Source organism: Mirounga leonina, unplaced genomic scaffold (genome assembly GCF_011800145.1).
Source record: "Mirounga leonina isolate KUSES-001 unplaced genomic scaffold, KU_Mleo_1.0 Mir_152, whole genome shotgun sequence".
In the NCBI taxonomy this organism is placed as follows: domain Eukaryota; kingdom Metazoa; phylum Chordata; class Mammalia; order Carnivora; family Phocidae; genus Mirounga; species Mirounga leonina.
In genome coordinates this window covers 9,170,730-9,242,818 of record NW_023270380.1, presented here as the reverse complement: position 1 = coordinate 9,242,818, position 72,089 = coordinate 9,170,730, and the positions used below count along the sequence as shown (strand labels likewise).

At 36.7% G+C, this 72,089-nt stretch overlaps 1 pseudogene; it reads right to left on the bottom strand.

Annotated features, from left to right (window-relative positions):
- Positions 1-35,023: 35,023 nt before the first annotated feature.
- LOC118012857 lies at positions 35,024-42,849 on the bottom strand (annotated as a pseudogene).
- Between the last annotated feature and the right edge of the window lie 29,240 nt (positions 42,850-72,089).

Here is a 72,089-nt window from a genome sequence, read left to right as displayed (position 1 = left end):
TCGGTTCCTGTGCATTTCCTAAGCTGTGTCCCTTTGTCAATCCTGTGACATAATTTATCCCTTTAATAATTTATCCCTCCCATAATTTATCCCTTTTGTTTAAATACCTAGATTTGGATTTTGTTACTTGGTAATGAAAAAATTTGGATACAAAGAAACATATTGTTTCCTAAAAGAACCCCAGCCCTACCACTGCCTTTAATAAAAGTTAAGTAAGTATTTTAAAGGTTACTGGTGACAGGCTACTATAAATCCTTAGCCAGTCCTGGGGGCTCACTGGAAGGACCCATCCCTGGTCAGCTTATTAACCGGCTTCAGGTTTGCTGGCACTCAAGCTCTCCCCTTGTAAACCAAGGTCCCAGAATAATGCTTCTTTTGCCACTTCTGTTTCATAAAATTTAAAATTCAACTAAAATTAAATTTAGATATAAAATATGCTGAGGGTGAGATTTGGGGGTTCATTGAAGTGGCCTCATTGAACTTAATGCTTGACTATATAAGTTGATGTTGCCAACTGTAGCTTGTGTAATTATACTAATAAGGAACTTTTTTTTCCCATGTTTTATGTACTGGATCTCTGGGTAGATATTGTTTGAATAAGGGGTTATTCCACTTCGAAAGACTGAAAAGCGATGCCCTGCAGAATATGCTTCAAAGTATTTAGCATAGGGTTAGAAAGCCCTCTAGGATTTGGGTCCAACTCACTAAACTCTTCAGCCTCATTTCTGTCTACATAATGACTCATTCTGTAAACGTTCTGACAACTGCTCAGCTTGTAGTCCTGCTTCTTTCCTCCTACACAATGTGTTGTTTTTGTCTCATGTTTTGCCTTCTGCCTGCAATGCTTTCTTCTCTCCTGTGAGTTGGTTAAGTCCTGCTACCCCTTACGACTTGAGCATCAGCAGTAGGGGCCTCCCTGTACATGTCTGTGTGGCCAGAGTAGGATCCCTTCAAAGCTGGCTTCCTTGTACTACAGCAAAGAGATTGCCCTCACTGTATGTCCTCATTGGTTTTGCATTTGGGTTTCCTGTCTGCCCTAATGGAGGGAGGGCTCCTTGTGGGCAGAGAAATCACAATGTTTGGCCCCTAACAGAGACATTGTGAGATTGTGATTTATAATAAGGAATATATCTTTCTTATATACCTCCGTCCCTGTTTCAGCCACAGCCCAACTAAAACTCCTGTAAATTCCTAAATGATAAGAGCACTAGCAACATTTTTGTTCTAGTATTTGGTCTTTGATCTGGGTTCCTGACATAGGACTCTTGAAACCCTTTAAATTTTCTGGGTGACAACAGTGTCTTTTGTTCTAATGAGGTGACCCTGGGTGGGCTCTTGGATGAAGGCTGGTCACCAGAAAGACCATGCCATGATCAGAAGCTTGGAATTTTCAGCCAGTGTTTGCCTGCCCCACCATCCCATTCCATTCTTTTGAGAAAGGGAGAGGGCTAAAAATGGAGTTAATGATTGATCAGACCTATGTGATGAAGCCTCCATAAAAATCCCAAAGGTATGGGGTTTGGAGAGCTTCCAGGTTGGTGAACATGTGGAGGTGTGGGGAGAGGGGCACCCTTGGAGAGGGTATAAAGGCTCCCTGCCCCTTCCCGCATACTGTGCCCTAAGCATCCTTTCCTTTATCATATTCTTTTATAATAGACCCGTATACACTAAGTACACAGTGTTCCTGAGTTCTGTGAGCTGCTCTAGCAAATTAATCGGACCAGAGGAGGAGATGGTGGGAACCTCAGATTTATAGTTAGTCAGAAGCACAGGTGACGACCTGGACGTGCATCTGAACAAGGCAGGACAGGGGCAGTCTTGTGGGACTGAGTCCTTAACCTGTGGGATCTGATCTCCGGGTAGAGTGTCAGAATTGAGTTCAATTGTAGGACACCCAGTTGGTATCAGAGCATTGCTGGTTGGTGGTGGGGAAATCCACTCCCCCCATTGGATTTGGTTCCAGAACACCCTTTTAGACTCCTTTTAGACAAGAATATTAAATCATATCATGATATCATCGTATTTAAACAGCTAACACGTCAAATTTTCCACATTTTTGTTTGGAATGCATGCATATATAGTAAAAAAAAAAGGAAACATGTTTAATATTCTCTAACTTAACCTGCTTCTCCTGCTTTTATCTTCCCAATTGAACTCTAGTTTGAGAGGTTTGCAATGATTACCACATTGACTGTGGTATTGCAGATAAGAACCACAAAGCCATTGTGGTTCTCTTTCCTTTGTAAAGCTGAGTTTTTTTGTGTGTTCATTTGCTGTTTTCATTTATTTTGGTGCTGTGTTTTTTGCGTTTATATATGTGTGTCTCTGGAAACTTGGAGGAAGTAAAAATTTCTAATAGGATTCGAGTGTGTGTGTGTGTGTGTTTTCCTAAAATGTTTTCATCAGCTATGGAAATTTGTCGTAATTAATTTTCTTGATTATTAATTTCCGTATCTTTTTTTTTCTGTATGCTCTTCAGTGGGTGTTGGCATGCCTACATTTTCCAAGCACGTACCTTTTTTTCTCTGTGTTGAATCTTTTCACTTTCCCGTAGTTTCAATACAGTTGATCTTCACAAATTTCATTTCTAGAACTTGCAATTTGTTTTTGACTTATGAATGAGGTAGGAATTTTTTCGATCATGCTTTCAATTTCCAAGACCTTTTCCAGCAGTCTGATTGCCTCTCTTTGCAACTTGCTCTTGTTTTTATCACGGCAATTCCCTTGAATCTGCCTGGGAATACTAATTAGCTATTTGTAAAGTCCTCTCTCAGTTCTTTCATTAATTCAGTTTTATTTGGTAGATTTTTTTTTCTCATTTTAGAGTGTGGAGTTATCATTTCTGGCTGCTCTTTTCCTCTGCATCCAGTGTTGTATTCTGATTGCTCATATTTTTTAAAAAATGAAAGGGTAGCTCCTCTTTTGGGGAGCTGATGCTGGTTCCTCCAGGGATTCTGTGGCCCAGAGATAATTTCTCCAGCAGGTGCTGCGGCCACAGGTCTTCACTTCCTTAGTGCATTTTCTGTATTTGCGTGAAACCTGGCACAGTGGTTGCAACAACACGGGTAGAGGCTTCAGCATCCAACTATTCTGTGTTCAGATGTTTGATGGCGATCCTGGAGAACTAATTTTTTTTCCCCTAAAAATATAGTTAATTGACTCTCCACTATTTTTTTTTAAGATTTTATTTATTTATTTGAGAAAGAGAGAGAAAGAACATGAGAGGGGGTAGGGTCAGAGGGAGGAGCAGACTCCCCGCCAAGCAGGGAGCCTGATGCGGGACTCGATCCCGGGACTCCAGGATCACGACCTGAGCCGAAGGCAGTCGCTTAACCAACTGAGCCACCCAGGCACTCTGACTCCCCACTATTTTTGATTGACTTCATTCCTAGCTCTTTGCAATGAAAAGGTAATTATGTACTGAATTCATATAAATAAGATTATAAATAGAAATTATCATAAGAATGCTAAGTTATATCTCTCCAGAAACACGATCCATTGACGTTTTAGTACTATCTTTGCATAAGTAATCTATTCTTTTAATTACTGAAATTTCAAGGTCCTTCTTTTTATGTCTTCTTATTAAATATCTTAGCTATTTGGCCATTTACGATTTCACAGAATTTGCAGTGCCCCCGGGAGTTCAAATTAAACCTTGCTGAGGTTTAGTTGAAATTATATAAAATTATTTAATTGAAGAACCAGCATTTGAAAAATTTCCTTTTACCTGTTCAGGCACATATTTCTCCATTTCTTTAATTAAGGCTGTCATAAGTGCTGCATATTTCCTGTTAAAATATTCCTAGGAATTTTATATTTCATAGTTCTTTTGAATGTAATATTTTTTCCATTACACATCCTCACTGGTTAAAATGGTTCCTAAGAAACATTTGATGTTTTATATAGTCATTTGCAAGTGTTCATCTTAAACATTTTTTCCTTATTTCTCTTAGGCTCTCAGGTAACTTTATTGTATCTTTTCATTTAAAGAAGACATATTTCAAACACATAAAATGATACAACAAGTGTTTGTACCCATCTCTTAAAAATAGTATTTAGCTATTTTTATTTTTGGTATTTAGAAGTTATATAAGTATAACTAAATAAAGATGGCTGAAAATCTTTTTACAACATCTCTTCTCAATCCTGTTCCCTCCTGTCATTATCAAAAGAAACCATGATCATGAGGTAATCGATTATCTTTCCTATGTGATTTAATAATTTTACTATCTATGAATTTATCCATAAACAATGCACAGTATTATTTTAATGGTTTAAGGTATGCATAAATCATAATGTACTGAATATATGCTTCTTTATTTTTCTAAAAATTTCTCACATGACCAATCCCAGATGCAAAGGTTAGAGAAATAGAGCACAATTCTTGAAGAAGTTGCCTCATAATCACAGACCTGTACCTCTGAAACAAATAATACATTATATGTTAAAAAAAAAAAAAGGTAGTAGGAAGGGAAAAATGAAGGGGGGGAATCAGAGGGGGGAGACAAACCATGAGAGACTATGGACTCTGAGAAACAAACTGAGGGTTCTAGAGGGGAGAGGGGTGGGAGGATGGGTTAGCCTGGTGATGGGTATTAAATAGGGCACGTATTGAATGGAGTGCTGGGTGTTATAGGCAAACAATGAATCATGGAACACTACATCAAAAACTAATGATGTAATGTATGGTGATTAACATAACATAATAAAATTAAATTAAAAAAAAAAAGAAATCAGCAAAAGTCCCTGTCTTGAGGTGCTGCTTACTTGAAAACATTTGGTGGTGTGTGTTACATAAATAAAAGTCCAATATTCTGTAAAAAAAAAAAAAAAGTTGCCTCATAAGATAGTGGCCATTAAAAAGCTAACAACCAAACAAACCAAGAAACCTACTATAATACAGAGAATTATACATAACATAAAAACTATCCAAATATTAACATATAATTTGATTTTTAAAACATGATAATTATAAATGTCTATTTCTCCACTTGGCTATTCTACATTCTATTTACCATTCTTCTATCATTGTATATCTTAATTATATATTTTTATTTTTTTTGCAATAGGTCTCTGTGTAAATAAATCTGTGTTTATTTCTAATTATTTTTTTATGATAGCCCTGTGAATTGGAAACACTTCCAAAATGCATGGTTAATTTAAAAATATTTTTTCCTAATAAATAGCTCAGTTGCCCTTTGTAAAAATTGTGCTGTTGTTTTCTACCACCAGCAGAGAATTAAGATGGTTTACTTTAGTCAGGGTTCCTCAGAGAAACAGAACCAATAGGATGCATTGAATATATATATATTCTATACACACACACACATCCATATATCTATATATACATATCTATGTATCTATCCTCTATCTTTCCTTCTTGTTTTATTATAAGGAATTGACAAGCTGGGGGCCAGAGAGGGCCAATGTGTATTTCCAGCTTGAGTCCAAAGGCCGGAGAACATATCTGAGTTTTGATGGTGTAAATTCCTGTCTGAAAACCAGCAGACTGGAGACTCAAGAAATACAATGAACAGTCCAAGTCCAAAGGGGAAAAGAGATGGATGTTCTTGCTCAAGCAATCAGGCGGGACGAGTTCCTCCTTACTCAGCATTTTTGTTCTATTCAGGTCTTCACTTGATTGAAGACACTCACTCACATCATGGAGGGCAATCTGCTTTATTCAGTCTACTGATGAATGTAAATCTCATCCAGAAACACCCTCATAGAAACAGAATAATGTTTGCCCAAATGTCTGCACATCCTATGGACCCATCAAGCTGACACTTAAAATTAACCATCATATGGAATATATTTGTTACTGCTTTATGAAGTCCTGTCTCCTGTTCATCATCATATCTCATATGGACAACCACTTAACATCCTCAAGCAGCATGTCATGATTACTATTTGCTAATTGGAAAAATAATAATTACAAAACATCCCTTTAGAGGACTATATTAAAGACCAGGTATAAAATTTGATTTTTGGATTCTTTTTATATGCTCAATGCACTCAATTTTAGTGATAGAAAAACTTATCAGGGACATTCTTGTCTGTAATTTAGAGCCTAAAATTCAAAAGATTTATTTCCTTTGAATGAACCTTAGCTCACAAAGAAGCTCACATTTGAATAAGAACACAGAAAGTGGATGCAGACAGGATTGGATTTGACTCCTGACTCGTCCACTTTAGCCAGTTGCCCTTGGGCCTCAGCGAGGCTCAATAAATGTTTCTTGAATGAATAAATGAGTCAGTAGAACTTAGCTTTCTATTTTAGACTACATTTAAAGTGTTGTAAAGATTAAGTAAACTTAAATGTGAATATACACAGAAATCCTGGCAGACAGTCATAGCTTGATAAATGATAATAATAATTGTTGTTATGGTGGTGGTGGCTTTTATTACCCTGAAGCTGACATCAACCCTCTGACCACAGGTAATAGAGTAGAATATCTGTGTTGATATGAATGCCTGGGGATACTGAAAGACTAATTTAAGTGAACCTAAAAGCTACACCTAGAATATATTCCCTATCAATATGTATCATATAATTTAGCACCTAAGGATTTTTTTGTAATAATGGTAAAATGACGAGATGACACCTATTCTGAAACATTTTCACAACTTATATGTATGATGTAAAATGAAATATGGCTATTTTAGCCCTACATATATGTTTTTTCATGGGCTTAAAATTGTATGCTTGAAAAGCAATTTAGTTAATACAGGAGGAAGCACAAAGGAAGAAGCCTATTATTGTAAAACAATGTATCTAAAATGAGAGATGATCAGATTGATTTGCATTTTCTTAGAAGTAAGACTTGTCTATTTCTTCTTTCACTGCCCCAAACGATTATGAATTCAAATTCTTTTTTTTTTTTAAGGTTTATGTATTTATTTGAGAGAGAGAGAGGGAGAGAGAGAGCAGGCACAAGTGGGGGAAGGGGCAGAAGGAGAGAATCTCAAGCAGATTTCCCGCTGAGCATGGAGCCCAAGGTGGGGCTCGATCCCATGACCCTGAGATCATGACCTGAGCTGAAACCAACAGTAGGTCACTTAACCGACTGAGCCACCTAGGTGCCCCTGAATTCAAATTCTATTGGGACGATATTTGTCAGACATTTATCAGGATGGAAACTGAGAGACTGAATACAAATGGACAATAGCCAGACTACATATAAAAATAGAGCCCTCATCCACAATCTGCAGCAACCATTTCCTAATTTTTGCCTCTACTTCTTATGACCAAGCAAACAAAGCCAAACATGCTCCCCTCACCAATTACTTAGAATGTCTGTCTCCAGTTTTCACATGCCAGTGGCCTTCAATCAGGGCAAACCGGAAACCTTCCAGTTTTTTCCCACTACAAATCTTTCCCGCTCCTTGTTCTGCCTGTTGAGTCTCTGCCAGGCACAAGTGGTCGAGACTGACTCTTGTTATGGCAAGCTCTGAATAAAGCCTTTGCTTGTTCTCATTTGGGTGGGTTTTGTTTATTTCCACAGAACAGAAAAAGAAAATTCCATATAAAGGATTATATGAAATCATTTCATATAAAGAATTCATATCATCATTCAATATAAAGGATTTCAAGCAGTGAATAATTCTGAAGATTTGCATGTGTCCTGTTAATTAGGTACTACCATGTGATTTTGTTTACCTTACTTTTTTTTTTAAGATTTTCTTTATCGAACATAATAAAATAAATAAATTAATAAAAATAAACTTCAAAAAAAAAGATTTTCTTTATCGAACATAATAAAATAAATAAATTAATAAAAAACTTCAAAAAAAAGATTTTCTTTATTTTAGACAGAGAGAGAGAGCACATGCGTGTGCACATGGTGTGGGGGAGGGGCAGAGGGAGAAGGAAAGAGAGAAACTCCAAGGAGACTCCCCACTGAGTGCAGAGCCCAACACAGGGCTGGATCTCACCACCCTGAGACCATGACCTGAGCCGAAACCAAGAGTCAGAAGCACAACTGACTGCACCACCCAGGAGCCCCTGTTTACCTTACTTTTATGATGCCCTGGTTGTTTTACTGCTCTCCTTTCAACTACATTAACTTCCCTTTGTAATACCTGGAGTGGCAAGTTTACTAGCTGTTAAGCTCTCTTCCATTGTTAGTAGTATAGTTAAGTATTACAGTAATGATCTCAAAGATAGCTTCTTATATGTAAAGCGTGGATTGTGATAATTTTACCTGGAACAGTTAATGTTTAATGGATACTTTCAACAGCTGGATGTGTTTAGTTTGTGCACTGTTTTTAGAAAGCTTTTGAAGAAAGAGTGTACTTAAAGGTCTGATTGCCTAGATATCAAAGTCCTTCTTAGGCTATATGCAGGAAGCAAGTTCAGAATTACTCCTTAACTAATAAAATGACTGCGAATTCACTGTATATATAAACATTTATAATAACATTGAAGTATGTTGCACAATTGCTGTGCTTGAGTATGAAACTGGATTAATTTTAAATTGAATAGGAGTTCTAAATAAAGACAATGAAAATACAAAATCTGTGATGGGTCCTGCTATGGATTGAACTGTGTCGCCCCCCGCCCCCGTTCATATGTTGAAGCTCTGACACCCGGTTTAATTATATCTGGAGATGGGACCTTTGGGAGGTAATTAAGTTTAGATGAGGTCATGAGGATGGCTCAGTCATGATGGGATTAGTGCCCGTGTAAGAAGGTAAAGAAACCAAAGCTCTCTGTCTCTTCCTGCCATGTAAGGAAAGATACAGGGAGAAGGCAGCTGGCTTCAAGTCAGGAAGAGAGCCCTCACTGTGGAACATAACTGGCTGGCGTACTGACCTTGACTTTCCCAGCTTCCAGAACTGTGAGAAATAGATTCCTGTTGTTGTAGCCACCCAAAGTGGTATTTTGTTATGGCAGCCCAAGCTGATTAATACAGGTTTTAAAAATTCACCAAAATATCCAGTTATTTCAAATGCTCTTAATGTTTTAATGAATGTTTCCATCTTCATCCAATAACCTACTATGTGGAATATTTTTTATTAGTCTTTATTTTGCCTTTAGAGGAAGTCTTTTCTGTTGAAACTATTCAGTTGATGGGGCTGACTAAATGTAGATATTAAAATGACTGAAAACCATGAATCTTAAAAGATAGTTTGAATTAGATTCAAAATAAAGTATTAAAATTACATTTTGATAATGAGAAATTTCAGTGCAGTAACTGTTTTCTTTAATAATTAAAGCACTTAGGGCAATAACATTTCTCCACTTAGTTTTGCTAGATTGTATGGGTTTTGGCATGGTGCGTTCTTTCTATACCTTTGTAAATTTATAAATGGTGTGCATTTTCTATTTCGATCCAATAGTTATTGTGGACTGTTATGCTTCATTTCTAAGTAGGTAAGATTATGTTGGTATGGTTTTTGTAATTTATTTCCAATTTCTTTTGTTTTAGGATAGAAATGTGATCTATATTTCTTTCTCTCTAATATGTATCTTGTGCATGTGTTCAACATTGTTGATTACTTACTCAATTGTTTTTCTCCTTTTTATTTGTACTCTAATAGATCTATTTCATTACAGTTTCTTTTTTCTTTTCTCTTTATCTTTAAAAAACATTTTTAAAAATAATTGAACAAGTTGTATTTATTTTTCCTGTAGCTTTTATTTCCTTTGTAGTCATCATCTCTGGCTTGGCTGCTTTGGCACACTCACGTTTCCCTGCTGGGCTTGGGGACAAGCCACCAGCTATTATCTTGTGAGGACTTCATCCCCTGCTCTCCAGCATCCTTCTCCACAAGCTGAGGTTTTTGGAACATATTCATTTCCCTGGTCTTCTTTTTTACTATAATCTGAAAGAGCCTTTCCTTTTTTTTTTTTTTTTCCTTTTCTCTCTCCTTCCTGACACCCTAACTCCAAGTTTTAATTGACATAATTTAATATTTTCTTTTTTTTTTAAAAGATTTTATTTATTTACTTGACAAAGAGAGAGACGGCAAGAGAGGGAACACAAGCATGGGGAGTGAGAGAGGGAGAAGCAGGCTTCCCGCCGAGTAGGGAGCCCAATGCTGGGCTCTATCCCAGGACTCTGGGATTATGACCTGAGCCAAAGACAGATGCTTAACTGATGGAGCCCCCCAGGTACCCCGACATAATTTAATATTTTCAATCCCAGATTCTTCTTATATTTTTCCTCTTCATGTCAGCTATCTTCCATTTTGATGATTTGCAGTCCTTTGATTTCAAGGATTTCTCTTCAATCTTGAGCATCCTTATGATCATTTGATTACACTCATTTCAATTATAGGTATATGAAAAATGATATCCATCGCTCTTCTCCTCCATTGCTATTCCCTTTGCCTTCCTGTCTCTTGAGGTTTTCCCCTGATATAATTGTGTTGGTTAGATGAGGAAGAAGAATAGTGTATTTCTTGAAGGGTAGCATATCGACATGTATCTTACTTTTTTCCTCTGTCAGGGATTAATATCTTGACTAGGAATGGCAGGATCAGTCTATGATTCTTGCTTCTCAATATTCTGTACATGGTTTTCTGCTGCTTTGTTTTTGCCTCTGTGGCAGATAACTAGCCTGTGGCCGCTCTGATCCATTTTCCTTTTTAGGTAATTTATTTTTTCTCTCTGGAAGCTTGTAAGTGTTTTTTCCTTTTCTTTGAAGTTCTGGAATTTCTCCAAGCATTTTTTAATCATTAACTTTGCCTGGGTTGTTTAATGAATAATTTTTATCTGCAGGCTTGGCTCTTTATTCAGCTCAAGTGAAAAAAAAAATACGTTTATTTTATTTCATTTCCTGTCCTCTCTCTGTTTCTGTCTTTTCCCCCAGAACTACAGAACAGTCCACATGCATTTCTATGAGATCTCTCTTCCAAATTCTCACGTTCCCAGTATAGTTTTCTGTCTCTTTATGCTTTTGGCTCAGTGCTTTAAGATATTTCTCACATTGTATCATCTAGGTCATCAATTCTGATCTCACCAGTAACTGTCCTATTTTTCAACATCTATTGAATATTTTTAGTTTTATATTTCTATAAAGTCTTTTGTACCATGATTGAAACTCCCTAAATGTTCACTATTGTTCATGGTCTGGCCTATCTCTTCTAGTGGTTTAATTTTTATATTTTTGGGGTGCTTAATCTAAGCTTATTTTTTTCCCTTTCCCTCTCCTTGCTTGCTTGACTGTGTTAGATGTATTAGTATTGTTTTTTTCCTTGTTTGTTGATGTTCTTATCCACCTTCTGGGACATATCCAGAGGAAATAGCCACGTTAGTGGCAAAACTACCAGGATTCTTTACTTACAGGCTAGTCATTGAGCAGCAACATGTTCTCAATCCCCCATCATAGCACACAAAGTTGACACTGTTCTTCCATCTCTTCTCCCTCTTTTATCTGGAGAAGGGATTGAGGCAGCCATTTAGCTTCTCAGCCATTTAAGAGTGAGAAGACCAAGGTCATACTGGCAGATGGACACATTTGCCCCTCAAGTGCACAGAGCTGTTCTCGCTAGGATATACTATTTTAAGGGTCTCTCCCTGGGGATTCCCCAATACTGGTCTCCAGTTCTTATATGGCCCAAATATAAGATAGTCATGTACCAGTTGTTTTTTTCAAGTGTCTCCCGTATAGTCCCAGTACCAGGAGATACTTGACTCCAAAGAGGTAGATTGATTCCTTGGATCTAACTGGAATCAAACTTGATTTAACTTGAATTGAGTAACATGTGTTGGTGCTATATACACTTTTATTTATATGTTATCCACTATATGAATAGCTTTGGTCAATTGGTCCCCAGAGGAATCCTATACATCCTCAGAGAAACAGTTCATTTTTCTTCTTCCATTGATCCTTTCCCGATCCAATGTGCTCTTCTCTGAATGTCTCTTGTGTTCACCCTCTTCCTTTAGTTTAACAGTTTGAAGACTTTATTTATTTTTTTACTGTCTTTAACATTGCATGACACATACGAGTAACTCAATACATTCATTTAATGAATAAATAAGTGAATGAATTCATGCTAACATGAGTAATTTTAATACAAGATCAAATATGGAGAATGTATATATGTCACAACATCTTGTACCACATGATATACTTAATGGTGAAAAAATAGTATTTGTGTAATATTCTGTAAGAAGCAGAAAGTGGCTAGTCACTGGGAATCTTTTCTTTCAGTGCTCCTTTTCATATCAGCATACTTGTATAATTTTACTAAAATATGACTGGCAAAATGTATAGACTAAATGTGTTGAAATCATCTCAGATCAAATGCTGTGTCTTACTCACTGTCTTCTTCAGGGTTGGCCTCTGAGTGACAGATGTTAGTATGCATAAGAATAAACAGAGGCGGGATGCCTGGGTGGCTTAGTTGGTTAAGCATCTGCCTTTAGCTCAGGTAATGATCTCAGGGTCCTGGGATCAAACCCCACATTGGGCTCCCTGCTCAGCAGGGAGTCCATTTCTCTCTCTCTCTCTGCCCTTTTCCACTGCTCATTCTCTCTCTCTCTAAATAAATAAATAAGATCTTAAAAAAAAAGAATAATCAGGAGCCCTGTAAGGTGAAGTCTCCTTTGTCCCCTTCTTGATAGTCTAATTCAGTAGATGTGAGGTGGATCCCACATTTCTGCTTCTTTAGAAAGTACCCCAGATGATTCTGTTTAGGTCATGCAAACTCTGCACTTGGAGACACACTGGTTAAATGCCTCAATATATATTTATTGAAATGAATTAATTCGTCTAAGAAGCTTCATCATTTCATATTATTATTCTTCAAGAAATGAGTAAAGAATTCTTCTCTTAAAAATAAAAAAAAAAAAACCCCATAGATACAGAGAACAGATTGGTGGTTGCCAGAGGCAGGCGGGTAAAAAGGTAAAACTTCCAGTTATTAAATAAATAAGTCCTGGGGATGTAATGTAGAGCATGGTGACTACAGTTCAGAACACTGTATTGCATATTTGAAAGCTCCTAAGAGAGTTCATCTTAAAAACCCTCATCACAAGAGGAAAAAATGTTGTGTAATGATGTGTGGTGACAGATGTTAATTAGATTTATTGTGGCGATTATTTAGCAATGTATACAAATATCAAATCATTATGTTGTACACCTGAAACTAATGTCATGTTAGATGTCGTTATGCCTCAAATAATAAAAAAAGAAAAAGAAGAGATTTTTAACATATAAATTCTCTATGGAGATATAACTCTGATTTAAATGCCCAAGTGAAACATGCCAGGTGAGTGGTGTTGGGAAAATCTATGTAAGGGTGTAAAAGAAAAGAGCAATATGAAAATGTTATGTCTGGAAGAGACAAATCCATAGGAAGAAGGTGGATTAGTCGGGTCCAGAGGCTGGAAGGAGAGTGACTGTTAATGAGAATGGAGTTTTGGGGGATGAAAATGTTCTAAAAGTAGATAGTGATGGGGGAACAACTCTGAGAATATACTAAAAACTGTTGAATTGTGCGCTTTAAAAGGGTGAATTTTATAGTATGTGAATTATAATTCACACACTATTCTATAGTCTCAATAAAGCTATTATTAAAAAGAATAGGAATGAGTCCAGTAAATTATATAAAGATTAATAAGTCAAGCAAAAGAACAAAAGAACGACTGTGCTCTTATGTCTGACTCCTTTTAGATATAAGGCTGATACCGTTGTGGAAGACATTGAATACAGAGCTCTTATGGGGGGTCAAGGGAACTTTATATTCAAACCAGATTGTGAAGGTGTCTTAGCCCTTGCTGAACAAACTCTATCAATAGAGCTCAAATATTTAGTGAGATTATGCACATTGGGATCAAAAGGAAGAATTGTATTTACCATGTAAATAAGCCAAACACACACACATACACACACACACACACTATGATGTGCTATTTTTCTCCTGATCCTGCAGACAAACATGGAAATAAAAAAATCCCATCCAGTTGCTCTATCTAGAAATAAAAACTGAAGTTAGTCTCTTAATATTACTATCAATATTTTCTTTTGGTTTACTTGATTTCTATCTTGTTTTTTAAAGGGCAAGCATCTACCTTCCTCTCCTGCCCTTGGCATTAACAAAAGATTCAGAACCCCGAAGCTGTTATTGTATCTTTTTAAAAAATTTTTTTATTGTTATGTTAATCACCATACATTACATCATTAGTTTTAGATGTAGTATTCCATGATTCATTGTTTGTGCATAACATGCAGTGCTCCATGCAGAACGTGCCTCTTTAATACCCATCACCAGGCTAACCCATCCTCCCACCCCCCTCCCCTCCAGAACCCACAGTTTGTTTTTCAGAGTCCATCATCTCTCATGGTTCGTCTCTCCCTCCGATTTCTACCCCTTCATTCTTCCCCTCCTGCTATCTTCTTCTTTTTTTCTTTTTTCTTAACATATATTGCATTATTTGTTTCAGAGGTACAGATCTGAGATTCAACAGTCTTGCACAATTCACAGCGCTTACCAGAGCATATACCCTCCCCAGTGTCTATCACCCAGTCACCCCATCCCTTCAACCCCACCCCCACTCCAGCAACCCTCAGTTTGTTTCCTGAGATTAAGAATTCCTCATATCAGTGAGGTCATATGATACATGTCTTTCTCTGTTTGACTTATTTCACTCAGCATAATACCCTCCAGTTCCATCCACGTCATTGCAAATGGCAAGATCTCATTCCTTTTGATGGCTGCATAATATTCCATTGTATATATATACTACATCTTCTTTATCCATTCATCTGTCGATGGACATCTTGGCTCTTTCCACAGTTTGGCTATTGTGGACATTGCTTCTATAAACATCGGGGTGTACGTACCCCTTCGGATCCCTACATTTGTATCTTTGGGGTAAATACCCAGTAGTGCAATTGCTGGATCGTATGGTAACTCTATTTTCAACTTTTTGAGGAACCTCCATACTGTTTTCCAGAGTGGTTGCACCAGCTTGCATTCCCCCCAACGGTGTAGGAGGTTTCCCCTTTCTCCGCATCCCTGCCAACATCTGTCCTTTCCTGACTCATTAATTTTAGCCATTCTGACTGGTGTGATGTGGTATCTCATTGAGGTTTTGATTTGGATTTCCCTGATGCTGAGCGATATCGAGCACTTTTTCATGTGTCCGTTGGCCATTTGGATGTCTTCTTTGGAAAAATGTCTGTTCATGTCTTCTGCCCATTTCTTGACTGGATTCTTTGTTCTTTGGGTGTTGAGTTTGATAAGTTCTTTATAGATTTTGGATACTAGCCCTTTAACGGATATGTCATTTGCAAATATCTTCTCCCATTCTGTCGGTTGTCTTTTGGTTTTGTTGACTGTTTCTTTTGCTGTGCAAAAGCTTTTTATCTTGATGAAGTCCCAATAGTTCATTTTTGCCCTTGCTTCCCTTGCCTTTGGCGATGTTTCTAGGAAGAAGTTGCTTCAGCTGAGGTCAAAGAGGTTGCTGCCTATGTTCTCCTTTAGGATTTTGATGGACTCCTGTCTCACATTTAGGTCTTTCATCCATTTTGAGTCTATTTTTGTGTGTGGTGTAAGGAAATGGTCCAGTTTCATTCTTCTGCATGTGGCTGTCCAATTTTCCCAACACCATTTGTTGAAGAGACTGTCTTTGTTCCATTGGACATTCTTTCCTGCTTTGTCAAAGATGAGTTGACCATAGAGCTGAGGGTCCATTTCTGGGCTCTCTATTCTGTTCCATTGATCTATGTGTCTGTTTTTGTGCCAGTACCATACTGCCTTGATAATGATAGCTTTGTAGTAGAGCTGGAAGTCCGGAATTGTGATGCTGCCGGCTTTGCTTTTCTTTTTCAACATTCCTCTGGCTATGCAGGGTCTTTTCTGGTTCCATAAAAATTTTAGGATGATTTGTTCCATTTCTTTGAAAAAAGTGGATGGTATTTTGATGGGGATTGTATTGAATGTGTAGATTGCTGTAGGTAGAATTGACATCTTCACAATATTTGTTCTTCCATTCCATGAGCATGGAATGTTTTTCCATTTCTTTGTGTCTTCCTCAATTTCTTTCATGAGTATTTTATAGTTTTCTCAGTACAGATCCTTTGCCTCTTTGGTTAGCTTTATTCCTAGGTATCTTATGGCTTTGGGTGCAATTGTAAATGGGATCGACTCCTTAATTTCTCTTTCATCTGTCTTGTTGTTGGTGTATAAGAATGCCCCTGATTTCTGTGCATTGATTTTATATCCTGCCACTTTACTGAATTCCTGTATGAGTTCTAGCAGTTTTGGAGTGGAGTCTTTGGGGTTTTCCACATAAAGTATCATATCATCTGCAAAGAGTGAGAGTTTGACTTCTTCTTTGCCGATTTGGATGCCTTTGATTTCTTTTTGTTGTCTGATTGCTGTGGCTAGGACTTCTAATGCTATGTTGAATATCAGTGGTGATAGTGGACATCCCTGCTGCGTTCCTGACCTTAGGGGGAAAACTCTCAGTTTTTCCCCATTGAGAATAATATTCACTGTAGGTTTTTCATAGATGGCTTTTATGATATTGAGGTATGTACCCTTGATGCCTATGCTCTGAAGAGTTTTGATCAAGAAAAGATGCTGTACTTTGTGAAATACATTTTCTGCATCTATTGAGAGGATCATATGGTGCTTGTTCTTACTTTTATTAATGTATTGTATCACATTGATTGATTTGCAGATGTTGAACCAACCTTGTAGCCCAGGGATAAATCCCACTTGGTCATGGTGAATAATCCTTTTAATGTACTGTTGGATCCTATTGGCTAGTATTTTGGTGAGAATTTTTGCATCCATGTTCATCAGGGATATTGGTCTGTAATTCTCCTTTTTGATGGGGTCTTTGTCTGGCTTTGGGATCAAGGTAATGCTGGCCTCATAAAATGAGTTTGGAAGTTTTCCTTCCATTTCTATTTTTTGAAACAGTTTCAGAAGAATAGGTATGAATTCTTCTTTAAATGTTTGGTAGAATTCCCCTGGGAAGCCATCTGGCCCTGGGCTTTTGTTTTTTGGGAGATTTTTGATGACTGCTTCAATTTCCTTAGTGGTTATAGGTCTGTTCAGGTTTTCTATTTCTCCCTGGTTCAGTTTTGGTAGTTGATACATCTCTAGGAATGCATCCATTTCTTCCAGATTGTCTAATTTGCTGGCATAGAGTTGCTCATAATATGTTCTTATAATTGTTTGTATTTCTTTGGTGTCGGTCATGATCTCTCCTCTTTCATTCATGATTTTGTTGATTTGGGTCATTTCTCTTTTCTTTTTGATAACTCTGGCCATGGGTTTATCAATCTTGTTAATTCTTTCAAAGAACCAGCTCCTAGTTTCGTTGATCTGTTCTACTGTTCTTCTAGTTTCTATTTCACTGATTTCTGCTCTGATCTTAATGATTTCTCTTCTTCTTCTGGGTTTAGGCTTTATTTGCTGTTCTTTCTCCAGCTCCTTTAGGTGTAGGGTTAGGTTGTGTACTTGAGACCATTCTTGTTTCTTGAGAAAGGCTTGTATTGCTATATCCTTTCCTCTTAGGACTGCCTTTGCTGCATCCCAAAGATTTTGAACAGTTGTGTTTTCATTTTCATTGGTTTCCATGAATTTTTTAAATTCTTCTTTGATTTCCTGGTTGACCCATTCATTCTTTAGTAGGATGCTCTTTAGCCTCCATGTATTTGAGTTCTCTCTGACTTTCCTCTTGTTACTGAGTTCTAGTTTCAAAGCATTGTGGTCTGAAAATAGGCAGGGAATGATCCCAATCCTTTGGTACTGGTTGAGACCTGATTTATGACCTAGGATGTGATCGATTCTGGAGAATGTTCCATGGGCACTAGAGAAGAATGTGTATTCTGTTGCATCGGGATGGAATGTTCTGAATATGTCTATGAAGTCCATTTGGTCCAGTGTGTCATTTAAAGTCTTTATTTCCTTGTTGATCTTTTGCTTAGATGATCTGTCCATTTCAGTGAGGGGGGTGTTAAAGTCCCCCACTATTATTGTATTGTTGTCAATGTGTTTCTTTGCTTTTGTTATTAATTGCCTTATGTAATTGGCTGCTCCCAGGTTAGGGGCATAGATATTTACAATTGTTAGATCTTCTTGTTGGATAGACCCTTTAAGTAGGATATAGTGTCCTTCCTCATCTCTTATTACAGTCTTTGGTTTAAAATCTAATTTGTCTGATATAAGGATCGCCACCCCAGCTTTCTTTTGGTGTCCGTTAGCATGGTAAATGGTTTTCCACCCCCTCACTTTCAATCTGGGGGTGTCTTTGGGTCTAAAATGAGTCTCTTGCAGACAGCATATTGATTGGTCTTGTTTTTTAATCCAATCTGATAGGCTTTGCCTTTTGATTGGGGCATTTATCCCATTTACATTCAGGGTAACTATTGAAAGATAGGAATTTAGTGCCATTGTACTGCCTGTAAGGTGACTGTTACTGTATATTGTCTGTGTTCCTTTCTGGTCTATGTTGCTTTTAGGGTTTCTCTTTGCTTAGAGGACCCCTTTCAAGATTTCTTGTAGGGCTGGTTTCATGTTTGCAAATTCCTTTAGTTTTTGTTTGTCCTGGAAGCTTTTTATCTCTCCTTCTATCTTCAGTGACAGCCTGGCTGGATATAGTATTCTTGGTTGCATATTTTTCTCATTTAGTGCTCTGAATATATCCTGCCAGTCCTTTCTGGCCTGCCAGGTCTCTGTGGATAGGTCTGTTGCCAATCTAATGTTTCTACCATTGTAGGTTACAGATCTCTTCTCCCGAGCTGCTTTCAGGATTTTCTCTTTGTCTCTGAGACTCGTAAGTTTTACTATTAGATGTCAGAGTGTTGACCTATTTTTATTGATTTTGAGAGGGGTTCTCTGTTCTTCCTGGATTTTGATACCTGTTTCCTTCCCCAAATTAGGGAATTTCCCTGGTATAATTTGCTCCAATATACCTTTGGCCCCTCTCTCTCTTTCTTCTTCTTCTGGGATCTCAATTATTCTAATGTTGTTTCATCTTATGGTATCGCTTATCTCTCGAATTCTGCCCTCATGATTCAGTAGTTGTTTATCTCTCTTTTTCTCAGCTTTTTTATTTTCCATCATTTGGTCTTCTATATCACTGATTCTCTCTTCTGCCTCATTTATCCTAGCAGTTAGTGCCCCCATATTTGATTGCACCTCATTAATAGCCTTTTTGATTTCAAGTTGGTTAGATTTTAGTTCTTTTATTTCTCCAGAAAGGGTTTCTCTAATAACTTTTATGCTTTTTTCAAGCCCAGCTAGTATCTTTAAAGTGATGATTCTGAACTCTAGATCCAACATCGTACTAATGTCCGTATTGAGTAGGTCCCTGGCAGTTGGTACTACCTCTTGTCTTTTTGTTGAGGTGATTTTTTCTGCCTTGTCATTTTGTCCAGAGGAGAACAGATTAATGAGAGAACAAAATGCTAACAGGGTAACAATGTCCCCAGAAAATATACTCTAAACAAATTAGAAAAGACCTGAAGCAGGGGGATAAGAAAGGGAAAGAGAGAAAAAAGAAAAAAAAAAAAAGAAAGAAAAAGATAAAGATAAAAACAAACAAAACAAAACAACAACAACAAAAAAAACCAGAATGTGATCAAATATGATCAGGCTGGTATATAGATCAGTGCCACACACTAGATTTTGGTCTGTTAGAAGAAAGTGCCTCCCAAAATTTTAAAGAAAGAAAAACTTATATATGTACAAAAAATAGGGTTGCTATGATGAAGGGATGGAATGTGACTGTAAAGATGAAAATTATAAAAAATTTTAAAAAAGCAATTGATAAGAAGTTGTTTGAAAAAAGAAAGGATTAAAAAAAAAAGAAAAAAAAGGGAGAGAATGTGATCAGGCAGGAGAGTGGAAAAAAACCATACACTAGAGATTTAGGGCATATTTTGATCTGTTAGAAGAAACTATCTCAAAATTTTAAAGAGAGAACAACATATATATATATATATATATATATATATATGCCAAAAATACGGGTAACTACTATGAAGGGATAGAATATGACTCTAATAATGAAAAATAAAAAGGTTTTTTAAAAAAGGGATTGATAAGATGTTGGTTGAAAAAGGGAAAAAGAAAAATTAAAAAAAAAAAAAGACAGGGCGCCTGGGTGGCTCAGATGGTTAAGTGTCTGCCTTCGGCTCGGGTCGTGATCCCAGAGTCCTGGGATCGAGTCCCACATCGGGCTCCCTGCTCCTTGGGAGCCTGCTTCTCCCTCTGCCTCTGCCTCTCTCTCTCTCTGTCTCTCATGAATAAATAAATAAAAAATCTTAAAAAAAAAAAAAAAAGACAGTTAAAAAAAGTAACTTTGAAAGACTAAAGAATCATTGTAAAAAAGCCATGAATTTTATGTGTAGTATTCCCCTAGCACTGGAGTTCTGCCGTTCTCATTGATGGGTAAACTTGGTCTTAGCTGGCTGTTCTCACTGATCTTCTAGGGGAGGGGCCTGTTGCTGTGGTTCCCAAATGTTTTTGCTGGAGGTGGAATTGCCCCACCCTTGCCCGTCTGGGCTAAGTAATCTGCTCGGGTTTGCTCTCGGGAGCTTTTGTTCCCTGCAAGCTTTTTGTACAGCTTTGGAGGCCGAGAGTGAAAATGGCGGCCTCCCAATCTCTGCCCTGGAGGAGCTGAGAACTCGGGGCCCCGCTCCTCAGTGAGCCCCCAGAGAAAAGCAGTCACTCCCGTCTCCCTGGTCTCCGGCCGCACTCCGTGCTCCCCGACCTGTGACCCAGCGTTTCTATCTCTGGCAACTGACTTGGTGTGGAGTCTCCAAACCCAGCAGATCCCTGCGGTGTGCTCCCATGCCACTCCTCCCTGGGGAGGAAGGGGAGTCTCCCCGGATCTGCCGCTTGTTGGGTCCCTGCTGGAGGAGCAGCAGCCCGACTGTGCCGAGGATCATGGTTTATAGCAACCCTGAGCTGAGAGCCCTTGCCTTGGCTCCGTCTCTGCAGCCGGCTTCCCTGCTCTGATACCCGGGAGCTCTGCTGCACTCAGGCACCCCGGTCTTTCTGTGACCCCGAGTGTCCTGAGAACATACTGTCTTGTGAGGGTTGCACCCCCTGCTTAGCCACTGGAGCAATGTCTCTCAGCGGAGCAGACTTCTAAAAGTTCCAATTTTGTGCTCTGCGGCTCTATCTCTTGCCAGAAGCAGCCGACGGAGGCCCCTCCCCCGCCATCTACCCTCCTGAATATCGCCTCGGATTCACTTCTCCGCACGTCCTACCTTCCAGAAGGTGGTCGCTTTTCTGTTCAGAGAGTTGCTGCTCTTCTTTTCTTCGATCTCCTGTTGAGTTTGTAGGTGTTCAGAATGGTTTGATCCCTATCCAGCTGAATTCCTGAGGCCAGACGAAATCCAGGTCTCCTACTCCTCTGCCATCTCGCTCCGCCCCCACACTCTGTTATTGTATCTTGACAACCAGTGGAAGGAGCAGAGAGGAAGGATGTTTTCAGGCAAGGACTGAGCAAAGTTAACAGTTTTCCTTTGTTAATAGGTGGCCCCATTGGCAAGGGGGTTTGTTTGTTTTCTTATTTGTTTCATTCTTTTGTGAATTTGAGAGAAAGCAGTTGTTCAAAAAGGGATAGATATTCCTTAGGGTTATTTATTTTCTTTTCAAAATTGGTAATAAACATTCAGAAGATGCCACAAGCCATTCAAAATGATGAGTGAGTGAGAGGGCAAGAGAAGACACCTGCTAGGGTTTCTTTAAATCTCTGATTTTTCTTTAAATGCAAGCACAATAATAAATCTTTTAAAAAATTGCCTACCTGAAGCTAATATAAAATTTGCTACTATTCTTTACATATTTTATTACAGAACAAACTTTAAAAGTGAAAGTGGATTATTTTTACCACTAGTAATCATAGAAAGATAATATTGTATTAAGTAGATAGCTGGTGTCATCCCTCACTGGTGGGTAGGAATAAGTGAATTTTCAAAGGTTTTGCTTTAACATGGGCAGAAAATGATGACTAAATGAACCTTTGTTTATTAGATGGGCACTTTGTTTATTAGAGGGGTACTTTATTTATTGAGGAAGACATAGAAACTGCTGGTTCTGTTTCTAGAAATCATAACTAACAAAAATCCTCAAAGTGATAGTTGGAAAATGACAAAATTTTAATTTAAATAACTGGTTGAACCTCTTCCCTTGATTACAGCAGGTTAGCAAATGAAGTAGACGAGCTCTGGAATGCATAGTTATACTGTTTATGAACCTTAAGTGGAGTATTGATATGTGTCCTCCCTATATCATTAGGAGATATACACATACTTTATGGCATCATGCTGTTTTTGCATGTTTTGAATACAACTCTACATTGTAGTCAAAATAGTTTTATTCAGTTACATAGGTTTGGCTAAATAGAAGCATTTGCATATTTAGCTAGGCCTTTGCAACAGACAGAACAGATCAGAGATTTCCTCTATCCTTGATAACATACAAGGCAATATATATATATATACTGTTATCCTGTGTAAAGCACTATAAAATAATAATAATTATTATTCTTATATACATATAGAAACCAAGGTTCAAATAACTTTCTGTAGGTCACAGTGTTAGTAAATAAGGTTTTAAATCCATGTCCACTTGAACCCAGTGGTTTCTCTCCTTCCAAAATGCACAACACCACATCCCAATAATGAATTAGATAAATGTTTAATTAAACAGAAATTTACTGAGACCTTACTCTATGCCAGGCATGGCGCTAGATGCTGAGTTTATATTGAGATATGGAAACTGCCCTCTTCCTTGGTGTTCCATTCAGCTCACTCCTCCCCTTTTCCCGATGCACCTCTCCTCTCCCTTCATGGTGCATGCTTCATGAAAGCTTGACCTATTAAGTCAAGTCTGGGGAATACCACAGCGAGTCATGATCTCTATCTTCTATGACAGCCTAGTAAGACAGATACAGTATTAGTGGCTTATGCTATGACAGATACTGAATACACAGGCCTTGGTGAGCACCCACCTTGCAGCTGCTGTAGCTGGCAGTGGAGAGGGGGTTGGTTACGAGGAAGCTGGACTTGCAAATGTGCGGGTGTCCTTCCAAGGCCCCAAACCACTTCCTGTTCTCTTTCCAAACACTTCTTTCTTTTCCAGTGTCTCAGCCTCCTAATAGAATAAAAATCATAAATACTATCTCTGTCCTGAGGTGTTTTACTCTCCCCCTTCTCCTGGTTATAGTACAGACCCTTCTGTGGAAGTTTGGCTGGTAAGTTAATCCTCTCTAACTGAGGCACACCACAGAAGGTAGAACAGTCTTACTATTGAGCATGTCCTCCAGCAGGAAGCCAGCTCCCCAGGAGGCATTTCTCCTACCTGGAACTATAACGAATCTCCTCATGATGGGATTCACTCTCTGGTAGCATCTTATTCTTCTAATACAATTTGAAAAGACCCATGGGTTCCCATTCTCCTCCGTAATGCAGATTCTCACCACTAAGCCTTGATGCAGAATTGGGCTCTTCTGCCCTACTCAGAAGATCTGTTTTCTGCCCCGTGTTTTCATGTTTCTTGTGATTGCTACTAAGAAAAAGTTCATGTTTTCGAATAATCAGGCACTAAAGAAGCATTCCTTGAGAGCTTTCAGTGCCAACAAGGACACCAGATTGTAATTTGATGCATGCACTGTTTCTGGTGTGGAGAAAACCAGATTCTGTCTCAGGAAGAGTTTTTAGAGTTTTATGTCCACCTTTATATGAAAGGGAGAATCTAAATCAGACCACTATGCTTTGTTTCTATCTTTCCAGGGTTAACTCCTTTAACTTTCTGCTCTAAAGTCCAATGGACACGTGTTTTGAAGGACACGAAGACCGGTCCTTCTTAAACCAGTTCATGTGTTTTCCTGCTCACTCAGATTTCAACAATAGTTCTTAGGTTCATAATGTGAACTCTTTCACTAATATTCACTGAATCTACGTATTAGACCATTGGGCAACATATAAAAACAGTAATTATTTTATTTCTTAAGTAAACTTTTATGTTTATTTAATTATCCATATAGGCAATATTAATCGCATTAAATTAATATTAAAATATAATTCCAGTGTATGCTTTCAGAAGGAAATATTATAGGAAGGAATATTATATTATTCTTTAAGAGTGCCAATAAGGACATTGTATTAAACTACTAGTATATAATGAAAACATTTTTAAGTAATAGATTTCATTTTTTAGAACATTTGCATTCTTAATTTTAAATGTACAGAAAAATTGATAAGATAGTATTAGAATTCCCATATACCCAAATGCCCTGCATCCAGTTTCCTTTATAACTAGCATCTTATTTGTGTGGTACATTTGTTATCATTAATAGGCAGATATTGATACATTATTATTAACCATAGTTTATTCAGATTTCCTTATTTTTATCTAATGTCATTTTCTGTTCCAGAATCCCATCTCAGATAAAGCACTATATTTAGTTGTCTTCTCTCCTTAGTCTCTTCTTGGCTGGGATAGTTTCTCAAAATTTTCTTGTTTTTCAACCTTGATAGTTTTAAGGAGTACTAGTCAGGTATTTTGTAGGATTCCCTTATTTTGGAATTTGCCTGATATTTCCTCACAATTAGACTGAGATTATGGGTTTTTAAGAGAAAGACCACAGAGGTCAAGTACCATGTTAACATCATATCAAGGGTACATACTATCAATGTGACATGTCACTCTTGATGTTGACCTTGGCCATCTGGCTCACATAGTTTTTATCAGTTTTCTCCACTGTAAAGTTAATGTTTTTCTTTCCTTTTTCAAATACACTTTTGTATGTAAGAAGGAAGTTACTATGTGTGATTCATACTGTTAAAAAAGAGAAAACAGACCCAAAATGGAGTGATTTATGCTAAGCCCATGTCCCAAACCAAGACTTAATACCTAATATAATTACAGTTTAGCTTCTTCCAGGAAGGTAATCTTACGTGGTCATTCTAGAATTACCTGGTCAAAACTAATAGGGTAATTTGCCTGATAGACTCCTGCTGTCCCTCAAAGGAAGGTGACCTTGCCTGAAACAATTAGCTCTTTGCTAGTAACTTCTTTTTAATTTTTATTTTTTTTTTAAGTTTTAATTTTAATCACCCAGCGGTCATCACAACAAATGCACTTCTTAATCCCCATTGTCTACTTCACCCATCCCCCTACCAACCTCCCCTCTGGTTAGCATCAGTTTGTTCTCTGTAGTTAAGAGTCTGTTTCTTGGTTTCTCTCTCTCTCTTTTTTCCTCTTTGCTCATTTGCTTAGTTTCTTAAATTCTCATATGAGTGAAATAATATGGCATTGTGTTTCTCTGACTTATTTTACTTAGCATAATACTCTTTAGCTCCATCCATGTTGTTGCAAATGGCAAGATTTCATTCTTTTTTATGGCTGAATAATATATATGCATATATATATATATATATATATATACATATATATACACACCACATCTATAGATATATAGATATGTAGATATGGATATATACCACATTTATAGATCTATCTATCTGCCACATCTTCTTTATCCGTTCATCAGTTGATGGACACTTAAGCTGTTTCCATATCTTGTCTATTGTAAATAATGCTGCTATAAATATAGGGGTGCATATATCCCTTCAAGTTAGTGTTCTTGTATTCTTTGGGTAAATAGTAGTGTGATTGCTGGATCATAAGGTAGTTCTATTTTTAACTTTTTGAGGAACCTTCATGCTGGCTGCACCAGTTTGCAATGCATGAGGGTTCCTTTTTCTCCATAACCTTGCCAACATCTGGTGTTTTTTTGTGTTTTTGAATTTAGCCATTCTGAAAGTGATATTTCATTGTACCTTTAATTTCATTTCCCTGATGAGAAGTGATGATGAGCATCTTTTCACATGTCTGTTGACCATCTGGATATCTTCTTTGGAGAAATGTCTGTTCATGTCTTTGGCCCATTTTAATTGGATTATTTGTTTTGGGGGTGTTGAGTTTTATAAGTTCTTTATATATTTTGGATACTAGCTCTTTATCAGGTAAGTCATTTGCAAATATTTTCTCCCATTTCCATAGGTTGCCTTTTAGTTTTGTTGATTGTTTCCTTTGCTGTGCAGAATCTTTTTATTTTGATGTAGCCCCAATATTTTATTTTTGCTTTGCTAGTTACTTCTTTAATCCAGCGTCCTTCTGCCTATAAATGTCTCTCATTTTGTACAACTCTTTGGAGCTTTTTTCTGTCTACTAGATGGGATGTTGCCCAATTCATGAATCATTGAATAAAACCAATAAGATCTTTAAAATGTATTCAATTGAATTTTGTTTTTTAAATAATACTTAACGAGGCAGGGGAATGGTTGTGCTCTCCCTCTGAAGGGAGAGTATCTATATAAATTATGCAGAATTCTACAATGGAAATTTGTCTTTTCTCTTCCTTCTATTTATGTATTCAATTACTTATTTATATCATGTGTTTATCATATGTATATTTATACCATATTTGTAACTGTTTTCTATCCATTGCCTTCTTTGATTATGTTTTTGTTTTTTAAGATGATCTAAAGGACTGAGCCAGCCAGGTGCCCTTCTTTGTTTCTTTTTTAAAAAAATCTTTTCATGCCTTCTCTGGCTTTAGCAGAGCATTTTAGGTCTTTATTTTCTCTCCTCTTCTTGCATATTAGATCTCTTTTTGATTTTTTAAATTATGGATTGCTTTACAGCTTGCAGTTTATACTAACAACTAATCTAAATCCACTTTCAAATTCCATTGTACTACTTTATAGTGCAGGTCACTTATAACACAGTATTTCCAATTCTTCCCTCCCTTTTCTTGTAATATTGCTATGATTCATTTCACTTATCCACACAACACATTGTTATTATCATTACTTTGAACACGAAGTGCCTACTACATCAATTAAGAATGCAAAAATATTTCTTTTACCTTCTTTTATCCTTTTTCTATTTTTCTTTATTTACAGAGATCCAAGATTCTGACCTTACCATTTTCCTTTGTGTAGAACTTCCTTTGATTTCATCTTGCAGTGCTAGTTTGCTTGCAATAAATTCCCTCACTTTTTGTTTTCCTGAGAAAGTCTTTATTTTTCTTTCACATTTGAAGGATAATTTTTTGGATATCTAGAATTCTAGGTTGGTAGATTTTGCTTTGAACACTCAATATGTTGCTCCACTCTGTTCTTGTTTGCACGGTTTCTGATGAGAAGTGGGCAGTATTTCTTATTCTTTTTTCTTGTAGGTAAGGTATGTTTTGCCTTTAGCTTCTTTCAAAACTTTCTCTTCCCATTTGGTTTTCTATGCTTTGAATATGATGTGACTAGGTGTAGACTTGTTTTTTGTTTGTTTGGTTTTTCGTATCCTGTTTTGTATTCTGAGCTTCCCAGATCTGACTTGGTGTATGTCATTAATTTTTGGAAATTTTAAAGCTATTATTACTTCAAATATTTCTTCTGCTTTATCTTTTCTTCTTCTGGTATTCCAATTACATGGATATTATACCTTTTGAAATTTTCTCAAAATTCTTGGATGTTCTATTTCTTTCTTTTTTTTTTTATTTGTTTTCTCTTTTTATCCCAGTTTGTCAAGTTTCTATAACTTTAAGTTCACCAATACTCTTGATGAGTCCATCAAAGGCATTCTTCATTTCTTTTAGTTTTTTTTACTTATAGCACTTCTGTTTATTCTTTCTTAGACTTTCTGTCTTTCTGCTTTTATTACCCATCTATTATTGTATGTTGTCTACTTTTGCCTTTAGAATTTTTACAGTAATTACAGTTATTTTAAAATGATAATTCCAACTTCTGTGTCATATCTGAGTCTGCTACTAATGCTTGCTTTGTCTCTTTAGATTGCATTTTTTCTTGCTTATTAACATGTCTTGTAATTTTATTGAAAATGGACAGAAGATATTGAGTGATAAGAGTGAAGTCAATGAATGTGAAGTTTTACATTAATTGAGCTAAGAGTTGGATGCTGTGTAATATTTGCTATTGATGCAGTTTCCAGGGTCTTCAAATTCCTCTGGTATCTTTGTCTCTCATGTTGTCTCTGATATCCCCCTAGAAAATCTTAGAGTCTTACTTTGCAGCTCATTCAGCTGCATCTATTGTTATTATCCCAGAGCCTTTGATGGTGGTGAGGAGTAGGGGATGGGAAGTATTCCGTAATCTTTTGATTGAATCTCATTTTCTTAATGGCTTGTGTGCCTGGGATATGACCTTCACAAGTGTATCTTGGCTTTTTTTTTTTTCCTTTCCCACCCTGGGTGACACAGGAAGCCTAGAGGGGCCATCAGCTGGGTAAGTTTCCCCTACTTCTAGGTGTAACTAAGGTTTTTTTTTTTTTTTTTTTTTTTAATTGGACAACAATCCTTCATCATGGAAAATGCCTACTTCTCCCTAACAGAGCCATGAGGGGATCATTCCTGGCTCTTCACCATGAGAATTTTGTGGGGCTTCCAGAGGCATAACTCATAGAAGTGTGGGGTTCTCATAAAACTAAAGCCTTCAGGATTTTTTTGCTTTTGAGGAGTCCATGTTCAGCCTTTGGTAGTTCATGAAAATTACTATTTCAATGTTTCTACCTGTGTCTGGATCCAGTGATTTCTGCTCCAGGTAAGCTGATCTGGTATGTAATTCTCTGATCTGTGTCACATAAGGAATATACCTGCTATTCTGGAATTCTGGGAGACTGTTTGCCATGTGACCTCAGTTCTCTGATGGATCTAAGAAAAGTCATTGGTTTTCACTTTGTTTAGCTTTCTTCTTTTTGTAAAAATGGGACTGATGCCTCTCAAGCTCTTTATATGACTGATCTGCAACCTGAAATACTGATAATAGGTTTATTAAATAACCATCATATTTGGGTTGGAAGAACAACAAAGACAATATTTACCTTATTCATGATTATAATTTTACTTTAAAGTTATATATTTTCATGCAATCACATCAATGTAGTAAAGTGAATTTGTATAGCCCACACAACTACTTCAGTTAAGTTAATCTCCAAATCTCAAATACTGATATTCTGATACTGCTCTAAATTTCTAGTTTGATTAAATGGATCTTCCAAATTAAGAGGATAATTACTTAGCTTCATTTGATACTTTATACTACATGCATATATATAGCTTTCAAAATATTTAAAATAACACTCTCTCTATTCTGTATTTGTTCCAAGGTTTATAAAACCTATCTCAGTTTCTGTTGTTATACAGCAGAGAAAAAATTATTAACCTGGCTGGTTGTGAAGAACAGCTGGTAACCTTGACAGCCAAATACTGCACAGTAGAAGTTGCTAAGGGCAGCTTTGATAAAATAAGTTGTAACTTCCAACCAACACATCATACACCCTCCGTGCTAAATAAATGCCTATGTTCTTATTCATATTTATACTCAGTTCACTTAGCAACATTTTTATTACCCAACTGAATTCATTGGAAATCTGATTCAATGTTCCATTCTTAAATTGTAAGCAGTAACCTAACCTCAAAAATATTATATAACCTAAACTCAGAAGTGTAGGTTGAATAGGAAAGTCATTACCCAAAACTAAATTTTGCAACTGTTTTGCAGAGTGTTGCCCCTGTAGTCAGGCTCTGATAATTCATCCTGCACTTGATCTTCTCTCTCATTCAAGGCAATTGCCCATCTGCTCCCTTACCTTTTGATTTAAAGTAACAGAAATGGCATTTTTAAAAAGTGTATACTGCTCTAGATTCTGTGTCATATCATATAGCTTGTACAGTGCACTTATCTAGACATATGAGTAAAATATATACTCTGGCCTGGTTTGGGAGCTGTAGTTTACTTTCCGTTCCTATACACAAAAAAGAAATGAGTGGAGTTTGTTCTTTTACCCTTTTTTAGTTTGAGAGTACCGCCTGAAAAGACTCCTTTGACCCGAAGATGATAGAGAATTGGACTCACACACTGTCTTTCAGTTTTCACATTTGCTGATAGGACACACAAGAGATAGCCCAACGTGACAGGATATAATCTTGCATGGAATTATTCTTACTTTTTAAAGTTATAGTCTAATAGAAAATAGTGTTTTAGCAAATGTGGACATGAATATTTTGGAGGTATAGGTGATATTTAACATGCTTCTTAATGCTAAGATTAGGGAAAGTTTTGAGGACCACCTGGAAGAACACCATCCTTTGGTTTACTTATTGCTTAAAGTAGAGGACATTGGATTTAGTACTTAGTTATTTGCTGTATTTACCCAAATCTGAAACCTGCATGTAATTGCTTTGGCATGTAAGCCTTATATCCTTGGTCAAAAGATATAGTACTCTTTTGGGGTAAATGTAGAGAATGCTTCAGTCATTTCACTAATCTTATTAGTAAGAACTTAACTCTGGAAAACTTATTTTGGTGATCATACAATTAAAAAAAATAAAAGGTTCCATAGCAGATAAAATAATCTGAAGGAAAACAACTCTAATGTTTTGTTGAGTAGAACAAAAACTGTCAAGGGAGCTACTTGATAATATTTGTGAATTGTTCAGATAACTCTAAATCATACCTATAGGTAAGAAAGTAAACTCTGGAAACTGTTTTTCTCTGACTTACTTGCCAGCAGTATTCTACCAGAATTTTGTTAACAAGAGGCATTTGGCATTTGAGCAAGATGTAAAGATGAAAGACAAAGGGAAGCTATTAATTTCTGATTTTTATGTGGTAACTGATTCGATTAATGGATCTTATTCTGGAATCCACAGCATCATGTAGGATGTGTGAAACAAGAGAGAGTAGGCTCCTTTTCCTGGATATTTACATTACAGACATAATACATTTTCAGAAATTGGGACCTTATGTTCTGAATAGGTAGATACATTTGTTCGTTGTAAGATCTTTGAAAATATAAGTGAAACTCGTGAGGAAAGGAACCCCTAGAATTGCCTAAGGTAGTCAGAATCTTCCAAGTGCTGGAGAGAATCTGGCTCCTTTACCTTGGCTGAAGCTCTTCCAGGAAATGAAACTACAGCTGGAATCCTGACTGGGGATGCCTGCTGACAACTGTTCATGATCAAGAGTTAATTGACTTTAGTTTCCAGTAACAGAAACTATAAAATAAAAGTATAGTGACAATGCTTCTGTTTGAGGCTGCCATTTGAAACTGCTACTGAAGGGGATCTGAATATGTCACCTCAAAATATGCCACTTTGAAATATAGCTTGTTTTGTGCTGACACAAATTGAGAATTAACAGATTCAGAAAGGTCTTCTTAGAGCTTCCTTTATCTGATGAAAAGCAGAAATTTCTAAGAAATGAAGACTGCCACAAATCCCCTCTCTAGGGGAATTTTATGGCCATGGAGAAGACAGAAAACAGTGAAATAATTCTGCACAAACAAAGGCACCCTCATTTCCCACTAGTTTCTCCATATACTTATCTTCCCACAATTTATTGTCCTTAGGAGCCCCAAGTCCCTTTTCTCTTATCTAATTACTTCTCCAGAATTTATCCCCCTTTGTTAAAATTGTACATAAGCTCTCAGGTCTAACCACTTCTTCGGATTTTCACTTCCTTTCTGTGAAATTCCCACAAATGAAAGAATATTAACATCAATGAAATGTGTATACCCTTTCTCCTCTTAATCTGTCTTTTGTCAATTTAATTCTTAGGGCCCTAGTCATTACAGTTAACAGGGTGGAGGAGAGGCTTTCCTTCCATATATTATCTCTGTAGGAAGAAGTGAGTAATAATATTTTCCTTTTGCAAGATGAAAAATTATAAGACAAGATGATGTTACAACATTTTTATAGAGTTGGGGAATAAAATTATTCAAGAAATGTAAAAAATAAAATTCCTTATTTTCTAAATCCTTAGTTGGTTCAAGAATCCAATCTTGCCCTTATAATCTTTACTCTACCATATATTCTCTTTTCTGGATTTGTATGGATTGGGATAAAAACATGGGTGCCCAAGGCTTATTCTGTTATCCAAATCCAAAGCAGGCTAGGGAGTAGAAGGAAAACACTATTGGAAATATTTTTGTGGCAACTCAGACCAGATTTAAAAATTTAACTTTTATACTCATTATTTGGTGTGTTTCACTTTACCTTATTTTATTGTTTTTTGGCAAACATAATTTAAAAAAGATTTGTCTCTATTATGGTCAATTACAATAACAAACTTTGAAAACAAAAATCAACCCAAACTTACACACTACCTGAATGAATTTTTTTCCTGAAGATATGTATCTGAAGTGTTCTATGATTATTGCTATCTAATGGGTAGAAGCATTTTGCCTGCCCAAAATTACAAGATATTTTTTTCCTTCCTGCAAATTTTAATCTGAAGCTTCAGCTTTTAATCTTTTCCCTCACATCCAAAACAAAACAAAAACAGAAAGACTCATAACAATGCTAAAACACAGCAGGTTCAATAAATGCTTAATTGTTTGTCATTAGTATAAAATTTAAATTATTTTAATGCTGAGGTTGTACCTTTTTTTTTTTTTTTTTTACAACTGCCTTTATTGCTTTGATATACTGGTTACTCAAACATTTATTTTGAATTGGAATAAATTATGATTTTTTTTTTTTTTTTAGCTAAGCACAGTCTAATCTATTACTTAAGAAACATTTAATATTTGGGGCACCTGGATGGCTCAGTCAGTTAAGTGTCCAACTCTTGATTTCAGCTCAGGGCCGTGAGATCAAGCTCCAAGCCCTGAATTGGGCTCTGCACTCAATGTAGAGTCTGCATGAGAGTCTCTCTCTCCTTCTTCCTCTGTCTCTCCACCCACTCATGCACTCTTTAAGTAAATAAGTAAATAAATAAATTTAAAAACTCTTAAAAGAAACATTTAATATTCATATGAATATGTTCTTTTTGTGAATTCATAGTTTTATATCTATTTTTTCTTTTCTCATTTAAATGCACTGCTATATTCATCAGAACAACTGCTGATTTTTAAATATAAGAGACCTACTGTTTGTATGTGTATTATTTGGCTGAAAAAGCTTTTATTTGTGTTTTTATTTAATTTTTTTGAAAAATCTATTTTAAATAGGACTAACCAAGTGAAGATGGACAAAATAATAGTAACAAACCCCTCCAGATGATCTCAGGGCCCTTCACGAAAAGACAGTGACATTGCTTCACTTTATCTATGTCAAGACTGGATGAGATAATTGTGACAAATCTGACTTGAAGTCTGTTTAAGAAAATCTCTGCTTTCAAATATTTTTCCATCCTTTGTACCTGTAAGGATAGATATCCAGAATATATGACCTTTTGTTTTCCATCTATGGGCTTTAGATGTTCAAGGATAGTTGGTTTGGGGAAATGGAGAGCTAAAATGCTCTGGTTAGGAATGTGATAGTTTGGAGCTGACAGCCACAAAAGAGTGATTGAAAGATACAGAGAAGAATGTGGAAAATAAGAAGAATGTGGCCAGAGGGAATTCCCAGATTAAAAACTGGTGAGTAAGTTTGAAAATAGTGAACTCTTTGAGCTTAGGAGTCATGTCTTAATTATCTCTTTATCTCTAGCTCCTAACCAAGTGCTGGTCTTTGCCTAGGACCTAAGTAAATGTTGAAATGAACATTTCACATAAGCTAATATCTGAATTAGCTTATGCCATTTATACAATGGCCTATTAGGTCAGTAATATTTCCTGTTTACATATGACTATATCAAGGCTCAAATACTTAATTAACAGAGGCAGAGCTGGAAGGGGTTGGGATTTAAATGTAGTTTCGAGGAGTCCAAAAACCCACAGTTTCCACTATAACAAGATTTTTCAAAATGTCTTCAATCTTATGGTAAAGTTGAAAAAGGAACAGTTCTGTTGGGGAAAAAATTTTTCTTCTACCTTTCTAAGTTCTTTGGCTGATCTAATAATTAAACTGACATGAGGCAGATCAACAAGAGGAAAACAAAAGTTTAATAACATGAATACATGGGAAAGACCCAAGAACTGAGTAACACCTCAAAATGACTGAACCCATCACCTTAAATACCATCTTCAGCTAAAGACAAAAGAAGACATTGAAGATGGGGTGTTTATTATGAGAGGTTGCCAAGAAAAACACAGTCAACAAAAATAAGGTTGTTACACAGATTTCACTCACTGTCTTCTCCATAGATAAATTTCTAGAGATTGAGCCATTCCCTCTTCCAGGTATAGTGAGGTGTAATGAGACACCCTTATGAATGGAGATTTCCATTATAAATGTAAATGTTTCTTACAAAGGAGTAACTTCTACTCAGTTTTCAGAGCTTCTCTTGTGTCTGCGGTTTCTTAAAAATAACCATCTAAAGGGGTGCCTAGCTGGCTCAGTTGGTAGAAGATGCAACTCTTGATCTCGGGGTCATGAGTTCAAGCCCCACACTGGGTGTAGAGCTTACTTAAAAAAATAACCAGGGGCGCCTGGTTGGTGCAGTCAGTTAAGGCTCTGACTCTTGGTTTCAGCTCAGGTCATGATCTAGAGTCTTGGGATCGAACCCTGTGTTGGGCTTCATGCTCAGCATAGAGTCTGCTTGAGATTCTCTGTCTCCCTCCTGCTCATGCTATCTCTCTCTCTCTAAAATAAATAAATAAATTTTAAAAGAAAAAAACAGCTTAAAATAATCAATATGAGAAGAGCCATATCTTGGGGTGGAAGAATTTTCTGTCCTTCAGTTCCATGGTTACAGATTTTAAAGAAATCCTGTACAGAGTGTTGTCCTTCCTGACATTTCATACAGCATATTAAAATATTAAAATCTCTGATACAACATTTATTTATTTAGACACAATTTATGTAGCATCATGGTCAGACTATTACATTTAGCAATCAGTAGCATGGGTGCAAAAAAAAAAAAAAAATCTGCATTAAAATCCTTTGTTGGAATCCTTTAAACTTTCCACAGAACAAAAACTAAAATAACCTTTTATACAATTAGTCACAAATACACTCCTTGAGTTTTTTGCCCATACACATGAGTATTGTCTAAGATATGTCTTCTTTGTAGCAGCTAGGCCTTGCCACCACTGTGCTTGGCTGAGTTCACAAATCTGTTGTAACCTGTAGCTTTCTTGTCATTTCTCTGGCTCTTCTCTACTGCTAAGCTCTGTTTCCTGGCAGTAATTAAAACCTTCTGCTGTTGTCCTAGCTACTGCTGCTGCTGGAACCACCATAGCTGCCTTGGTTTCATGGTTTGGCGAGGTATAGCCCTCCACCACCATAGAGGCCAAAGCTTCTGCTTTCAAAATTCCCTCCTTTAATGGGTCCAAAATTTGAAGATTGACTGTTGTAATTGCCAAAATCATTATAGCTCCCATCATTTCTAAAACTGCTTCCTTCATTACCAAATCTGTTATAGCCATCCCCACGGCCACCATATCCACTGCCACCTTGACTGCCACCAAAGCCACCTCGCCCACTGAAGTCTCCTCCACAAAGTTGTCATTCCCACCAAAACCACCTCCAAGACCACCACCAAAATTTCCAGAAGCACTTCCACCTCTTTGGTTGGATGAAGCACTAGCCATCTCTTGCTTAGATAGGGCTTTTCTTACTTCCCAGTTGTGTCCATTCACAGTCTGATATTTTTGAATGACAATCTTGTGTACAGAGTCCTGGTCATCAAATATTACAAAAGCAGATCCTCTTTTCTTGCCACTGCCTCAGTCCGTCATGATCTCAATCACTTCAGTTTTCCTATACTGTTAAAAATAATGTTCTTCAGTGTCTTTTTTAATGCCACCAACAAAAATCCTTTTCTCAGTTAAGTGGGCACCAAGTCTTTGAGAATCTTCTCTTGAGACAACCTGTTTGGTTCCACAACTCTTCCATTCACCTTGTGTGGCCTTGCATTCATGGCTGTATCCACCTCCCCCACAGTGGCAAACCTGACAAACCCAAAACCTCTGAGGCATTGGTTTTTGGATCTCTCATTACCACAAAGTTCATAAATGTTCCCCATGGCTCATAATGGCTCCTTAGACTGTTATCAGTTTCTTCAAAGCTCAAACCTCTGATGAAGAACTTCTGCAGCTATTCAGGCTCTTTAGGAGACTCTAACTTAGATATGACAGTGGTGGGCAGGGAGACTTTAGGGATGCTTACACGGTGGTGTCCACAGTCAGAAAGCTCTGATAAAATTTTAAGTTAAGCAATTGTTTGAACTTTGCTTTTGTTGGAATTTCTCAAAGATGGTTTATTGAAGTTTTTATGTCTTTTTTTTTAAGATTTTATTTATTTGAGAGAGAGTGAGAGGGAGAGAGAGCACAAGTGGGGGAGAGGGGTAAAGAGAGAGAGAGGGAGAAGCAGGCTCCCACTGAGCAGGGAGCCTCACATAGGGCTGGATCCCACAACTCTGAGATCATGACCTGAGCTGAAGGCAGACGCTTAACCGACTGAGCCACCCAGGTGCCCCTTTAATTCTTATTTAGATGGCATATTTTTGAAGGATGGGAGGAAAATAGCAGGAAATATTTAATATCCATAATAGTAAAAGAAATTATATCACTGATAAAGAACATGATGAAATATCATAGTCAATACAATCTAGAAGAAAATACGCTTAGATTATAAGAAGCTATTAAGAGAGTATAAACTGATAGTTTTTATGTTTTCACTACTCATAAGGGTATTATATAGAGCTTACTTAGTTATCTATATCCATATTTCCTAGAATAATAGGACCTATAATTGGAAATATACTTCCATTTTTTTAAGCATCTACTACTTCTCTGAAATAAAATGGACAGAAGAAATGGATTATTTTTCCTTCACTTGTTCAAATACTTGTCATTCAAGGGGCACCTGGGTGGCTCAGTCGGTTAAGCGTCTGTCTCTTGGTTTCAGCTCGGGTCATGATCTCAGGTCATGATCTCAGGGTCCTGGGATTGAGCTTGGCATTGGGCTCTGTGATGAGTGTGGACCCTGCTTGGCATTCTTTCTATCTCCCTCTGCCCTATTCCCTCCACCCCCCTGCTTTCTCTCTCAAATAAATAAACAAATCTTTAAAAATACTCGCCATTCAATTAAATTACAAACTTCTATATTTGGAATTACAAAATCTGTTTCCATTTAGGGAGTTTATTCTAAGTGTTATATCATTAATGGCTGCTTCCTGTCTTTACATTGTCAACCTGGAGAGAAAGAGGCAAATGAGTGTTTATTTGGGGTTAAAGCATTGCACTTTGGGGAGCACAGATTCAGGTGGTTACCCAAATAGTGTTCCTGCTTCTAAGGTGAAGGCAAAGGTTTTTTTATGAGGAAGAGGAAGGGGGTTAATTACATAACTTGAAAAAAAGAAAAATAAAAGTTTTTCTCTGGGTGTTAACAAGTTAACTTGGTTAGACATCAATTGACAACTGATTTTATTTTCAGAAACCCCACATCTATCAATCTTGTGACCAAAATGTTCATTCTCCTACTGATTCCTCAGGTAATTGCTTAAAACAATTGCCATTTTGCCCACTCCAAAGGTTTGCGCCCAGATCAAACAAAGGTGGGTAAGGCAGTTTCTCTGAAATGGCTTTCTCCAACTCTATTTTAAAATGGCTTCAGTCAGGACAGTTTTTTACAACTTAAAAGTTCAAACAGATTAAACTGTAGATGAAGTTAGAAATGCTGCAGTCTTGGGTACCTGGGTGGCTCAGTCGTTAAGCGTCTGCCTTCAGCTCAGGTCATGATCCCAGGGTCCTGGGATCGAGTCCCACATCGGCTCCCTGCTCAGCAGGAAGCCTGCTTCTCCCTCTCCCGCTCCCCCTGCTTGTGTTCCTGCTCTTGCTATCTCTCTCTCTGTCAAATAAATAAATAAAATCTTAAAAAAAAAAAAAAAAAGAAATGCTGCAGTCTTTAAAAGAGGTGGTTGGAAGCAAATTAATTGAGTCCTAAGTAAATAGGTGGGCTGTAGAAATTGTACCTTATAAAAAGTTAGTTACCTGTAAGGTATTAAGCTAAAATATCCTCTTTTATAAATAAGGTGTTTGACAATCATATATACTCATTACTGGTAGGCTTATGAGAGAGAAATAAGTAATATATGCTCATAATGAAGTATTAACATAGCCCACTTAATGTTAACACCAAAGTGCTGATGCTTTATTCTGAATTTATTCTGAATTCTTATTCTGTTAAGTTGATTTGGAATAAGGCAAACTATAATAATAAAAATTAGGCAAATCAGACAAAACCTATATTAAAATTCTGGCATTTTCATCACACTATATACAGATTTTTCCATAGAAACTCTATCATTTTTATAAAAACTTCCTAAGTTAGAAAGAGAAAAAAATACTACAAACTTTACCTTCAGGAGAGGTACATAATGGGCATAAATATGTATTTATTTATGAAAGAAATTCTTTCTTTCTCTCTCTCTCTCTCTTTCTTTCTTTCTTTCTTCACTCAGCCAATCCTATAGAATGAAAATGGGTTGTATGTTTTCCCTAGGCTTTCCAACCTGGTGATTGATGAGGAGCAGTGAGGTTATTTGCTGTACTGTATTTACTAATATTAGCAGATGGTGGGCACTTGTATGTGCATTTGATTATGCAAAAATGCCATACAAATGACTTGTTTTGGTGATAAATTCCAATTATTTATTATTTTTCAACTTTTGCAGTAGATACACAAAATTTGATATAACCCTAGAAATATTTTGGTTTACATTCCATTTATTTAAGGTGAAACCAAGCAACAAAAGAAAGTGTTCACCAGGTGCGCCTGGGTGGCTCAGTCATTAAGCGTCTGCCTTCGGCTCAGGATCGAGCCCCGCATCAGGCTCCCGACTCCGCGGGAAGCCTGCTTCTCCCTCTCCCACTCCCCCTGCTTGTGTTCCCTCTCTCGCTGTGTCTCTCTCTGTCAAATAAATAAATAAAATCTTTAAAAAAAAAGTGTTCACCAAATATTTGTATTACTAGACAAACCTGGGGAATTGACAATTGCTCAATAATCTTAATGGACTACCTTTCTAATAATGACTTCATTTTTCTTGATTTTGATAGCTAGTTTCTACATTACTAAAGTTTTATCTCAGGATATAATGACCATTTTACAGGTGAGGAGGTAGAATTGTATGGAGGTTTAACTAATGTGCCCCATATGTACACAGTTAATTATCATTTGAGCTACTATTCAAAGCCAGATCTGTAAGCTTCAGAGTTTGCGAACTTATCCAATATATTATGTAACAGTCAATCAATAAATCTTTGTTTAGTTTAAGTGAATTTGCTACCTGAGAATCAAAGTACCACATTAAAGGCTGAGAGGATTAAAGGAGTGAATTCAGAATTTGAGGGAATGGCAGAATGATTATAATGGAACTTGAATCCAGAAAATGCTGGACCATGTTATCTGTGTTTGTGGAATTGGTGTGTGTGTGTGTGTGTCTTTGTATTTGGTGGTGCCTGATATTCATAGACTTTTTCAATAAATATTATAAAAGGCAATGATGAAAATTCTAAGTGGCAAGGCAAAAAGATTTTGGTGCTCCATAATTACAAAAGGCGAAGAAACCAAATTACTTTGAAATGAAAATACCCACATTCTTTAAATCTGTCCACACAGTTCCCAAACAGATTAATAATTTGCTTGATTTCTTTCTTTTACGCTAAAGCTACTGATGAATTGATTGAAAGTTGTGTAAATTACAGCAGGTGTTTCTTGTTTTTGTTTGGGCATAATACTCATAAGGAGGTAGTGAAAAGAAGTATGAAATGAGAGTAATCTGAGAATAGCAGGGTGGAGCTCTTCCTCTCCTAGCTAAGGGCTCTATTTTCACAAAGTCATTATAGTTGCATGAACCACACACTGAGAAAACAAAAATCTGGGAATAAGCTAATATTAAAGTATGTATTTTAAAACACCAAAGTTGATGAAAACAATATACTTATTTCTCTTATTTCCTTTACTTGAAATTTTCTTTCTGTTTTGGGCTTTCATTTTCAAATTCCAAGTTCATCTTCATCTTTCTGTGATCATCATATTTTTCCATGCCAAGAAATGTATCCTTACCTTACCCCAAAGCATACAAACCACTCTCACACGCAAATGCATATGTAGACACACACACACTCATGCAGACAAACATGCAGAGGTGCACATATATACACACAGAAACATACACGTAAGCACAAGTCATACGCACACACACATGCTCACCAAGATTAGGAAAATCACTTTGATAAAAAATATATTTTATAATTTTTTAAAAGATTTTATTTATTTATGTGACAAAAAGAGAGGCAGTGAGAGAGGGAACACAAGTAGGGGGAGTGGGAGAGGGAGAAGCAGACTTCCCGCTGAGCAGGGAGCCCGATGGCGGGGCTCGGTCCCAGGACCCTGGGATCATGACCTGAGCAGAAGGCAGATGCTTAATGACTGAGTCACCCAGATGCCCCTATTTTATAATTTTTTTAACAGCTTTATATTTCAAAAATATCAACTATTCTGGCAAATGACAAAAGGAGGATTTTATTTTTTTATTTTTATTTTTTAAAGATCTTATTTATTTATTTGAGAGAGAGAATAAGAGAGAGAGAGAGCACATGAGAGGGGGGAGGGTCAGAGGGAGAAGCAGACTCCCTGCTGAGCAGGGAGCCCATTGTGGGACTCCGTCCTGGGACTCCAGGATCATGACCTGAGCCCAAGGCAGTCACTTAACCAACTGAGCCACCCAGGCGCCCCAAAAGGAGGATTTTAGAATAAAAATTTTCTTTTTAAAATGAAAATTTGACACATATACAGTAAAACAAATGAAATATTATAAGGGAGACATTTGTCTAAACTCATCAAGGTCAAGAAATAGAATATTTCCAGAACCCCCAAAACCTTGATTCTATCTTCTCTTTATAAGTAACAACACTCTTGAAATTTCTTTTTTTTTTAGATTTTATTTATTTATTTGACAGAGAGAGACACAGCGAGAGAGGGAACACAAGCAGGGGAGTGGGAGAGGGAGAAGCAGGCTTCCCGCAGGGCAGGGAGCCCGTTGCAGGGCTCGATCCCAGGACCCCGGGATCATGACCCGAGCCAAAGGCAGATGCTTAATGACTGAGCCACCCAGGCGCCCCTCTTGAAATTTCTTTATAGTTTTGTCTCCTGTGAATATCTGGCTAATAATGATAGTTTAATCTGTTTCTGATGTTTTGTGAGTATACTCATAGAGTATGTATCTCCTTATGTATGTCTCCTTATCCTTAGTTTTAGGTTGGTATGATTCATCTGTGTGTTACATTGTTTCATTTTCATTAGTAATATAGTAATCTATAACAAACTATATTTATTCATCCTCTGGTGTTGAGCAATTGGATTTTCCCTCAATTTTATTGAGAAATAATCGACATATATCACTGTATAAGTTTAAGGCATACAGTGTGATGGTTTAATTTACATATATTGTGAGGTGATTACCACATTAAGTTCAGCCAACATTCATCATCTCAAATGCTTACAATTTAAAAAAAAGAAGAAAAGAAAAAAGGAAAAAAAAATTTCTCCTTGTAATGGGAACTCTTAGGATTTACTCTCTTCATGACTTTTCTGTATATCACACAGTTAAAGCAATTGGATTGTTTTTTATTTTAAACTCAAACTAGAGCTGTGAACATTTTTGAATCTGTCACTTCGGTTTCCTGTGCACGAATTCTTTTGGGTAAATAATAAGAAAGGTATTACTCAGTCATAGGCAGGGTCACCATATAAGTTATTATAGACACTGGGACACTTGGAGAGTTAAAGGTGTTCTAAAACAAACAACACTGTATAATTTTAAGGTGTTTTTTATATTTATTGAATGACAAATAGGTTATAATACATTGGTTGGCTAATTAAATAGTACTGTCCTAAAACAGTTTTTAGAAATCAAACTGGTTCTGAAAAATAAGCATAATATCTGTGTACTATGAATATAAAATTGAAAAAAAGTTTATGCTTATTATTTAAGCATTTAAGTCAATAAGTAGAATAATCTTAGATTTAGATAAAATAACTTTTATTAATCAGTTCATTAATCGGTCATTATTTGTATGTTGAATGCATTTTTTAAATGTAGTCTTAATATTTTCAAATTTCTTCCACAATTGCCATGTGTCCCTTGAAATTTTATTTAGTGGGTTAATAAATCTAAATTTCCCACTCTTCTCTGTAATTGAGAAAGATATTCTATCTGAAAGGGCTAACATAAATCTAAACTCAGAAAAAAATTTGCTCACTGGAGAATATTTTTATTGAAAATTTTCATTATTTTACACTATTTTCTTTTAGGCTCTACTAAGAATCTTTTTCTTTTTCCAAATAGTTTCATTAGGAGAAAACCTTCTCAAATTGTTTATGTTGCAAAATTATAGATCTTTTTAATTTCATTCCATTCTATTAAAAAAAAAAAACAGTTATCCTAAAAAAAATAGAAACTCCATGAAAAATTTCCTCCTGCAAGACAAGATTCTATAGAAAGGGATTATATAATTTATATAATTTAAAAATGAAATTTTATGAACAGGTTGATGCTCTTTATTTAATTTATTCAGTTTGTCTCTTGATCTTGTAATGTATTTTTTTGGTGTAAATCTTCCTTGGTTTATGATGGGGTTATGTCCTGATAAACCCATAAGTTGAAAATATCATTAAGTCGAAAATGCATTTAATACACTTAACTTACTAAATATCACACCTTAACCTAGCCTACCTTAAACATGTTTAGAACACTTACGTTAGTCTACAGTCGGGCAAATTATTGAACACAAAGCTGATACACAGGATTAAATACCGTACTGCAAGTGAAAAACAGAATGGTTGTATGGGTACAGAAGGGTTAGGTGTATCCGTTGTTTGCCCTCGTGATGGCGCTGCTCCCGGGAGCTGCCACCATTCAGCATCCTGAGACAGTATCGTGCGGCATGTCACTCACCTCGGAAAAGATCAAAATTCAAAATTTGAAGAATGTCTTCTACGGAATGCATGTCACTTTCACACCATTGTAGAGTAAAAATATCCTAAGTCCAACTATCCTAAGTTGGGGATGATCTGTATACTTTATTTTCAATAACTAATTCAGTGAAAGCTTCAAAGATTTTTGATACTAAATTTATTAAATAATTTGCATATTTGTACTGGTGTTAGAAAAACAAAGGTTCTCTAACTTCAGAGGACCCATTTACAAAAAAAAGAAAGTTCTGTACAATTGTAGTACACTTAGGTCGATTTCCCAAATAATTCTTCAAAGACTCATTTTTTTTCTTTTTCTTTTATTTATTTATGTTTTTAGAGAGGGAGGGAGACAGAGTGAGGGGAGGGACAGAGGGTGAAGAAGAGAGAGAATCTTAAGCAATTTCCACACTCAGTGGATGCGGGGCTTGATCTCACAACCCTGAGATCATGACCTGAGCCAAAATCAAGAGTCAGAACACTTAATCGACTGAGCCAACATTTCTAAAGAAGACTCTTTCGAAAAGACTCAGACATTTCTAAAATCCAAAGTGTGGTGCATACTAAGGTGCTGAAGGATTTTTGTTTGTTTGTTTGTTTTCAACATCAACTTTATTATGAAAACTTCATAGTTTATTTACTCAAATCATGTATATTGTAAAACTTGACAACTACAGCTTCTGTCTAGGTCATTGAAATATTACAATTTGTTTAGATGCAGTTATGAATTTTTGTATGCACCACAGATCCAAATTCATTTCTGTAAGATTTGTTAATTTTGTGAGAACTTTGTGTTACCATGGTGCTATGGTCCATAAAAATTTGTATTTCTATTATCACCATAAACCAAGCAATTTTATCTTTAGTGTTAAACTTTTTAATAAATTCACAAAAGCATTTATTATAAAATTGTATGCTTTACCTTTGTCAGAATGAATTTCTAAACACTTTATTTTGACTCTTTAATTTCAATGAAAAAATTCTATTGGAATTAACTGATTTCTGCTTAAAGCATCTGATGAAACTACTGGAGTCACCACATTAACAGGTATCAATTCATTTTATAATTATTTACAGTAACTCATTGATATGAGAAAAAATTATTTAAGAAATTAGCCATCTGATCTAAATGAAAAGTCATGTTTCACAGGCTTACATGTTTCATGTATAAATGCATGTTCTGGAGTGCCTGGGTGGCTCAGTTTGTTAAGCAACCAACTTGATTTCAGCTCAGGTCGTGATCTCAGGGTGGTGAGATCGAGCCCAAGGCTGGGCTTCATGCTGGGTGAGGAGCCTGCTTAAGATTCTCTCTTTCCCCCTCTGCAATCCCCTGCCCCCCACCCACATACGTGTGCTCTCTCAAAAAAAAAAAAAAATGTATCTTCTTCAGTTTTGTTTGTTAAATCACCATTTTTGGGGTAGTTGTGTTAAATTTACTAACTTCTAAAGTGGATGCTGAGTATCCTTCCACAGAATTGTGTCTTATTTATTTTTTAAAAAATATTGATAACAATATCACTCTAACACGTAAGAAAATCATAAATATCGTAAACATTTTGCAAAATGTTTGTGCATTTCAGTTTTCTAATAAATGAAAATCCCATAATTCATTTTTTCAGTTTATATTACTTGCATTTTATATGTAACTTTTGACTTTTGAACCATTTATTCTGAAATGGGTTATTACAAAATAAAAAGAATATTATCAAACATCAGAATAAATAAAATAGCTATAGATGTACAGCTTATGATAAATACCTAAAGAACTGTAGCAAAAGTATTCAGATTATTATTTAGAAATTCCTGGGGCACTGGGTGACTCAGTCAGTTAAGCATCCAATTCTTGATTTCGGCTCAGGTCATGATCTCAGGGTCATGAGATTGAGCCCCATGTCGAGCTTGGCACTCAGCAAGGAGTCTGCTTGAGATTCTCTCTCCCTCCCTCTGCCCCTCACCCTGTTTGCATGCATACTCTCTCTCTCTCTCTCTCAAATAAATACGTCTTAAAAAAAAAAAAAAGTTTTATGGCAGATGGCTCAGCCTTTTTTAAAAAAACATATATTTCACATCTATTTTAACTATAATTTCTTACATTTCCACTGACCCCCTAATTGGTGGCCTGGAAGCTTTCACATCTTGCAGCCTGCATGCAGGTATAGTAATAGCTGGCTGGTAAGCCAAGTGGCTGCCCAGGGCCACAATGGTACCCTAACCATTAATACTAAATGGAACAGGATGCTGGAACAACAGGTAAATTAGGACTATTTGGGGGAAACTATGATTACATGCATCATCAGGTCAGTAGATAATGCCAGATTATTATTCCAAAGTGTATGTGTAAATGTTTCCATTGTTTCGTGTTCTCTTTGATGGAGTAGAATGGGGCTTGTCTCTTTTGGTGTTTTGTTTTTTAAGCTCATTAAATGGTATATATTTTATTTTTATTCTCCATCTCATCCATCAAGAGTTTCATCCTCTTTAATAAAGAAAAACACACATTTTAAAAATTCAAATTCATCAATATAGAATACAAAGCATTAAGACATACCAATGAGCACAATGCTTAAAAATGGGGAAAATGATTAATAATACCACTTATTGAAAAAGCGTATAACAGTTTCTTTGGAGGATAATTTTACAGTATATGCTCAGGTTAAAAATATGTATATCTTTTATACAAAGACTACGGTTCTTTCTATGCATCCCAGAGAAATATTTATCCATTAAAAACAACACTGGCAAACATTTTGATTAAAACTACAATATGATGATTTAGTACAAACATTAAATGCAATATTTAAAATAGACTATGTGAGCTATATATTATTGTGCAATGAAAATGTATCCAATGTAAATGTTTCCATGAAAAAAAGCAAGTAGCTGTATATATGGATGGGCAGATTTACCACAAAGCTAAGGAAGCTGCAGAGCACTTCACTTGCATGGGGCCTGTCCAATTCTTGGATCTGCCCCCGAAAATATGTACTTTATAATATCACATGTGTAAAAAAAAAAGTTTTCATAAAACAAAGATGTATTTTTATATGTTCATGTATAGATACATTTTCTAACAAACAGATTAAGAATTCCAAATATACTCTAAATGCACAAAAATATTTATTTTTGGAGTTAGGAATTAACATTCAGAGTCTGAGTAGAGGCAGGAGAAGTTTGAAGATTTAACATTATATACATCATAAGATTTCTGTAGAATGAGCATATATTATTGTGTGAGTAATGTAATCGAAATAAAACTTATTTTTAGATATCCAAAATGAGGAAAAAAATACTTGATAGAATGTCATTTTCTTGTCCAGAATAGAAAAGAGATATACAGTCAATAGAAAAAATTATGAAAAATAAAATGGAAATGTAGAGAATAGTTTGTCAGCCTGCAGCACATTTTCTGAAGAAAGCTACAGAGGATAAAAACAGAGGGAATAGTTGTAAACAATATTCTAAAGGATGAAGTCTGAGAATATTTATAATAAGTTTGTAGAGAGTTTTCAGCTTGGGACTAACTTACAGGATTATGGTAGAATGATTTTTAGTCCCCTATGAAACCTCCCTTTGTCATGCTGGACAGTACTTCTCCCCTACCTGGGACTCTGCCTTTGGTCATGTGTCTGACGTCAGCCAATCACATGTGAGCAGCAGTGAGCGTGTTCTGTTCGGGCCCAGCCTGAAGCTGGGTGCTCCAGCTTGCCAAGTCCCATTAGGTTAGCTGATTGCAAGACTAGCTGTAGCTGCATGATTATCAATGAGTGATGTTTTAAAACCACTGAGTCGTTTTTATACAGTGGTAACTGAGTAATACAAGTGTCCTAAAAGATAGATAAAATAAACCCACACATAGATATAATGCAGTGAAATTTTACAATATCGAGGATAAAAAAAGAAAATTCTTAAAAGCTACCAGAAAAAAGGATTATCTTCAGACCCACAGCAATTATAGTGTTAGTAGACTTGACATTAAAAAGCAACAGAATTAGGGCGCCTGGGTGGCTCAGTTGGTTAAGCGACTGCCTTCGGCTCAGGTCATGATCCTGGAGTCCCGGGATCGAGTCCCGGATCGGGCTCCCTGCTCGGCAGGGAGTCTGCTTCTCCCTCTGACCCTCCCCCCTCTCATGTGCTCTCTCTCATTCTCTCTCTCTCAAATAAATAAATAAAATCTTAAAAAAAAAAAAAAGGAACAGAATTATATCTTTAATCTAGAAATGCATACCAGGTAAAATACCATTTAATAATGCAGGCAGAGCAAAAGAGACCAACATGTCCAAACACCTTCACATTAAAACTACAGCTATTGCTAAAATAAAGGCATCATGTGTGAGATAATAATTGCACATTTTAAGCATCATATAAAAGAAAATCTAACAATTTCAATCCTGATAGGAAAAGAACTTTATAACAACTGGAAAAATTATTTGAGAAAAGGCGATGATCATGGCCTTAAGTGAATTAATATTTGCAAAGTTCTGGAAGAGTGTCTAGGCCATAATAAATACTGTATAAGTAAATTATTTTAAAAATAATCAACTTTGCAGACTTTTGAGAACATATTTTCTTACAGAAATTTATTGATTTTAATGTTAGTCTACTGGAGACTGATGAAGTAAATACAAAAGGTTAAGCACAGAGTTGAACTGAAAAATACAATTAAAAAGCTTGTCCTAATAGCTATACACAGAACATTGTACCCAATAAATAAAAACTGTATATTCTTGGGGTGCTTGGGTGGCTTAGTCGGTTAAGTTTCTGCCTTCAGCTCAGGTCATGATCTCAGGGTCCTGGGATTAAGCCCCACCTTGGGCTCCCTGCTCAACGGGGAGTCTGCTTGCTTCTCCCTCTCCCTCTGCCCCTCCTCCTGCTCATACTCTCTCTCTTTTTCTCTCTCTCAAATAAATAAAATTCTTAAAAAAATAGAAACTGTATATCCTTTTCAAGAAATACAAGACATTTAAAAAATTAATTATATTAAGAGTTACCAAGATATATGAAATATATATCTTTGTCTGTCATCTAAGATAATATATATTATATATATTAAATAATGAATATACTCTCATATAATATAAGTATATATAATATATATAAGAGCACATATATATACATATTAATGAAGTGTTCCATTCAAGAATTTAGAAAACCAAAAATAAACCCTACACTAGAATGGAAATGAGAAAGGAAAGGACATAAGTAAAAAACAAAACCAGGGGTTCCTGGGTGGCTCAGTCCATTAAGTGGCAGACTCCTGATTTTGGCTCAGGTCATGATCTCAAAGTCCTGGGATTGAGACCCAAGTCAGGCTCCATGCTCTGCGGGTAGTCTGCTTGAGATTCTATCTCTCCCTCTCCCTTTTCCCCTTCCCTTCTCATGTTTTCTCTCTCTCTTTCTCTCTCAAATAAAATCTTTTAAAGAAAAAAATCTAAAACAGTATAAACGATAACTAAAAATTCTTTTGTTTTTAAAGATTTATTTATTTATTTGAGAGAGAGAGAGGGAGAGTGAGCATGAGTGGGGGGAAGGGCAGAGAGAGAGAATCTCAAGCCAACTCCCAGCTGAGAGTGGGGCCTAATTCAGGGCTCGATCTCAGGACCCCAAGATCATGACCTGAGCCAAAACCAAGAGTCAGACGCTTAACCCGCTGAGCCACCCAGGCTCCCTAATAAATAAAAATTCTAATGAAGGAAGGGGGAAAACAGCACAACTAAACACACAAACACATGATAAAGTGTTCGTAACTCTAGATCGAATGTAGCTTTAAATTTTCCAAAACCTCACCCTTATCACTACACCGTTCGAAAAGATATTAGGGCTAGATCATTTTTTATAAATAATCCTCTTTCTAGTCCAGCAACCAGAAAAAGGAGGCTGGTGGTGTAGAACGGCTGTGTGGCTATCCATAGTACTAGGTTGAGCAGGAGGGGAAGACCAGGCCTACACCCAACTTGAGGGAATAAAAAGAGTTTGGGTTATTTATCTACTGGATACTTAAGGGAGCTGGTACAGTGAGGATACAGAGTATAACAATCACAATCATGCATGCATCCAGCTACCAACTATTTATTATCTATCAAAATATGTGACATGTTTCTAGACACTGGTCATACAGCAGTTAAGTAAGAGTTGGAGGCTCTACTCTTAAGAAGCTTACATGGGCGCCTGGGTGGCTCAGATGGTTAAGCGTCTGCCTTCGGCTCGGGTCATGATCTCAGGGTCCTGGGATCGAGTCCCGCATCGGGCTCCCTGCTCCTTGGGAGCCTGCTTCTCCCTCTGCCTTTCTCTCTCGCTCTGTCTCTCATGAATAAAAAAAAAAAAAAAAAGAAGAAGCTTACATTTTGGTGGGGGTACCAAACGAGTCTAAATGAGTCTAAATGAATTACTCTACATTAAAACAAAAGAATATATATATATGCATTATCTATTTATATTTGTTAAATATAAATATATATATGCATTAATCTATAATATATATGCATTTAATATATATGTGCATTAAATATAGTTAAATTATATATGCATTAATCTATAATGATACATAAAGAACAATATGTAAATACCTATATTAGAAGATTGAGAAGTAATAAATACTCTGAGTTTATTAGAGAACTAATACATTCTCTGAGGAACTGTAAAGTGGGGTAAGAGAATAAAGTGTAAGTAGTAGTCCTTTAAATCCCTTCTTAGGAGCCACTGAGCAGGAGGCAAGTGACAGGGTGGTGGGTGTATGGTCGCTGGTTTACCAGCACAGCCATGGGGAGATCCCTGAGCTCAACCGTGGCTGGCCTGTTAGAGGCCCCCATGAACCCCAGTGCAAGGCCAATGGGAAGAGACAGGCCACAAACATAGCCAGAGCCTGATCCCTGAACATCTCTAAGTCATGATAAGGACCTAGAATTTTATTCTATGTGTGATGGGAAGCAAAGAGACAGATTTGTGAGGAAGAATGACATGATTTATCATGATGCTTTTTAGAGGATCGCTCTGGATGCTGTAAAGAGAATGAAATATAAGGGGTCAAGACTGGAGACCTGGTGACTCGTCCAGAGGCCAGGGCAGGAACCTGGGTCCATGGTAATCCCCATCCTTGTCTGTCCCTCCAGTTTGACCTCACAACTGTCTATCCTCAACTCACTTGAGTAAATAGACATTATTTGAAGGCTATTGTTAAGATAGCCCCTTCCTCTTTCTTTCAAAAAGCTAAATATTCCTAGCACTTTTTATACTAATTTCATTCTCATTATTTAATCATTTGACTTGCTTTTGAAACCTCTCCAAATTATGCACATTTGTCTAAACCAGTGGGCTCTAAAAATAGAACCCAGAAAGTCCCAAGTAAGATCAGAAAAATTAAGCACACGATACAAATTTTTCTATTGGAGTTAAATGTATTCTGATGATTCATCCAATTGTCTTTTTTTTTTAATCAAAGGTTTTATTGCTGGTGGTTTTATAACATCTATGAAGGAATTGGTCATTTGAGAAAGCTGTTGTCTTAGGCCAGGTTTCCTGAGTAGTGTGTGCAGGAGGTTTATTGTGGGGTATTCTGTGGGTGCTTTAACACCTGCAAGGCAGTAAAGGACATAGGACTGGGCTGATGGAGAAGCTGACCTATTATAAAATGAGAGCAAAGTTCCCAGCAATGTCAGAACTGCTCTAATTGGAGATCAGATGTGGTCCTCACACTCCATATCCACCAATCAATGGATGCTGGGTGTCCTTGGATGGAGTTATAAACTTGATCAAGGCAGCTCTCTTTGGCCTGAAGACCTTACCTACAGAGGGACTCACCCACTGGGGAATGAGCATCTTGGTCCTGAGGAGGGGATCCAGATAGCCTAACAGCCAATACAGCTGTTCATTGACTCGTAGTTTCAAGCAGAGGTGATAAATAGTATTTAACCTTTGGGGTGTCTCCTTATTCCAGAGATGTTACTCTCTATCCAACTGTGAAAAACTGCCCTGCTTAACTATTCCTTACTGTCCTTCAAGGCTCCGCATCATTCTCATCTCTGTATATCCTTTCTTTCTAACCCCATCTCGTATAGTCTGTTGAATTTAGTACTTTCTACTTCTCTGAACTGTGCTGTGCTTTGGTTCTTTAATTACAACACAAGGGAACCAAAAGCCAGAAAATCAGTCAAAGGTCTTTCTGCACTAAAAGCAATGCATCAGTCAATATAAAGAGCGCCTATTCCATCACACTCATGTTTATCCTGCCCTGCTTCCTGAGGGTGGAAGACTTTAATTGTCCTCACCCTCCTAAGCTCTACAGTTGGTATTTTTTGTTACTTGATTGTGGTGGGGGTGATAAGGAAGGGGTCAGACAACAGAGGATTCTAGACAGCAGCTTCCCGTGAGCTCCTACTCAGAGTAGCCAGTGACCATTCCAGCAAGAGGCAAGAGTGTTCTAACCATTATTTCCATTGCTTTGAGCATAAATTGTTGATCCCTGAAGAAATGAAATGTCAACATTTTTTAGCTTATTTTGGACACTAAAGGCAAGGTTCTTCCTGATCTCTACAAGTGAAAAAACAAAGAAGCTGAATTCTTAAATGAGGGACTTCAGTAAAGGATAGTGTTGCTCTTCCATGAGTGTAAGTAGGAGTAGGCTGTTGTGAAATTTTCATAGCTTGCTCAGTATTAGTTTCATACACACATTCAAGAAGGATATTTCATTACGTGTTTGTGTCCAGAGCGTCAGACTTGATTTTTGTATTTTCCTAAGCATCTGCCCCATCACATATCACCAGGAAATAATCTCTCTCTTCTTTGTGTTCATGTGACAGTTGTGATTGTGAATCAATGTCCTATATCACTAAAAGGAGTAGGCTGGTCGGCAAAAGTCCTGAGTGTAATTCAGCTAGTTTAAGGAAGAGTAGGTCAAATGGTTTTTGGAAAAGGGAGGCATTACTCTTGCAGTTGGCTGGTGCTGGTTGGACAGTTTAGGTTTAGCAAGAAGGTGGAATAGGAAATGTAGCAGGGCTAAAGTCATTTGTAAAAATGGTGGGAAGAGAAAGCTCCAGGAGTCAAAGTAATGCTAGTGCCACAGTAGAAATTTTTAATCCTTCAGGTTCTCTTCTGGGCTGTCCTCTTGGTCAGCAGGGAAACTGTTGCTCTAATCTGACCTCTGAAATAGCTACCTTACTTCCATCCAATGCAATCTCAGACTAGCTGGGCATGACTGCTGTCAGAGCTTGTTGTGACTTCTGTCTTTGTATGTTGGATTTTGGTCATGGATTGAGTGAGTAATGGTGCATAAGCATCTAAAAATCAGGAGAAAACACAGTGAATTGTGATAAAAAAAAAAAAACAAGCAAGGACCGGACAAGTATCAGAATGCTTGGGACCATGACTCTTAGAACAAATTCTGCCCCAGCTGGAATCAGCCAGGAAAATAGATCCCACCCTTTCTGGAATTTTTAGATAAGGCAAGTTTCATACCCATACCTTTGTGTTCATTCTCGAGATTTGCCCAGACAACCAGGGTTAGGAGAAGAAACTTTCAGAACTTCATTCTAGCAACCAAAAACGTTAATGCAAGAGAGAGGTGGGAAATGACAGTGGAAAGAAAATGGTGGAAAGACTAAATAGGCTGGCAGCTGGAGGCCTGGAGTGTGGGGGTCTCAGTCTAAAGATTTCCTTCAATACTAGATTTGAAGTTCTTGGGAGAGCTACCTCCTTCAGATGAAGTCTGATTCTGGAGAATCCCAAGAGATTCTGTGTTAGATCTCCTGTCAATATGGATATTTAGGAGGTCAGGGTAGGACATCTCTTAAACTTAGAAAGAAGGATCCAAACTTTTAAAAAAAGCAGTAAAAACTACTTAAAAAAGGGGTGGCGAGGTGGCAAGCATACACACACACACACACACATATGTATATGTGTGTATATATGTATATAATCACAGATATCTTAGTAGTGTATTTCAACCTTTAGGGCTTTGCAACCAACCAGATTTTGAAGGGATAAGGGAGAGAGGAATTTAAACACAATTTTGAGGTTTAAAGCTTGGATATCTAGAAGGATAATGGTCCTATTAACAGAAATAAGAGCAACAGGAATACAATTAGGTTTGGTGTGGTTGGCAGATATATGAAGGATTTGATTTTGAACATCATGAGACTGTCATCTTGGTCACTAGTTCTCAATGATCATATTACTAAATATTAAATCAGTCCTTTTGATGAACCTACATTTGTGAAATGACTCTTAGGCCTGAAGTGTGTGTAGCATTATGTTCTCACAGTTTTTAATTTTAAAATAAGTTTTGTAAATTTTGTGTTCTGATGACCATCAAGGCAATCTGCACTATACAATAAGTTTGAAAAGCCATTTATCCTCATGAATTTTTAAACTCTGAAAAGTGGAAAAACCCTGTATTTATGTTAGGAGATAAACTTGGTAGCCTAGAAACGAGGTACAGTACTGCTGGATACTCAACAGCTTATTTTGGTGCAATAATGAAAGGGCAATTTAGAGGCACCTGGGTGGCCCAGGTGGGTGAGCTTCTGACTCTTGATTTCAGCTAGGTCACGATCTCGGGGTCGTGAGATGGAGCCCCACACTGGGCTCCACCCTCAGTGGGGAGTCTGCTTGAGATTCTCTCCTCCTCTCCCTCTACACCCCTCATGGCTCTCTCTCTCTCTAAAATAAATACATAAATAAATAATCTTTAACAAAAGGATGATTTAAATGGAGAAATGTTCATCAGATATTATCACAAATGTCTAACAGAGTAGCAATATGGCTCAGACAGACATGGAAAGCTCTTCTCCAATTTAAGCGCACTTGTGTACCATTGGCACAGTTTCGTGCCTTCCTAATGTGCAATAAATTCTCTTAGCGCTGACCACTGCTTTTTGTGTGTGTTGACTCTTTCTCTACAGGCACAACTGAACATGTGGCAGAGACGCTCAGCTGCCAATCTGTTGTGGATTCTATGGCGGGGCACTGAAGAGAGGGGACTTGCACTTTTTCTAGGCCCAAAATTAAGGCTGGGTATTGTAAACATCAAAGCAAACAAAAAATTATCATTTGTTATTACTAATTTGCAAAATGAAAGTTCTCCCTGCCTTTCTGTAACTCATGAACTTGTTCAAAATGTATGTCTATTGAGAGAAAAAGTAGAATTTGCATACTTTATGGAGCAGAGCCCGAGCCATTATCCTAAAACACAGATGTGCATATAATAATTCTTCATTTGGGTACATGCTATCTAAAAGAGACAACTCCAGCTCAACACTCACATAATGGGTCCCAACCGAAGCTTTAACCTCCCCAACCTGTGGCACCCCCCCAACCAAGTCTTTACCCCAATGACACTAATTTCATCTTTCCCCAGATCACCCTCCTTATCCTTCAGGTTTTGGACATGATGCTTCTTACATATAAATTTTTCTTCTGATCTACCTAGAAAACATGTATTTATTCTTTGAGACTAAATTGAAGTATTATGTTTTCTCTGATCTTTCTGGAATTTCTTTAGGCAGTGTTAGATTTAAATCAACTATTATCCTGTCATATTTTGTTGTCCATTTGAACACTTAGCACATTTATGTTTTCATATATTGATATTAATCGTTTAGTTGGTCTGTCTATTCTACTTCATTATATGTTTCTAATTCAGGGATCCCATAGAAATCCAATTACAAGGGTGTCTGGGTGGCTCAGTCCGTTAAGTAAGGGTCTGACTCTTGATCTCAATGCAGACCTTGATCTCAGGGTCATGAGTTCAAGTTCAAGTTCAAGCCCTGCATTGGGCTCTATGCTGGCCATGGATCTCATATATATATATATATATATGTATTTTTTTAGAAGGTTTCTACACATTGAAGGTTTGTGGCAACCCTGTGTCAAGCGGGTCTATCGGCACCATTTTTCCAACACCATTTGCTCCCTTTGTGTCTCCATCTCACACTTTGGTAATTCCCACAAAATTTCAATTTTTTTCACATTATTATATTTGAACTGCTGCAATGTCATGATAAAACTGTAACAGATGAGGAGTTGCTTCTTATGGATGAGCAAAGAAAGTGATTTCTTGAGACGGAAACTACTCCTGGTCAAGGTGCTGAGAAGATTGTTGAAATGACAACAAAAGATCTAGAATATGACATAAACTTAATTGATAAAGCAGCGGCAGGATTTGAGAGGATTGACTCCGATTTTGAAAGAAGTTCTACTGTGAGTAAAATGCTATTAAACAGCATCCCATGCTACAGAAAAATCGTTCATGAAAGACAGAGTCGATGGATATGGCAAACTTCCTTGTTGTCTTATTTGATGAAATTGCTGCAGCTACCCCAACCCTCAGCGACCACCGCCCTGATCAGTAGCAGCCATCAACATCAAGGCAAGACCCTCCACCAGTAAAAACATTACAACTCCCTGAAAGCTCAGATGATGTTCAACATTTTTTTAGCAATGAAGTGCTTTTTTTAAAAACAAAGGTATGCACATTGCTTTTTTAGACATAATGTTATGGCACACTTACTAGACTATATAGTATAGTTTAAACATAACTTTTTAAAAAGGTTTTATTTATTTATTTATTTGAGAGCAGGGGGTGGGGGGATGAGGAGCATAGGGAGAGGGAGAAGCAGACTCCCTGAGCAGGGAGCCTAAAGCAGGGCTCAATCCCACAACCTAAGCTGAAGGCAGACATTTAACCCATTGAGCCATCGTGGTGCCCCTAAACATAACTTTTATTTGTACCAAGAAACCAAAAAATTCATTTGACTCACTTAATTGCAGTATTTGGTTTATTGTGGGTGGTCTGGAATTGAACCTGGCATATCTCCAAGGTGTGTCTGTAATGAAAAAAAAAAAAAAAAAAAAGAACCTACATAACAGTTATTACTGAGACTTTATTATGTATCAGGAGTTGTATTTACATTATCTCATCTAACCTTAGAGTAACATTCTATGTGGTAAGAATTATCCTTAATTTACAGATGAAATGAAGTTCCAGAGAAGCCTAGTGACTTGTCTAAGGTCACATAGTTAGAGAACAATTGAGGAATCAATTCCTGGTTTACCTGACTCCAAAGACCGTTCTTCTAAACACGATATTAGATGTTTCTTTTAAGATGATCTTACTTCTGGAGAGTTATTAAATTATACATGCCTTTGGTCAGTTTCTAATATATCTTTCTTGAAAGTACAGATATATACAGCTTGAAAAATACAGTTTGAAATACAGCTGTATTTGAAAATACAGCTGTGGTATCCCAGCTTAGTATGGGAATATTCACACTAGAGGTCAGGATGAAGCCTGCTCTACTACTAACTTTATTTCTAAAAGATTCCTGAAAAATCTTACACAAAAACATTCATTTTCAATTACGTCTTAGCCGCCAAGAAGAGCTTGTTGAGAGGAGTAGTGAATGAATTATGAAACACATTGCTTGTTATAAGCAGACTCTCAATAAATTATTGTGGAATTGAATGTAATGGATGAATTATGCGCAGGTATGTAAGTTAAAAATTTTGCCATTTTCCCTAAATCACTTTCTATATATAAATATCACCTTTACATTGTTGAATTTGTAGTATGAACTTAATTAATATGTATTATTGATTGCTTTAAGTACTTTATCTGGGCTTCTCTAGTAAAAACAAAGAGTAATAATTACCTAAATAGGTCATACTCAAGCACTCAATATTACTCAACTAGTATATATGCCAGATCATTGGGAGCTAAGAAAAAAACAAAACAAAACAGAACTGCTGCTAAACATAAGGATAAGGGGATAAATACATGGATGGACTTTCTAAATTGCAAGAACTTTCTTCTTTCTCGTGCAATGTACTTGAGGCAGTCGGATTCCACTTGGAAGATGTTGGTACTGACAAAGATGCTTTCTTTGACCAAATTCTAGGCAGGCTTCTCTGCCAGGTCTGAACTCTGCCATACAATGACTTGAACAAACACAAACATAGTTTCCAATAGCTCGAGGTCACATCCCTAGACTGACCCCAGCCCCCTTGAAGGGTCTGCCTGAGAAAGCACCAGACCAGCAGAAGAACTGACTCTTCTAGCCAACACCTGAGAATGTGCCCCTGGCCATGTTTTCTTGAAGCATGTATTTAAAAGGACTTGCCAGTGGGAATAGTTCATTTGACTATTTGAGATGTATGTGTATCTACTACCACGTAGGAGTGTCTTTCTCAAGGTTCTGAAAACCGTCTTTTCAAATGTAATCATCAGGAAGGACATAGCCACTGTTTCCTGATCTCTGTGGGAGGACAGAATCCTAACCTCGATGATTGCCAGCTAGCAGACATGGCTGGCCGAATCGCATCTACACTGACCAACCCTTGGTGATTTTTCACTCCCCAGAGTCTACTGAGCCCCCATTTCTACTCCATCATTCTTCCTTCAAACTGTCCAGTCATCTCTACAAATCAAAGTTGGGTTCAGTGCAAGATGCATTCTTTTCCCCATTGCAATAGTTATTGCTGATAAAGTCTGTCCTTATCACTTTAACTGGTGTCCAGCTTTGTTTATCTTTGACAATAGTTTAGGTATTGGGAATTTAAATTTAGCTATTGGGAAACAAATCTAGATGAGTCAGTACTCTGAGGTGAAATGTCAACTCTCATGTAAAATAATAGATTGCTGAAAGGAAGAATGATTTGCACCATATCGAAATTGAGATAATATAAAGTAGACCAGCAATGTTCTCCGCTTTGACTTGCAAGGATAGACACAGTCTAAAATACATTCATTACATAAAATGTTATCTCTGAGAGAGCAAACATTTTTTTTTCTGCAACTTCACTGCATATAAAATTGCTCAACTTCTATGTAAATAGTCTTTTGTTTCTGATGAACTTCCTATTTACCCTTTGATAAATATAGAGCATATTATAAATGGAAAATCTTACATATATTCACCACCTTTAGCCACTGTTACTATATTGTAGCATTTCTGCTATGCATTTTCTGTTTTCTTACAATTAACATTATACCATAAGAGTTTCCTGTGTCATTAACAATTCTCAGAAGCCTGTATTTATAGTCTACATATACTATATATGCATGTATGTAGCCCAGTTAATATGATACCCTTAATCTGTATTGGTTCTGATATACTTGCTAGAGAATGGTGCAGAAAAGAATATCTGTATTGACAAATAATTTTATTCATTGGACTGTTTTTTAGGCTTCATTTGTATGGATTCAAAGTGCAGAAACATGGTATGCTTTTGACATATATTGCCAATTTGCTTTCTTTCCCAGAAGTCCGTCCCAATTTAGAACCTCTTTGGAAATGGAAGAAATTGTTGCCTATACACATCCTTTAAAAAATTTCTCCTTTTGAGTTTTTTTTCTCATCTGATAGACAAAAAATGGTCTTTTATATGGGCATTAATTTATTTCTTTGATTATTGGTGAAGCCGAACTAAATCCCCCAAAGAGAAATTCAGGATGAAAGTAAGGCTGAGGAATATAAAAAGCCATAATGAAGTCTTCTTTCCTGGACACCTTTTAAAATAGACAGATGTTTATATCCCTTGAGAGGTTTCATCTAATGCCACCCGACAAAAAGAAAACATCACATTCCTATGGCATCACCTTTTGTAGTTCACTTTGAGAAACTAGTGTTTCTCAAATTGTTCTTTGACTTAGCAACCCTCAGTTCCAGTGGAATCTGATGCAGACTCCCCAGAGAGAATGATTGCTCAGGTTAAAGCAGAGTGAGGGCCACAAGCCTCACAGTTTGGGGTGCTCCCCTCAGAGAAATGCCTGAGTGGGCTATGGGCAACACAGTTTTTACATCACTGATATGGTTAAAGAACAAACAAAATGGAGGAACAGAGAGATTATACAATTTGTCAAATGTCACACAACTCTTAGCGATAACATCTCCAAATGCTTTACAGACTTATGTACACCGTGTTTATTTTCTCACTTTTTCTCTTTTCTACACCCCTATAGTCGCCATCCTATTTGGCAAGGGGGCAATTTTCCTAAAAATGAGCCATCCTATGTGTTGACAATATTTGCTTCAAGTGTTACTCATGCCTAACTTCACAGCTGTGGGTTTCATGCACTTCTTATAATCCAGGTCTTATTTGTTCTTAAGCACACTCATATGCAAATATTGAAGAACAGAGAAATGAAAAGGCAGGCTAAAGAAATGAGTGAAAATTGACAGAATTTTAATGTTCCAGAAGTTGCTGCTTTAAAAATATAAATGTGGTTACGTGAGAGAAAGAAGCATGGAAAATGTTGGTTTCCTTTTGCCAATTATGGAACATTGGTAGCTTTCTGGAGGAGTTCATGTCAGGAGCTCTATTTTTTTCTTCCATATGGAAGTAATAGTTTTTACTACTGATTTGGCAACTTTTTCAGCCTCTTAAAATATTGAGATCCCTGTTATGTTTAAAACAATCTTTCACATGAAAATAATGAAAATTAAAAATTTTTTTCTTCTATATCAATTAATCTTATTTCCCCTCTTTTTAATGGTATCACTTAGAATTTGCAGTGAGATACATTTCAAGAAATACATAATTTATTGTTTTTTGAGTCTTTAATTGGGTCTCTGTCAGCTAAGTAACTACACTGTGACATCCTGGGTCAACTCATTTAGCTCAACTGGGTTAAAGTTCTGGGCTGTTGCAGATAATTCTCTTACTTAGTCATGTATGTTTGTATCTAAATTCCATAGCTCAGAAAAACAGTCCTGACTCGTGATGACCTCCAGGTCTTTGTGTGCCCAATTAACCATTAAATATTTAACAATCTTTTTCTTTTTCAATATTGCCTCTTATATAGTAGGGCCGAGAATCCTTAACTGCATTTCTCAGAACCTCTGCCAGCACTCGGAGGCAGCAATTAGAGACACTTGTATGAAATTTGGGAGGTGGAAAACAAACAGAAGGCATGATGCCTCTTGGCAGGCTGGGGCAGGAGTGTGGGCCTTGGCCTTGGAAGCCGGGAGGCATTTCCAGTGATTCTGGGCAACCCCCTGCGAGTCAGTCACTTGTGCAAGGTGGCTGGTAGCTGACCTCACTGTCTGTTGTCTCCTGCAGGTCCTGATTTCTTGAACATCAGTAGATTTTTCCTGACCTTGCTTGCTAGGACTCCAAATGGTTTTGAGAGCTGCTATTTTCTGTATCGAATACCTTCCTTCTCGGAATAGCTGCTATAATGTCTGTTTCCCTAATGAAACACTAATACACTAATTTTCTGCAAAAAACTGATCTCAAATTTCATTCCAGAGTAAATCCTTCTATGTTTGCCAAGCCAGATGAGGCCTCGTTGTATTCACTTGTCAATTTAGTGTGACACACACACTTCTTGAGTGGCCATAGTGTGCCTACACCATTTGTGAGGAGCATGGCCTGTGGTTCTGATCAGGCATGAAGACAAGTAAGATTTAGGAGCTCAAAGAACACACACTGGGAGAGAAAAAGCACACAGCTTATATAAGACAGACTGTGACGTGATCTGAGAGGCAGAATAGTGGGAATACAAAGAGAAATTAAAAATACTTGAATGAGGGACATTTGGGAAGGTTTCATAAGGACCATGGAATTTGTTTGTTAAAAAGCTGACAAAGGGATACAGTTAGAATTCAAGAAAAGGAAGAGGGCGCCTGGGTGGCTCAATTGGTTGAGCACCTGACTCTTGATCTCAGCTCAGGTCTCGATCTCAGGGTCATGAGTTCAAGCCCCGTGTTGGGGTCCATACTGGGCATAGAGGCTTCTTTAAAAAAAAAAAAAAGAATTCAATAGAAGGATAGTGTTATAGAGGTGTTTAAAATACATGTAGAATAATGTGAATTTCCATGGTGGGTTGAGGGTACCTTGGCAGTCAAAAAGATGTTGGGACCAGTTGGTAGATGGCTTTGGACGCCATGCCAATGACTTTGTTCTATTGGTCCTTACAACATGGGACTGTTTAGGAGAGAATGGTGAACGGTATCTACACTTAGGTGAGTGAAGGCATAGTCACCATCAACAGAAAGGTAGTTTGAGAGTTTGAGACATACTTCTGGGGTGTTCCAGGTGTATAGAGAAGAGATTAAAGAGTTGAGGGTAAACACAGAATCTATTTGTTATTTCTTCCTGCTCAATTCAGGTGGAAGGAATCCAGAAATTGTGCTATTTATGCCAGCTTCCGTGTATCTTTGATAAATGGGAAGTACGTGAAAGGAACTGCTTGCTTCTTTAATCCTTGCCATTCTACTCTCCAAAGTTTTTACGGAATCTCATTTACCTGGGGAAGAAAAGAGGGAAAAAGAGCTGCTACAGGGGACCGTCACTCACTGGCAAGAAGGGAATAGATCTCAAATGCAATGTTTCTTCCAGTAGATGGCTTTCTTGTTCAATTAGCCTAAACTCAAACACTGGCAGTTAAACTCTACCCTCCTGTCAGCTTTTGTACTCAGCTTAGTGTAGGGCTACTTCTTAGGGAATAAAAACAGGATTTCATAGGCACTCACAAATATACTACTGAAGGCATGATAGAGTGGGTTGACAAACTACAGATATAGAACTCTCATATTTAAAGAATTATTTACAATGATACAGATTCTAGAGAATCACAGTGAAAAAACACACAGTGATTCTAGTTAATGTCATGAAGGCAAAGCCTGGGGAGAATAATTTAATTTTTATAGTCGGCAAGGTTTGATCCAGGGCACTGGGAGTTTTGGAAAAATTACATTCATTTTCTTGTAGCAATGCATAGCAAGCCACTATAACTCACAACTGGAAGGATCACTCCTAAAGAGAAGAGGTGTAGAAGAGTCAATGAATTATGGATGAGACAACTGGGAGGCTGGGGGCCAGGGCTGCCTCTGGAACAGGTTTATTTTATGATTTGATAACTTGATTTAACTCTGCTGGTCATCCATTTCCCACTTGTTTAAACTGATGAAGTTGAACTGAGGGGACTTACCTTGAATTTTAAGCTCTCAAAAATTCTGTCACCATGATGGAAAAAAAAATAGTATAAAATACTTTAAAAACCCTTGTGTGTGTTCCTTGAAATTTAACTCTGATTTTTTTCCTTCAGGGATTCCTTTTATTATATACTTTTTTTTTTTCCTTCAAGGATCTCAAGCACTGTTCCTTGGTTTTGTGAAATTCATTTTCAGTAGACTTAACATTAATTTCTGAAGATTTAATTGCTAAATTTCTGATGGGGAAAAACTTTTAATGGGGGAGGGAATAATCTTAGCATGTTTGCCAAAGACATTAGTATAGGAATTGTAGGCGCTTGGCATGTGTTCAAATTAAACTTTGTATCATCTGGCAAGTGTTTGAATGACTTAACAGAAAGGATGATTACAAATAAACTGGGAACTTGATTGTGCAGATAATGGATATCAGGGCAACTTTTCTTTTGTGTGTGTGTGAATCTCCTTTTCTTTACCACCAGTAATTCACATGCAAATTGGAAGACATTTTACTTTGACAGAAATAGCATTGCCATTTGATTTTTACTATGGATTGCCTACATTTTAATATTTTATTCTGTTCATCAACTTTAAAGTAGACAAAAATTTATGTGATTCCATTTGTGTGGAAAATCTGCTGTGTCATTTTCACAAGGGGAGAATCCATTTGGCTTTGTTCTATTTGTATGAACCATTGTATTTAGTTAATATGCTTTCATTAGGTTTTTCGAGCTCATATAACTTGCAATCCCTTTTCATTTGTTTGCAATGATCCTTCACTTTTCATGAATAAGATTCCAAGTTTTCTCTTCATACCATCATGCAAATGACTCAATCTAAGGCAGATTTTTTGTTTGTTTGTTTCTTTACTATATAGGGTGTTTTATCTCCTTCTGAATTTGAAAGTCATACTGTTTCAGACCTTTTCTCCAGGTTTTGCAACCTCTTACAGAAAGGAAGCTCCAATTTAAAAAAAGGTCATAAGGAACTGAAAACACTTTGCACAAAGAGACAAATAAGCAAATATTTGTTTGTAATTCACATGATGCTACTGGCTGTCAAGGGAGAGCGTTTCTGTACTATCTCACCTTGTCAGCCATCTGATACTAATGTGGACATCTTGAGTATTTGCAGTGTGAAGATCCAGAGATTTTTTAGTTTTTAGGACCAACTTAATAAAATGAAAGCAAAATAAGTGATGGTGTTCAACTAGATCATGCTTCTCTGAGGAAGTTGAGATGAATATCTAGCAAACTGCTTTTCATACCTCCATAAATAATGTTTCTCTGGGTAGCTTGAAAATTCTTGTTTTCCATCTCATCTTTAGCCCTTCGGGCTTTTGATGTTGTGCTTTTAATAATAAACCACTTCTTTCTTTTTCTTGGATTGCTGTCTTTAAAAGCAACTTTTCTTTAAAATAGAGTAAACATTCAAATAGTGTGCAGTTTAATAAAATCCTCACAAATTGCTCACGTCTTTATAAAGAGCATGGAGATAAAGAAACAAAACACAAACTCTCCTTAATGTCTAGAGACTTTCTCTGCCAAGATCAATGACTGTCCTGATCTCTTAATAGCATGGAATAATTTTGCCTGTTTTTTGATATCTTTAGGAATTGGAATTATACACTATGTACTCCTTTTTTGTCTAGATTCCTTTTTTTTTAAGATTTTACTTATTTATTTGAGAGAGAAAGTGCGAGCATGAGCAGAGGGGAGAGGGAGAGAGAGAAACAGACTCTCCGCTCAGCAGGGAGCCAGGCACCCAGGACCCTGAGATGATGACCTGAGCTGAAGGCAGACACTTAACCCACTGAGTCAGCCAGGCGTCCCTTGTCTGGATTCTTTCACCCAACAATGAGTTTATGATATTCATCCACTTCATTGCATATAGTTGCAGATTATTCATTCGCACTGTTATAGAAGTCCATTGTCTGATTACAATAAAGGCTATTTTTTCTCTCAACTATTGATGAGCATTTTTTTTTTTTAAGTTTCTAGTTCTTTTGTTTTTACAAATAGTGTTTACCTGAACATTTTTTGCATGTCTTCTGGTAAATGCAAATGCATACCTATCAGATATATATCTATGGGTGGAATTCCTGGGTCATAAGCCTCACATATATTCAGCTTTATTAGTCACTCTTACATAGTTTTCCAAAGTGAATACATCAATATAAACATCATCAGCAATATATGAGAGCCATAGTTTATTTACTACATTCTCACCTAAACTTAGTATGTATTTTTTAATTCTTCTCCTTTTCCTTCATCTTCTTTTCAAGTTGTATCCATTCTAATAGGAATATAATTGTATGGCTTGATATTTGCATATTCCTAATGTCTAAGGTTGAGCACACATTATATGCCTTTTGGCCATTGGACTATACTTGCATGAATTTCCTGAACAAGCTGTTTGCCAGTATTTAAATTTTATCTTGACTTCTTAGCACCTTGTAAATTCTTTATATTATGGATACGAGTCTTTTGTCAGATATCACAAACATCCTCTCCCATTCTATGACACGCCTTTATCTCTCTACTCATGACAGTCCTTAATTATAATATGTTCTGAGTCACTACATTTTTTGTTATTTTTTGTGATTATTTATTTTCATGTCCTGTGAAAGAATCTGTGCCTCCTCCAAAGTCCTGAAGATATTATGTTTTCTTCTGAAAATGTTGTTTTACCTTTTTCAGTTAGATCTGCAATGAGCATGGTATTAATTTTGATATGTTGGGGTGCCTGGGTGGCTCAGATGGTTAAGCGTCTGCCTTTGGCTCAGGTCATGATCCCAGGGTCCTGGGATCGAGTCCCACATCGGGCTCCCGGCTCAGCGGGGAGCCTGCTTCTCCCTCTGACCCTCTCCCCTCTCATGCTGTTTCTCTCTCGCTCGCTCTCTAAAAAATAAATAAAATCTTTAAAAAAAAAATTTTGATACGTTGTGTGAGGTTTGGATCAAGAGTCACTTTTTCCAAATGCATATCCTATTGACGCAGCAATATTTATTTAACAAAAAGTCCTTCCTGCATTGCAGTGACATCTTTGTCAAAGTACCTCTGCAGGTATGTGGTTGCTTTCTGTTTTGAAAGTATAAAACTCAGGTAAACTAAGAAGTATGTAGTGGTTTGGTATGTGTGTGCAGGAGTGTATGTGTATGTGTGTGCATGTTTGTTTTAGTTCTACTAAAGTGTACTTTATATGTGAAAAAATCCACTGATATTAAATATGGATTTCACTAATTATATACAATCATAGGATCACCATCAAATTCAAGATATAGAGAAGTTCTGTCACTCTACTAAGTTTCCTCAGGCCCCTTTGCAGCCAGCTGCCTCCAGACTACCAGCCATGCTCAACCACTGATCTGCTTCCTGTCACTATAATTTTGCATTTTCAAGAATTTCATATACATATGTTCATACCATATTAAATATTAGACTTATTTCTCTAGCATATCTCTGAGAGTCATCCCTACTATTGCGTCTATTAATATCTGGTTCTTTTATATTGTTGACTGGTATTCCATAATACGAATATACCACATTTTGCTTATCCATTTATCAGTTAACGAATAATTGGGTTGCTTCTAATTTTATATTATTATGAATAACGCTGCTGTGAATATCACTAGATAAGTTTTTGTGGAGACATATGTTTTCTTGGGTTTCTCTTGGATAATATCTTTAGTGAAGCACGGTGTAATACAATGTTCTGTGATAACGGAAATATTCCTATAGCCACACTGTATGATACATTAGTCCCTAGCCACATGTGACTCTTTGGCACTTGAAATGTGGCTAGCGTGACTGAGAAAACTAAATATGGATATTATTTAATTCTAATTAACTTACGTTTAAATTTAAATAGTCACATGTGGTTAGTGGCTATTGTATTGCATGATGCCGTGAATGGGATTACTAGGTCAAATGGTAAAATTATGTTTAAATTTAGAGTATGTTGACATAGTATTTTTTAAAGTGGTTGTACCATTTGTCATTACCATTGGCAGGGCGTGATACTTCCAATTGCTCCACATTCTTGCCAACATAATGTCAGTTCTTTCAGCTTCAAGCAAATATGTTGCCTGTTTTTTATTGGATTGTTTGTCTTATTAATATTGTGTTAATATTAATATTGTGTTGTAAATATTCTGGATGCAAGCTCTTTTTCAGATTTATGCTCTGCAAATACTTTCTCCCAAATGTAGCTTGTCTTTTGTTAACTTGAAGACGTGATAGCTAATTTTATGTGTCAACTTGGCTAGGCTAGGCTGTGCTTCCCAGATATTTGGTCAAACGTTATTCTGGATGTTTCAGTAAAGGTGTTTTTTGGATTGAACTGACATTTAAATTGGTGGCCCAAAGACTTGAACTGCAACTTCTTTGGGTCTCCAGTCTGCTGGCTTATCCTGCAGATTTTGGGCTTGCCAAGTCTCCACACAATCACGTGAGTCAATTTCTTAAAATTCCTTCCTTCCTTCCTTCCTTCCTTCCTTCCTTCCTTCCTTCCTTCCTTCCTTCCTTCCTTCCTTCCCTCCTTCCTTCCTTCTTCCCTCCCTTCCTCCCTACCTCCTTCCTTTCTTTCTTCTCTATCATCTATCATCATCTACCTATCTATCCTCTACCTATCATCTATCTATATTTATAATCTATCTAATCATCTATCTATCATCATTCTGTATCTGTCATCTATCTATCCATATCCTGTTGGTTCTGTTTCTCTGGAAAACCCTAATACAAAGAAGACATGGTGTTAATTTTCACAAAGTTCATTTTATTAATTGGTTTATTCTTTTATAGATTTTGTGTGTGTGTGTGTGTTCTGTGTAAGAAATCTCTCCTTACCCAATTTGACAAAGATTTTGTTATTTGTTGTGTTCTAGAACTTTTATGGTTTCAGCTAACGTATTTAAGTTTATGATTCATTTTGAGTCATTTTATTTCTGGTGTGAGATTAGGGAGTATTATTATTTTCCAAGTAGGTATCCTATTGTTCTAATGCCATTTGTTGTAAAAGTTACCTTTACCTATTAAATTACACTTATGCTTTTTGAGAAAAACAATTTATCATGTAAGTATGGATTTATTATTGACCCTATTCTGTTCCATTGATCTTTATTTCTCTCATAAAGCTAATGCCCCACTGACTTGATTAATGTAGTTTTGTAATAACCCTAGAAATTAAGGAGTGCAAATTCTTCAAATCTGGTCCTCTTTTCCTTTTAGTTTTTGAGGTCCTTTGTATTTGCATATAAATTTTAAAATCAACTTGTCTATTTCTTTAAAAATAAAATCCTGCTGGTATTTTAATTGGAATTGCATGACTCTGTGGATTGATTTGGGAAGAATAACCGTTTTCACTACCTTGAGTTTTCCAAAACATGCAAGCAATATTTTATATTTTTCAGTATATTTATCTTGTATTTTTCAATAATTTATTTCAAGTATTTTGATGTTATTATAAATGGAATTGTTTTACAATTTTATTTTCTAATTGTTCATTGCTACTGTACATGAATACTAATTATCTTTGTACATTTATCTTGTATCCTGTGAACTTGCCCAACTTATTTTCTTTAATTCTAGTAATTTTTTTTTTTTCGGTAGAGTCATTAAGAACCTGTCTGAACATGTCACTTCAAGTTAAGAGTTTTATTTTTCCCTTCCAAGTTTTTATGTCTTTTTCTTTCTTTTTCTTGTCTTACTGCACTGGTTAGGGCCTTCAGAATACTATTGAATGGAAGTGTTGAAAGCAGACATTCTTGCCTTGATCTTGGAAAGCCAAGCCTTGGTATTTTGATGCTAGCTGCAAATTTTATCACAGATGCCTTTAATTTGGTTAAGAAAGTTTCCTTTTAGGGGCGCCTGGGTGACTCAGTCGTTAAGCGTCTGCCCTCCGCTCAGGTCATGATCCCAGGGTCCTGGGATCGAGCCCTGCATCCGGCTCCCTGTGCTGCGGGAAGCCTGCTTCTCCCTCTCCCTCTCCCCCTGCTTGTGTTCCCTCTCTCGCTGTATCTCTCTCTGTCAAATAAATAAATAAAATCTTTAAAAAAAAAAAAAAAAGAAAGTTCCCTTTTATTCCTCATTTCCTGAGAGGTTTTATCATAGATGGGAGTTGAATTTTATTAAGTGCTTTTTTTCCTTGCATCTTTTGCAATGCTTATGTGTTCTTTTTTTCTTTATTCCATTAACATGGAGAATTACTTTTGATGATTTTATTTTTATTTGTTTTTAAAAAGATTTTATTTATTTATTTATTTGACAGATCGAGAGTGAGTACAAGCAGGGGGAGCAGCAGGGAGAGAGAGAGAAGCACGCTCCCACTAAGCAGAGAGCCTGACGTAGGGCTCGATCCCAGGACCCTGGGATGATTTTAATTGTTATAAAAACTTTAATTTCTGAAACAAACCTTACATGGTCATGAAATATTGTTCTTTTTACATATTGTTGAATTCATTTTACTAAAATTCTGTTAAATGCTTTTTATCTGTGTTCATGAGGAATAATTATCTGTAGCTTTCTTTTTTCTATCTTTGACTATCATGGTAGTAATGGCCTTATAAAGTGAGCTGTGAGGCATTCCCTCTTCTATTTTTTGCAAGTTTGTGTTAAAAGAGTAATAACTCTGCCTAAAATATTTGAAAGAACACACTAGTGTACCCATATCCTAATTTTCTTTGAGGAAGGTATTATAAATCAAATTGAATATTTTTTATTGATAGAGAGCTTTATAAGTTTTCTATTTTTTAAAATCAATTTCAATAATTTTTACCTTTTGAGGATTATGTCCATTGAATCTACACTGTCAAACTTATTGTTATTATGTTGTTGCTAGTACTCCCTTATTATCACTTTAATGTATGTAAGATAGCTAGTTATGTCCCCCTTTTATTCCTAAAATTGCCATTTTTTCTCTTTTTCTTTTTAGATTGTCTTGCTAGAGGCTTATCAATTTTAGCAAACTTCTCAAATAACTAGTTTTGGATTCATTGATTTTCTCTATTTTTCTATTTTCTCTTTGACAGAATTCTGCTCTTAAGTTTCTTTTTCCCCCTCCCTCAACATACTTTGGGTATACTTTTCTCTTCTCTTTCTAATTCCTTAGGGTGGGTGGCAGATCATTAATGTTCCATTTTTCTTTTTTTCCTTAGAGAAAAGCAAGCCTGAGTGCTTCCTCCTTGGTGCAGGTGGGAAACTGAAAGCTCACAAGACCTGCCTGAGTTCAGTGACTCCCACCCCAGCCCTAGCCCTAGCCCCTGACTAACAACAGTAAAGACCCAGATCATCCCTGTTGTGTTGGGGTTAATGTAGAGCATGAAATCAGCCATAATACCAGGCTTGCTAAAATGTAAGACAGAAGCTGCTGGGGGCGAAGGAAGGTTTCGGAGAAGGGCGTGGGCCTTTGGAATGCCGGCCCCTGACCACTCCGCCCGTTGGAATGCCCTGGAGAGGTGCCTTCCCCGAAGCTCTCTTAGCCTAAACAGCCGCTGGGTGATCTAAGAGAAGTATGCACTGTCCCTTAGGCTATGTTTAGCACAACCCGCAGACTAGCATACCTTATCTTTCTCATAAATCCTCCCAGTTTCAGTAAGACCCCTTGTCACAATCATGTGCTTGAGAAACAGTGAAAAGGATTTGTGATTATCCTGAAGGACCAATAAAAGCGGGAGCAAAGAAGAGCAAAGGGTCTTCGTCTCTGAGCATTGACCCACTTGCCTTCTCTTCTCTTGCACGGCAAAGTTTGGAGTCATCTTTCATCCGTTGGTACAGGGATTGCTGGCCATTCCCAGCACTGTTGGACCTGTTACTGGTCTGCTCTGGTTTCACCTGCCTCCCACAGATGACCTTAGCAGGTGCTAATTTAGCCACTGCTGCCTTCTTGTCCTTACTGCTTGCATGCCTTGTTTTTCCACAGATTTCCTTCCATGTCACCTCTGTTGACATTTGTAACTGTTGTAGACATCCTATAGTTTGGACTAGTTTTTAATTCCATTCTGACAACCTCTTTCAGTCGTTGTCCATTACATCTGATATAATTGTTCATATGTTTGACTTTGGGGCTACCATTTTATTATTTGTTGTCCGCTTCTCTCTTCTGGGTTTTTTTTTTTTTTTTTCATTCCTCAGTTTTTCCTTTATTGACTTTTGTGAGATTATTTGAATATTTTCAGAATTTCATTTTAATTTTTCTATTGGCTCTTCAACTAAATTCTTTTTTAAAAAAGAGACTGCTCTCCCGTATAAAACATATACCCTTAACGTTTAAGTCTAACTATTATTAAAACTGTATCAGTTCATGCAAAACATAGCAAACCTTGCAATTGTGTATTGCCATGACTGTTCCTAATTTTTCATGTTGTAATTATTATATGTGTCATATCCACATAGATTATAAACCCTAAAGGAAATGTTATAATTTTTGCTTGAAACAGTTATGTGATTTATACAGAAATGAAGAAAAAAAAATTTCTTTCACTTTTTAAATTTATTATGACATTTATCATTTTTAGTATGCTTTGGCATATTCTGTGGATCTGAGTCTGATATAATTTCCATTAATCCTGAAGAACTTCTTTTGTCATCTCATATAAAGCAGATATGCTGGCAAGGAATTCTGTCAGTTTTCTTTTCTCTGAAAATTTCTTTATTTTGCCTTCATTTTTGAAGAATGTTTTCATTTAGATATAGAATTCTGGGTAGATTTCTTTTAGCATTAAAAAAATGATGAATTTATTAATTAATTTTAAGTAGGGTCCATGCCCAATGTGGGACTTGAACTCACGACCTTGAGATCACGAGTTGCATGCTCTACTGGCTGAGCCAGCCAGGTGCCCCTCTTTAGCATTTTATAGTTGTTCTACTCTAAGCTGATATCCATGGTTTCTTTGTTTTTTCTTTTTTTTTAATTTCTGCTTTTTAAAAAAATTTAAATTCAATTACTTAACATATAGTGTATTACTAGTTTCAGAGGTAGAGTTTAGTGATTACCGGTTTTATATAATACCCAGTGCTCATTACTTCACCTGCCCTCCTTAATGTCCATCACTCAGTTACCAGATCCCTCTACCCCTTCCTCTCCAGCAATCCTCAGTTTGTTTCCTGAGATTAAGAGTCTCTTATGGTTTGTCTCGCTCTCTGATTTCATCTTGTTTTATTTTTCCCTCCCTTCCCCTAAGATCCTCTGTCTTATTTCTCAAATTCTTCCTATTAGTGAGATCATATGATACTTATCTTTCTCTGATTGACTTATTTCACTTAGCATAATACCCTCTAGTTCCATACATGTCATTGCAAAGGGCAAGATTTCATTTTTTTGATGGCTACATAATATTCCATTGTATATATATACTACATCTTCTTTATCCATTCATCTGCTGATGGACATCTAGGCTCCTTCCATAGTTTGGCTATTGTGGACATTGCTGCTTTAAACATTGAGGTGCATGTGCCCCTTCGGATCACTACATTTGTATCTTTGGGGTAAATACCCAGCAGTGCAATTGCTGGGTCATGGGTAGCTCTATTTTCAACTTTTTGAGGAACTCCATACTGTTTTTCCAGAGTGGCTGCACCAGCTTGCATTCCCACCAACAGTGTAAGAGGGTTCCCCTTTCTCCACATCCTCGCCAACATCTGTGATTTCCTGACTTGTTAATTTTAGCCAATCTGACTGGTCTGAGGTGGTATCTCATTGTGGTTTCGATTTTTATTTCCCTGATGTCAAGTGATGTTGAGTATTTTCTCAAGTGTCTGTTGGCCATTTGTATGTCTTCTTTGGAGAAATGTCTGTTCTTGTCTTCTGCCCATTTCTTGATTGGATTCTTTGTTCTTTGGGTGTTGAGTTTCATAAGTTCTTTATAGATTTTGGATACTAGCTCTTTATCTGATATGTCATTTCCAAATATCTTCTCCCATTCTGTCGGTTGTCTTTTGGTTTTGTCGACTGTTTTCTTTGCTGTGCAAAAGCTTTTTATCTTGATGAAGTTCCAATAGTTCAGTTTTACCTTTGTTTCTCTTGCCTTTGGAGACATATCTAGCAAGAATTTGCTGGGACTGAGGTCACAGAGATTGCTGCCCTGTGTTCTCCTCTAGGATTTTGATGGATTCCTGATTCATATTTAGGTCTTTCATCCATTTTGAGTCTATTTTTGTGTATGGTATAAGAAAATGGTCCATTGTCATTCTTCCAATTTTCCCAACACCATTTGTTGAAGAAACTGTCTTTTTTCCACTGGGTATTCTTTTCTGCTTTGTCAAAGATTAGTTGACCGTAGAGTTGAGGGTCCATTTCTGGGTTCTCTATTCTGTTCTATTGATCTTTTCTGGGTTCTCTATTCTGTTCTATTGATC